Below are 72,089 nucleotides of genomic sequence, written 5' to 3'. Positions count from 1 at the left end.
GCTCGCCATGCACAGCCTCGACGGCAGCTGCGACCCGGAGCTGCAGCGCGCCTCCGAGGCCTACAACCCGCAGATGGAGGCCATGCTCAACGAGCTCAACGCCGAGGTCGGCTCTAGCAATGGCAACGGCGCCGTGTTCGTGGCCGTGAACACGCGGCGCATGCACGACGACTTCATCGCCGACCCCAAGGCGTACGGCTTCGTCACCTCCACCGAGGCCTGCTGCGGGCAGGGGCGGTTCAACGGCATCGGCATCTGCACCATGGTGTCCAGCCTCTGCGCCAACCGCGAGGAGTACGTGTTCTGGGACGCCTTCCACCCCACGGAGCGCGCCAACCGCCTCATCGCCCAGAACTACCTCACCGGCTCCACCGACTACATCTCCCCCATGAACCTCTCCACCATCATCCACCTCGACCGCCACCTCCACGACTAGCTAGCTACAACCACATTCATCCATGATCCGTCGTTCAGCCTCCTCGCTCCATCATTTGCAATTCCATCATTTTGTTTTCATATATTATATAGCAGCGGCAGCCTTCTTGATTTTGTCCAAGAAATTAAACGTTTATGTATTCAGTCAGTACGTGTGTTGTATTTCAGCTGGTATAGCGTGTCAGGCAGGTTCTAGCTAGTTTGTAATAATGCGTGCTCAGCTAGCTAGCAGATAAATATATATATCCATGCATGGTTGCTTGTGAGGTACTCCCTCCGTTACATAATACATGTCTTTTATTTGTCAAAATATAGATGTATCTAAACATGTTTTAGTATATAGGTACATCCATTTTTAGATAAATGGAAGTCAAGTATTTTGGAACGGAGGGAGTACGTACCTGCTGCTTGTGATCAATGTTGATGTTCATGTATTGAACCATGGATGATGTCCATGTATAGATTCTCAATTGTTCTTGACAGGATTCAGTTTAGTTAGCTTCGTGATGCAGTAATATATCTGACGAGATATAGACGAACGGAAGTGCTATAAACAACCGCGGAACAAAGTCATCTGGCAATTGAGGATCAGGCTGGCATGGGCTAGTGACTACTATACTACTAGTCGCGAGCAGTAGACCGCATAGTCTCCCTATCCTGATTCGTAAACAGTGCCACCTCCGGCTGCCATGCTATTTAAAGGCCCGGATCGTCCCACGTTATTTTCTGAGAAGAGTTAAATGCACCATGGGTGTCTTAACTTGTCCGTTACGGTCAGTTTAGTGCCTAAACTTGTAAAATACAAAAAAACAATGCTGTAACTTGTCACACGGTGCATATATGGTCCCTCCGCCCGTATGCCACCGTATGTGATGTCCACGTGGATAGCTGGTGGCTGACCCACATGTCAGTGGGTGTGAGCGATGCCTGCGCTGGGTGAAATGTGTACGAGTTTTTTTTCAGAAAATCCCCTAAAATTTAATAAAGTCACAAGTCAGCCCTTGCTCTGCATATGCTAATAACAGAAAAAAGAAAACTGTGTCTTTGAATTAGTTTCGACCCTGGGACATCCACGTTACATAACTAGTACGCACGCTAGCACGCTAGCCACCCAAACTAGTACTTTGTGTACAGTTGTTAGATGGAAGGTCTATCTATCACTCTGCAATTTCTATTATGTTTTCAAGTTACTGTTTGGTTTTTATGATATAAAATATTATAATATTAAAATATAATAATTATCAACATGCAATTATTGTCTATTTAAATTTTAATTCTATTTTTATTATTTGTAGTTCGAAGATTTAACCATGAACTTTTTCTAAAATTTATGTTGATTTAAACAGTTCAATGTATATTATAAAATATTACAAATTTGTTTTGCATCTTCATTCAGGACCACAAACACGCAGAATTATTTTGTATCTTTGTTGTATTTTTAGAATACATAATTATTAAAAATCAACAACGTTGTATTCTGAAAATTGTTCAACATGTATTAAAAATCATTGTGTAGAAACAATAAATTCTATAAATGTGTTAACACATGTTAGACGTGTTAGTCGAAATGTAAGAATAATTTTACACTAATTTTTTAATACATATTGAACATTTTATGAAATAGATGTTGTAATTTTTGAATGCATGACAGACATTTTTGAAAAACACGTCTACAATTTCTTAATGCACTAACACCTTTTTAAGTTCATGGCAGGTAATATGTTGAATAGTTCTTTTTTTCAAAGGTGAGAATTTCTTTTAATTTCCCACGAATCAACTTTTTCTTTTTTATTTCTTTTTATTATTTCACCCGGTTTCTTGACAAATAGAAGCGTATTAGGATATTGCACAGTCAACTATTCTAGGCGTAGTGATTAGCACATGTGTTCGAACCCTGTCGGGTGCTCTTTTTTTGTTATTACTATTTTATCCCATGTGCTGACATGCGAGACCTAGATTTGACAGGTGGGATCAATGTAGTTTGACGTATTTAAATAAAATGTCAAGAGCTTTTGCAAAAAATATATAAAGTACAAGGAGTTTTCTGTAAAACAACCAGCACACTCCTCTCACTCCCATTGACATGTGGGCTGATGCCACGTTGGCACGCCATGTGGGTAGTGCATATGCCTGGATACGGATGGAGGCACCATATTTGAACGCTCGGACAAGTTACGGCCCCGGTTTCGTGTATTTTACAAGTTTAGGCATCAAAGTGACCGCACCGAACAAGTTGAGGCACCCGTGGTGTATTTGACTCTTCCGAGAACTTTTGGTAGTACTCATCAGTCAAAACGGCATGAACATGTCGGTGTTTTTATCCGCCGTTGCTGCCAAATTGCCATGAAAAATTAATGTGACACGAGCAAGATTCTCAAGAATTAAAGAAGAAATGTACCATGTGGCTCATACGTGCATGGGAGCAGACACTCCGCCGATGGATGGATGGATCCATGGTTGGTTCACTCACCTTCTTATGGAGGCCATTGAATTCCCGTGCTCCCTCCCCGGAGAGACACCATGGAAGCTGAAACGCAGAGTTAACTCTGAGATGAGATGGATTGCAGCCGAAGCAGCAGGCCAAGTCACAGGGATCACTGTATACTGATCGATTGCCACGGGGGGCAGTTACCACTGCCGGCGAGATATTCCTAGTGCGTAATGACTGCGTGCCGGTGAGATGTTCTTGTGTACCTGCAGCTCATTGAAACCTGCATCTGCCTTACGGCTGTACATGCATGCTGGTGCCTAGTAGTATTATACAGTGCGTACGGCTACACGGTGTACGTACGCGCGCGCTCCTGAACTGTCAGCCCCTCCGTCTCAATTCGAGCTTCAGTAGCGTAGTGGTAGCAATGCAGTATTACGTTCGCGTGCCAATTTTTCCAAGTTTCAGAAATGAGGCGCGTTGGCACATTTCTCTGAACATTCCCGCCTAGTATCCAAGTACGAGGTCGACGTCGCTGCATGGGCAGAGGTAGCTGAGTACTCCTTCTCCTACCTAAACGACAACGACGTATGGTTTACGAGGTCACGGCCCTTAATGCTAATCACGTATGCAGCTACAGTATCAAAATGGCGCGATCAATCAATTCTTCTTCCCTTTTGGTGGCCGGATACGACGTTGCCGCAGCATGCATATGCATATACGAGCAGCTGTCGTCGAGCGGTGGATGATGAGGTTGATAGAGCGTCACTGTCGAACTAATATCATGCGCCGATCGATGAGAGTGATGGTTAGCCGCGGCGCGCACGTACGTAATTAGATGTTCATATATAGAAAGTAGAACCATGCTTATATTGGTCACTGATGTTACGTAAGTCATTGTCTGTCTAGCTATTTTCTGGCTCCCGAAATATTGGGAACTTAACTAATTGCACGCCAACTTTTAATTTGTCCACATCCGCTCGGTATGTACGTGAACGACTCAAATGACTAGCCTATATGCGTACGTACGTAGTAGTACGTATGTGGTATTGATGGCAGTAGCAGTCAGATCTATGGGGTGCACGTATGTGGCCCCTGTATCCGAGAATCTAGCCGTACGTAGTTACGTTGGTCATTCAGACACCAACCGCGCCTCATGCTCTCCCCTCTCGCACCAACTCTCGTGGCTTTTTAATTTCGTCCCGTTTTTACTGTTAAAAAAAATGCACTCTGAGGTTACTCAACTACCGTGCGTGTTGCTGGTTCAGACTGAGCACAGGCTAGCTAGCTTGCAGGTGAAACGAAGGTAGGAGTAGCGAATTAAGTTGGTGGGTCCACGGGTCGGATCGAAACCGTTTCACCGGCTATTTATGGTCGGGACGGTGGTAAGTACGGCTACGGCGACAGCAGGCCGGCCGGCCGGGCGCTGCCACCGCTCCACGTCCGGCGCGCGATCATTTTCGAATCAGCTCTCGCCGTGCCGTCGGCGCAGAGACGGTAAGTGGTGCGATGGATGTGTTTTGATCTGGTCAAATAAAGTGGCTAAGCTACCCTTGAACCTTGATGTCGTGGAATTCGAGTACTTGGGCCCATACATTTTACATTTTTTGATAGTACAGACGCAAGCACTCGTATATGCATACATACACTCATCTCTATGAACACATATATGTAAACCCTACCCCTATGAGCACCATCGAGAGACTGAGCCATCATATCATCTTGAGATTTAGAAAGTCACTGTAGGCGCCTCGTCGTCGACGGGAACGTCTCCTCCCACTGAAAGCGCATCGTTGAAAATTCTGAAATAAATCCATAAATAATACGAGCACCAAGACTTAAACCATGATGGGCTGAAGATACCACTGTCCCACTAACCATCCAACCACAGCTTGGTTCGCGCCCATACATTTTACTTATATCGTTGGCATCCCTAAAAAAAACTTCTATGGTTGACATGTGTGTGCATTCATTTTTTTTACAACCTATTAGGGATTTACACGGCCGCTTAACACGACTCTTTCTAAAACTACCTCCACCGCTTTCTCCTCCCTCCACATCTTGCGACTAATCTTCTTCTTCTAGAAAATCTCCCCCAATCTTCTATCTCACTCTCGCTAACAACACATCCTTCTCCTCTCACCTTTTTTGGCAGGCTGGTGTCCTCACCAAACCGTCTTCCCCCGCCATGTCCGAGTCGGCGGCCTACCGACGTAGCTTCCAGTGTTGCCCACGTCCCTTCCCTGGCGATAGGGCGGCCTCGACCTTAGGCTCCATACATAGGAGCAACAACAGGCGGCAACGCATGAGGAGAAGCGATGTTGTAGCATAGTGCCTCTCCATCGCCGGCCATGCCTCCCAGCCACCTCCATTCGCGAGTAACTCGATATCCTTTACGGTCGCATGCAAAATGAGTCTAGACCACTATGTCCAGACGGATGCGAACGGTCTGAGGGTGCGCTTTGGAGATGCCCTTAGCACGTTCCATTTGCTCACAACACAATCTTTTTTTCTTCTCATAAACATTTTCGACCTTTCTTCTCTAAAGTTTCTTACAACAACAAAATCACTTGAAGTTGCGGCTATAGGGGCCGCGAACGCCTCCTCCTCCTCGCCAGGTGGTCATTGTCGCCGCGGTGGCAGCCCTTGCACGATCGGTGTAGACACTAGTAGAAAAGAGGGCTTTGGTTCAGGCCGGGTCAGCCCATTAGTCCCGGTTCAGTCCAGAACCGGGACCAATGGGGGCACTGGTCCCGGTTCGTGAGGCCAGGGGCCTGCCGGGCCTCGTGGGGGCATTGGTCCCGGTTCGTCTGGACCCTTTGGTCCCGGTTGGTGGGACGAACCGGGACCAATGGGCCTCGCTCCTGGCCCACCACCATTGGTCCCGGTTGGTGGCTTGAACCGGGACCACAGGCTGCCCTTTAGTCCCGGTTCATGCCACGAACCCGGACCAATGAGGTGCCTATATATACCCCTCGCCCGCGAGCAGAGCACTCCAGTGCTCTGTTTTTCTCTGGCCGGTGAGGGGAGGGCTTTGTGGTGCTCTAGCTCACCTCCTATGCACATGAGTGTTCGATGAAATGCCCGAGCCACACTAGTTAAGCTTTCTCCTCTCGAAGCTTGACCTCAAAGCTCCATTTTCCTCGAGATTTGTCTAGGTTTAGCGGCCCGTCACGTCTCATTCCCGTCTTCACCGCCGTCGATCGCCCGCGCCGATCTCGTCGCCGGCACCACCGTGGTGAGCCTCTTGTTCTTATATTCTTTCTGAAAGAAAAAAAATTCTTACTTTAGATAGATACTTGTCTAATTTTCTTACTATTTTATTGCTTGTTATTATATAGTGCGATGGTTTTGGTATCCGCCCCCGTCGGCCCTCGTCCTGTCTATGATTCGGATGTGGTATATATTATCTTTATAACTATTGGTTCATTTATTGTTTATGAAAATTATGCCGACCAACGTGACATAGATTTTATTTATCTAGGAGGTATGTGAACCGGAAATTCCAACCGACCCTATTGTCGAGAGGTTAAATTTAGTTGAAGAAGAAAACAATTTCTTGAAGGAAAAAATAAAAAAATTGAGGAGGAGAAGATGATATTGGAGTTGCATGTTGCGGATGTCGTCGATCATCACAAGATCAAGATGGATGCAATGCGCTTGAAGATTAGAAAGATTAGAAAATATGCCATTCATACCGAGGCTTGGTATCATTATGCCGTTGGATCAATTGTTACCTTGGTTGTGATTATAATCGCATTTGTTTTCGCATTGAAATATTTTACATAGTTTCAATGTATGGTTTAATTAATTAGATGCTCTGGAGAGCTATATGTTGTTAGATGAGTACTATGTATGTACTTTGGTTTTTATTTGATGATGAACTTCTATTAATTTGGTCACTTAATTACCTTTCATGATGTTCCGTAATGGTTTTTGACACACTTAATTATATATAATGCACGCAGATCAACCGGCAATGGATGTACGGTGACAGACACACCTCCGAGTACATTAAGGGCGTGCATGATTTTCTCGAAGTGGTTGAGGCAAACAAGCAGAATGATTTTATGTGTTGTCCATGCCCTAAATGTGGGAATACGAAGTCTTACTCTGACCGGAAAATCCTTCACACCCACCTGCTTTACAAGGGTTTCATGCCACACTATAATGTTTGGACGAGGCATGGAGAAATAGGGGTTATGATGGAAGACGGTGAAGAATAAGAGGACGATGACAACTATGTGCCCCCTGAATACGGTGATGCTGCAACGGGGGAAGCTGCTGAAGATCAAGAGGAACCAGACGATGTGCCCAATGATGCTGCAACGGGGGAAGCTGCTGAAGATCAAGAGGAACCAGTGCCCGATGATGATGATCTCCGCCGGGTCATTGTCGATGCAAGGACGCAATGCGAAAGTCAAAAGGAGAAGCTGTAGTTCGATCGCATGTTAGAGGATCACAAAAGAGGGTTGTACCCCAATTGCGAAGATGGCAACACAAAGCTCGGCACCGTACTAGAATTGTTGCAGTGGAAGACAGAGAATGCTGTGCCTGACAAAGGATTTGAGAAGCTATTGAAAATATTGAAGAAGAAGCTTCCAAAGGATAACGAATTGCCCGACAGTACATACGCAGCAAAGAAGGTCGTATGCCCTCTAGGATTGGAGGTGCAGAAGATACATGCATGCCCTAATGACTGCATCCTCTACCGCGGTGCCTACAAGGATCTGAAGGCATGCCCGGTATGCGGTGCATTGCGGTATAAGATCAGACGAGATGGCCCTGGTGATGTTGACGGCGAGCCCCCAGGAAGAGGGTTCCTGCGAAGGTGATGTGGTATGCTCCTATAATACCACGGTTGAAACGTCTGTTCAGAAACGAAGAGCATGCCAAGTTGATGCGATGGCACAGTGAGGACCGTAAGAAAGACGGAAAGTTGAGAGCACCCGCTGACGGGTCGCAGTGGAGAAAAATCGAGAGAAAGTACTGGGCTGAGTTTGCAGCTGACCCAAGGAACGTATGGTTTAGTTTAAGCGCGGATGGCATTAATCCTTTCGGGGAGCAGAGCAGCAATCACAACACCTGGCCCGTGACTCTATGTATGTATAACCTTCCTCCTTGGATGTGCATGAAGCGGAAGTTCATTATGATGCCAGTTCTTATCCAAGGCCCTAAGCAACCCGGCAACGACATTGATGTGTACCTAAGGCCATTAGTTGAAGAACTTTTACAGCTGTGGAATGGAAACGGTGTACGTACGTGGGATGAGCACAAACAGGAGGAATTTAACCTGCACGCGTTGCTGTTTGTAACCATCAATGATTGGCCCGCTCTCAGTAACCTTTCAGGACAGACAAACAAGGAATACCATGCATGCACGCACTGTTTAGATGACACTAAAAGTATATACCTGGACAAATGCAGGAAGAATGTGTACCTGGGCCATCGTCGATTTCTTCCGACCAACCATCAATGTCGAAAGAAAGGCAAGCATTTCAAAGGCGAGGCAGATCACCGGAAGAAGCCAGCCATGCGTATCGGTGATCACGTACTTGCTATGGTCAATGATTTACACGTAATCTTTGAAAATGGTCCCGGCGGACTAGCTGTTCCGAATGACGCTGAGGGACACGCACCCATGTGGAAGAAGAAATCTATATTTTGGGACCTACCCTACTGGAAAGACCTAGAGGTCCGCTCTTCAATCGACGTGATGCACGTGACGAAGAACCTTTGCGTGAACCTACTAGGCTTCTTGGGCGTGTATGGGAAGACAAAAGATACACCTGAGGCACGGGAGGACCTGCAACCTTTGCACAAAAAAGACGGCATGCCTCCGAAGCAGTATGAAGGTCCTGCCAGCTACGCTCTTACGAAAGAAGAGAAAGAAATCTTCTTTGAATACCTGCTCAGTATGAAGGTCCCGACTGGCTTCTCCTCGAATATAAAGGGAATAATAAATATGCTAGAGACAAAGTTCCAAAACCTAAAGTCTCATGACTGCCACGTGATTATGACGCAACTGCTTCCGGTTGCATTGAGGGGGCTTCTACCGGAAAACGTCCGATTAGCCATTGTGAAGCTATGTGCATTCCTCAATGCAATCTCTCAGAAGGTGATCGATCCAGAAATCATACCAAGGCTAAGGAGTGATGTGGCGCAATGTCTTGTCAGTTTCGAGCTGATGTTCCCACCATCCTTGTTCAATATCATGACGCACGTCCTAGTTCATCTAGTCGACGAGATTGTCATTCTGGGGCCCGTATTTCTACACAATATGTTCCGCTTTGAGAGGTTCATGGGAGTCCTAAAGAAATATGTCCGTAACCGCGCTAGGCCAGAAGGAAGCATCTCCATGGGCCACAAACAGAGGATGTCATTGGGTTTGTGTTGACTTCATTCCTGGCCTTAAGAAGATAGGTCTCCCTAAATTGCGGTATGAGGGGAGACTGACTGGAAAAGGCACGCTAGGAGCGGACTCAATAATGCAGGGACGGGCATTCTTGGTCTCAAGCACACTACACAGTTCTACAGAACTCTACCTTGGTGACCCCGTATGTCGATGAACACAAGAACAGTCTACGCTCCAAACACCCGGAGCAGTGTGACGACTGGATTACATGTGAACACATCAGGACTTTCAGCAGTTGGTTGGAAACACGTCTCAGAGGTGACACCACTGTTTGTGATGAGTTGTACTCGTTGTCCAGGGGACCATCTTCGACTGTATTGACTTACAAAGGATACGAGATAAATGGGAATACATTTTACACGATCGCCCAAGATCAAAAGAGCACCAACCAAAACAGCGGTGTCCGCTTTGATGAAGCAACCGAGAGGGGAAAGGACACATATTATGGTTACATAATGGACATATGGGAACTTGACTACGGACATGATTTTAAGGTCCCTTTGTTTAAGTGCAAATGGGTCAATCTGTCAGGAGGCGGGGTACAGGTAGACCCACAGTACGGAATGACAACAGTGGATCTGAACAATCTTGGGTACATTGACGAACCGTTCGTCCTAGCCAATGATGTGGCACAGGTTATCTATGTGAAGGACATGTCTACCAGACCGAGAAAAGAAAAGATAAGGAAGCGAATACATCATACGATGAGCCAAAGCGCCACATAGTTCTTTCAGGAAAAAGGGACATTGTGGGAGTGGAGGGCAAGACAGACATGTCTGTAGATTATGAAAAGTTTCATGAAATTCCTCCCTTCAAAGTCAAGGCTGACCCAAGCATCCTGATAAATGATGAAGATTATCCATGGTTACGGCGCAATAAGGAAATGACACAAGCGAAGAAAAAGTGAAGACTTTCTCCCGCAACTATTATGATGATACCATGCCAACTTTGTAACAGACGAGTATGATACCATTGTCCGTTTTGTACACGAAGTGCATCCAGTTTTTGCCGTAACCCCCTCAACTTTCTTGCACATGCTATGTGGATGAAATGATGATACCATGCCAACTTTCAACCTTTTCAGAGTTCATTTGAAATGCTTTTCAATTTCAGGGTCTTATAGCTCAAAATAATCAATAAATGCATGAAAAATAACAAATGAAGTCAGAAAGGGTTGAAAATTGATGATGTGGTTTTGAATGGTGTATTTTGAACACACAAAAAGTCAGGAATTCAAATAAGTTTTAAAAAACGAAATCCCTTTGTAACTGACGAGTTTCCGTATGAAATCCTGATACTTCGAAAGAGATTGTCCGTTTTGTACACGAAGTGCATCCAGTTTTTGCCGTAACCCTCTCAACTTTCTTGCACATGCTATGTGGATGAAATGATGATACCATGCCAACTTTCAACCTTTTCAGAGTTCATTTGAAATGCTTTTCACTTTTAGGGTCTTATAGCTCAAAATAATCAGTAAATGCATGAAAAATGGTGCATGAAAAATAACAAATAAAATAAATAAGTAATTAGAAACAAAATAATATAAACTTTAATAAAATATATAAGTAGAAACAAAATAAAATTAACTTTAATAACATAAATAAAATTTATGAAACTAAAATTATCAAAGTATTTTCTGTTCAAAACATTATAAGCAACCTCTAGTATTATTGAAACTAAAATTATATAAAATTGATGCAACTAAAATTATCAAAGTATTTTCTGTTCAAAATCATTGAAAGCAAAAAGAATTTTCATAAAGAACTTTTTTTGTTAAAAACTTTAATAGCAAGAAGAATTATCATAAAGTAAAATAAATAAGTAATTAGAAACAAAATAAAATAAAATAAATAAGTTTTTTGTTGTAAGTAGAAACAAAACAAAATAAATAAAGCAAAAAATAAAAGAAAAAAGGCAAAAAATAAAAATTATGCCACCTACTGGGCCACCACGGCCTGAATACGACTAGAAACCCATCCATGGGCCAGGATTCAGGCCCGCAGAAGGCCCAGTAGGCCCACAGGCATGTACAGAGAGGTTAGGCCCGTAAGCCTGCTTTAGAGAGGAGCTCGACAGCTCGGGCGCACCGCACCTTATAAACAGGTGCGGCTCTCTCTCAGCTAGCGAGGTGGGACTAAACTCCCACCACCACGCCGCTGTGCAAGGATTTCCCTCCCAGTTGGTGGCACCAACCGGGATTAAAGGGGGCCTTTGGTCCCGGTTGGTGGCACGGGGTCAGGTGGCTACCTCAAAGCCCGGCCTAAGTGGGCCAAGGCTGAGAATGATCTGCTTGATAAAGGGATCGAACCAGAGACAGTGAATTGGCCAGACCGTTGCCGGACTTGGTTCTTCGGGGCTGGCGGAACCTTGGACCCTGTATCAGGGAAGTGCGTTTGCACGGACGAGCAAATGAGAATACCAGTCAAGAGGCTTCAGCACTATATCGATGCAGCGCACCAAGGGACGTTCGTTCCAGACAGAGAGAATGACGAGCTCACAATGGCCCTCGGGAATCCTGAGCACCCTGGACGGACACGAGGAACGCCAGGCTCCGTTCCATGGAAGGCTGGTTTTCCGGACGCAGGCGGTTACAAAAGCCAGGAGAGGAGGAAAAAAGTGGAGCAGACCCAAATTCAGAAGCTGCACGAAAGGGTTCAAGCGCTAGAGGAACGAGACGTAGCTCGCAGCAATCGACCTACCGAAACTACCCCCGAAGCTACCCCGCTATCTCAGCGGAGAAGCAGCGTGGCTTCCACCGAGCTGCTTCTGCCGGAGCATGTCTTGACGGCTCCTGCTAGCTACCCCGTGGATGCTATCACGGAGTCTCAACATTGCCACCTTATGAAGCGATGGGAGAACTTCAAAGTCAAGGCGGCTGTCGGCTCTGTTCGACCTCCTGAACCCGGCGCAACTTTTCACTGTCGTCCGATTCTAGAAGGATATGCTAGGGTGACGGTGGACAAAATAATGGAGGGATTTGAGGACCTCCAGCTTGACCACCCCACCGGTGAAGGGGAGACTCGGCTGGGTTCTGCTCTGAAGATTCCATGCCTATGGCGAAAGGAGCTCATCAACCTTCCGAACTGGACACCTCCGGCGAGTAAGGGCACTCCGCCTCCTCCTCCGCCTCCTCCTCCGGCGAGTGATCAGGGCACTCAGCCTCCTTCTCCGGCGCGTGGCGGCACTCCGCCTCCTCCTCCGCCTCCTCCTCCGGCGAGTGATCAGGGCACTCAGCCTCCTTATCCGGCGCATGGCGGCACTCCGCCTCCTTCTCCGCCTACGCCGGCGTGCCGGAGCAGCCAGCCTCCTCCTTCTCCGCCTCGTCAGCAAGGGCGGAAGAGACCCGCCGCCGCTCCGGCTGCTCCGGCGCATCGTACTCCTTCTCCACCGCCTCGTAAGCAAGGAAAGAAGACAGCCGCAGCCGCTCCGTCTGCTCTGCCGGCGTCTAGCAGTACAGCCAGAGGCGGGAGGCAATACAGATTCGGTCCTTCTCTGAAGACTCCAGAGAAGTTACCATACGAGAGGACCGAGGAGGAAACCACGAAGATTGTGCGAGCCGAAGTGAAGAACTTCTTTGAAGGGGTGAAAGCAAAGAAACATCCACCTCCGGAGGAGAAGGTAGATCTGATGAAAGCGAAGCGCACTCTGGCTGCCCTGACAAAACCACCAAAGTCTCCGCCGAAAGGCAACTATGAGCGCATTATTGGAAAGACATTTGCCGAAGCGGAGCGGTCGGGAAGTACTGTCAGTGATCAAAGGTTAAAAGAACGATGAGCTGGGAATAAATTGCCCAGCTCGGCGAACAAGCGAACCGATCGTGCCCCCCGCTCAAGGTGTCTAAAGACATCGTCGCTAATGATCCGAGGATGGTGGCCGGTTATAGCAATCTTGGAGATTACCTGCCCGACGATGTACATTATGATTTCTTGGAGGTGGACGAACACAAATACCATTACGGGAAGCCTCTCATCAAAGATGAAAGATCTCTAACAACGATGATGCGAAGATTACATGATTGGTATATGAAAACCTGCAGAGAGTCTGGGGGAGGGATACTTTGATGCTGAGAGTTAAAGAGGAGCATGACCTCGTTGGAATTGAACTGTTGAATGTTCCATTTGAGGAGTTCTTCCAGTTTTTCAATCAAAAGGCCCTCGATAAATCAACGGTCACTTGCTACTGTTTGTAAGTATTACTACTTCTGTCATTAAGTCTCTCTATATAGATCAGCTCTTTCATTGCATGTATTTATAATTATCCTCACTATATTATGCAGATTGAAGATCGCCGAATTGAAGAAAAGACAAATCGGTGATAGTGGATTCATTAACACAAATCTCATAGATGCAACTGAGGTTAAATATCATGCCGAAAATACCGAGGCCAACTTGCTACGATCGTTGGTAATAAATGAAAACAAAAATATAATACTCTTTCCTTACAACTTCAAGTGAGTGTTACTGTCTTGTGCATATTCGGTTTCCCTTATTAGTCCAGGTTATAGTAATGTAATTGATGACTTATGCATGCGTGCGCAGCTTCCACTATATTCTCCTAGAGATTAAGCTTGAGCAGGGAGTAGTAACCGTCTTAGACTTGAGACGAAAAGATCCCCAGGACTATGCGGACATGACTCAAATGCTCGAGAAGTAAGTTAAATCGATCATTATCCACCATATCAGCAACTTTGTTCATTTCCTGATATCAAGTAATTGTTTTCTTTGTCTGGCAGGGTTTGGAGAAAATTCACCAAAAAATCTCCGGGACTGCCGAAGAAGCTGCAATTTAGACACCCGAAAGTAAGTACTATAGTAGCATGTTCCGCGCATCTCCTAGTGATTCAAGCGCTAGTTTCATCAATACCATTTAGCATGCTTGCTTATCAGTTTGATTGACCTCTATTTCTTGTAAAGTGGTTGTGGCAGGAACAAGGGAATGATTTCTGTGGATACTACGTTTGCGAGTCCATCCGCCACACGACCTGTGAGCGGGGCTATTCTGACGAACAATATGAAGTGCGTAAGCAATAATATTCACAATTTTATTTTATTACCATCATTTGTGTTGAGTTTCATTTATTCATATATATATATATATATATATATATATATATGTGTGTGTGTGTGTATTGACCCCCTTCTTCAAATTAGATCTTTCGGATGCGGAATGAACTCCTAGCACCAGATCGTATGCGAGCAATTCAAGAGGAATTGGCGGCATTCTTCCTTGACCATGTGATCGCTGAAGACGGAGAATACCATGTGGACCTTGACTTCGTATATAATTAGGAGATTATATTGTAAGAGATAACTATTGTATATATGTAGCCAGTAGTGTCGGATAGATATACGAGAACTTGTTGTTCGACCAATCTCTCAGAGAAGGAGAGGTGGTCGATATCACTTCTCTCTGTATGCATATGTTCATGACGATCTTCTGTTTCCTTCATTTTCTTACTAGCTAGCGTGTTTAGTCCTCTCTATACGTATATAGTACGTAGCGTCGACCAAGCACGGATATAAGAGAGGACACTTCTCTCTATTAATTAGCTAGCTAACACAATATATGAAACACCTAAATTAACCCCCCAAAACTCCCACCCCCCCCCCTTAAAAAAAAACAAAAACCCCAGCCCCTGAAATGCTGACGCGTGGATGCCTATTGGTCCCGGTTAGTGCCATCAACCGGGACCAAAGGCCCTGCTGCCTGGGCTCGCCGCACCGTCCACGTGGAGGCCCATCTGTCCCGGTTCATGTAAGAACCGGGACTAAAGGGCTAGGGCATTAGTAACGACCCTTTAGTCCCGGTTCAAAAACCGGGACAAAAGGCCCTTACCAACCGGGACAGATGCCCCTTTTTCTACTAGTGAGAGTTGGGTCGGAGGGGGGGGGGGGGTTGGCCCATCCCCATCCAAATCTTGCCTCTGCAGTAGGCGGAAATTGATTTTGTTGTCGGCACTGCCATAGGTGGCGATGTAGTTGAGGGTTGAATCTTCGTCCATGGAGTGTGGTGTGGCTCGAGAGGAGGTGCCTTTTTATGCAGCTCAGGTGGGTGGTATAAGCATGGTCTGGTAGTTGGGTGTCGGTGGGGGGGGGGGGGGTTGGGGTCCTAGGCACTGGGGCGGCAACCCTAGGTGGTGGTCTGCATGGTTGGCTCTTCGGCGAGCATCATGTTGGCGGTGGTGGTTGTGTTTCTTGATCATGTAGCTAGGTGACAAGGGTGTAGCAGCGAGTGGCTCGAGCTTGTTTGTAATTCGATTGTGGCGGCGCCCGGATCAAGATCTGGTGGTATGAACTTGTCTTGGACGTCCTTGTTACTTTGTTGTGACATGGGTGAGGTACGGAGCGAAAGCTCCGCGCTTTGCCACGAGTGTTGTTTTCTGTTTGAGGATGTTGTCACGGTTCTCTACCTCTGTGCTTTGTCGAGTATGAATACGATTAATTAGCATGATGTGATACGTGCTTCCTCTTGTTTTTCTCCCCTAACCCTAGGCGGCTAGGTAAACTCTCCCTCCAAACTTCACCAGCGCGTCGTGGATTCGCCTCCTCTCTGCCTGTAGCTTCGGCGACCGGCGGTGGGGAGGGGAATCCCGGTGCCTCCGCCCTGATTAGTTTAGGTTAGGGTTTTTAGTCCTCGCAGGTGCAGCTCTTGGGTGGATGGAGGCGCTTTTCCTTTGAGTTGTCTTTTGGGCTCCGATCCTCCTCGAGTTCGTCCATCTGGGCGTCGATGGAGCTCCGGCGTAGATTCCTGATGTCTCATTGGGGCGATGAGGTAATAATTTCTCATTATGTGGCGAGAATTGATTTTTTTCGATAAAGGACTTTTCATTGAATAGATATATCGAGGTGATACAATCGTATTGAAAGAAAGCCTGGCCTATGTGGCGAGAATTGATGTCAGGTGCTTCAGATCTATGCAAGGGTTCAACGGCCACGACTACGGCTCCAGGGCGTTAGTCCCTAGGGGCACGTGCACGAAGATTTACCGGTTGTTATCGACAAGGTCAAGCCAGCTCCGATAGAGGAGCGGCGACAACGGTACGTCGACGGCTGTAGTTGTCGTTGGGTGGTGTTGAAATCTCATGTAATGTTTATTATGTTTAATTGAGATGCTTTGTACTTCCAGGCAAATTTACAACAGATCTTATCTTTTCAAGAAAAAATGAACAAAATTACAGGTGATTCCACGTGCAGCGAACACGAACAGCGGAGCCAGATGAATACGGAGATGATGCCGAGTGGGCCCTGCGGTCAGACGGTGGGTACATGCATGGTTTGGCAGAGGCTGGCGACGGGTTGTGCGTTGCATGCTCCCCCTCCGACTTGTAACATGCGGGCTCCTCTGCCTGACTGCGGGGAGCGTGCGACGCGACAGGCTCGAGCGTGTACCCTTGCACGCACCGGCCTCAGAAAAAAAAAGTATCACGCTTCGGTGGGTGATAGCCAACATGTAGATGTGTACAGTGACAACATGCATGTGTACAGTGAGTGTATCCAATATGTAGACTGTAGGACTACTTTTGCTCTGGTTCAGCTACATGCAACCAAACGGTAGCACCATTTTTTGCTTCAAAAGTGAACATCACTCACTTAATTAACAAACACCACAAATGACTGAAAGTTTGTGAATACAAACACCGAGTACATCTAATAATGCTAAAATTTCTAATGAATTTATGTCCAGGAACAAAGAGTGCTATTGGAACTTTATGAGTCGTCAACATGTACCGGAGACTACATGGTCGACATGAGCCATTTCTTTCTTCCCGTTTTGAATATCTCCAAGATGTTAAATCCTCTGGCATGCATTTTGAAGAGCCCTGCAAGTATACAAAGTTCAATGTCAAATGAGATCAAATATATCCTTATGTTTCGCAACATACAATATGAGATAAGACAGATTTTAAAGCTTATCATGGGAGTCCATCAGCGGCGGCTGCACCGCGGCGCCTCCGCTAATTTTTTTAAATAATATTTTTTTATTAATTTTCAGAAATAATACACCGAAATTTTATTTTCCAAAAATAATACGGCTCTCGTCCTACTGCTGGACGATTGAGTCCAGTCGGCCTATAGGAGGACGACAGGTGGCCCGTAATCCACGTGGCAGCCGGCGATTGGCCCGGCCACGTCGCAGCGCTCCCACTCGTGCCTGCATGGGCCGTCGGTGGCTGGGGCCCAGACGACAGGGCCCAGCCGTCCAGCTGCAGGACGATCGTCCACTAGGAGGACGACAGGGTCCCCAGCCCCGGGTCGCCCGGCTCCTTCTCCCTCGCGTGACCTTATCCCCTCGCTCTTCTGTGTTCTTCTTTCTGTTCTTCTTTCTTCTCTCTTCTGACTAAAAAGTAACCCATTTATACTCCAAAGTGAGCCATTTTCTTCCTGATTTGCCACCGTAGATACATTGTAGATAGTTGGGGGAGGCAAGGGAGACCTCGATCTACTGATGGGGTAGCTCGTGGTGGTCGTGGTGAGCATTTTTGTGGAGGTGGTGGAGATGGTGGTGAGCAATTTTGTGGAGGTGGTGGAGGTGAAGATGAACTGATGAAGCTGCGGCAGTGTGGTGGACGTGAAGCTCCGGCTCCGGTGATTGAAGGCCGCTGTTCGTCGGCGTTGCTTCGCACGCTTTAAGGGTATAATTTTACAGACATTTTCTCCGGTAGATGTTGTGCGAATATTGTAGATGTTATTTGCTCCACTAATATTTTGTATTAGGTGTGCGAATATTGGTGTTTGCTCTAGTAGTAACCGTTATATTTTTGGATGTCTAATATTTAGTTGTGTGAATATATTCAGTTGCTCAAATAATATGGCGTATTATATGTGGATGTGGATGTCAGTTTTCCCGTAAAAAAAGGATGTCCGTTTATTTTAGTTGGTGCGGTACTATATGTACTATATATAGATGTCAAACATGTTGTTGTATCAATTTTTGAAGTTGTTCCGGTAATATCCTAAAAATATTTAGTACTTAAATATTTTTAGGTGTGTGAATAATTTTAGTTGATCCATTAATATTACGTAATATTTTTAGGTGTGTGAATAATTTTAGTTGATCCACTATTCGCTCCTGCATGTCAACACACGACTGAGACGGCGTTGGTGGGTCAAGTGGGATTCCAGTGGGCTAATTGGGCTAGCCCACTTATTTCTTTCTCTGTCCAATGGGAGCCCAACTAAGGAATTTAAGTGGGTTGAATTGGCTAATTTCACTTCATCCCAGTTCCACCTGCAGCGTGATATACATGCAAGCGTCTAACCCAAACACAAAGCAAAGAGCAAGAGCAACAGAGAGAGCAACTAGTTAACGAGCGCTCCTTTGAGAGCCTCGCAAAGATCAGCGCCACTTGGCGCGCTCTCAGCCATTCGCCATGTGTCGCGCTCTGGGCGCTCTCTTCGGATTTTTTTTTGCACGCATTTTCGACTTTTTAAACGTTTTTTTTCGATTTTTTTCGATTTTTTTCGATGTTTTGGTTTTCCACCGGTCTTCCTTTTTTTGCGCGAAAAAACATGTTTTCTTTTTTTCCCCTTTCGCGAGAGTCACTGTTTTGCTTCCGCGAGAGGCAAGGTTTTGCTTTCGCGAGAGTCATAGCCGTGCCTCTCGGAAACGGAAAAAAGCGCGTTTTCTGTTTTTTTTCCTTTCACGAGAATCACGGTTCTGCTTCCACGAGAGGCACGGGTGTGCTTTCGCGAGAGTCACGGCCGTGCCTCTTCGGAACCGAAAAAAACGCATTTTCTGTTTTTTTTCCTTTTGCGAGAGTTACGGTTTTGCTTCCGCGAGAGGCACGGTTGTGCTTTAGCGAGAGTCACGGCCGTGCCTCTCGGAAACGAAAAAAAAACGTGTTTTCTGTTTTTTTTCTTGCGAGAGTCACGGTTTTGCTTCCGCCAGAGGCACGGTTGTGCTTTCGCGAGAGTCATGGCCGTGCCTCTCCGAAATAAAAAAAACATGTTTTCTGTTTTTTTCCTTTCGCGAGAGTCACGGTTTTGCTTCCGCGAGAGGCACGGTTGTGCTTTCGCGAGAGTCACGGCCGTGCCTCTCCGAAACGGAAAAAAACGCGTTTTCTGTTTTTTTTCGCGGGAGTCATGGTTTTGCTTCCGCGAGAGGCACAGTTGTGCTTTCGCGAGAGTCACGGCGTGCCTCCTCGGAAAAGAAAAAACGTGTTTTCTAAATTTTTTTCCCTTCCGCAAGAGTCACGGTTTTGCTTCAGCGAGAGGCACGGTTGTGATTTCATGAGAGGGACGGGCGTGCCTTTTTCGGAAAGGGAAAAAACCCGTGCTCCCCGTTCGGTTTTTTCGTCCGTTTTTTTGTGAAAAAAAGTTCGTCAAAACCTATCAACATTGGATCTAATTTTGATGATCTCGACGCGAGGAATCCAACGGTGAAAGCGGTTCGAGATTTGGACGCACGGTTTGAGAGATAAAACGTTTTGAATAAACGGATCTACGAAAAAAGGGAAAACTCCCAGGTTGCGACAAGTGGCGCACTGCATGTGCGCCACTTGTCGCAACTAGGGGAGTTAGAGTGATCTTTGCAACAAGTACTCCTCACTAGTGATTTCGAGCAACAGAGGCTATCTGGTGTAGGCTAGCCTATCTACTACTGTATATCCATGTGCATGCATGTTCAAATAGTACTACTACTGCTATAGCTGCTACTACTGCGTGAACAATAAAATCGAAAACAAAATAAAAAAATAAAAAAAATCCATTTTTTTGTGACAAGCATTGACAAAAGTTTTAAGTACTTGCAAAAGTTTGTCATGGAATCACATTTCTAGAAGGCGTGGAAAAAAAAATTGGTATTCCGAAAATGTTGCTTTCAAAAGCATTTTGAAGCACTAGATTTGTTTTTTTTTGCCATTGCAAGAATGTGATTCCATGACGAATTTTACAAGCACTTAAAACTTTTGTCAATGTTTGTCCCAAATTTTTCTGGATTTTTCTATTTTACTGTTCACCAAGCTCGTTTGAGCTCGCGTGCAGAAAGACACTTTCACTACTACTATATGCTACACAGTTGTATGGATCAACCCATAGGCAGAGGCAATGGAGAGTACATGAATATTTCTACAAAGAGAGAAGAGGAGAGAAAAGAGAAGAGACGAACCTTTGGCTGCGCTGACCTTGTCGAGCTTGTCGAGAAGGATCATGTTGTGGACCTCTTTGGCAGCTTCGTGGACGATGCAGTCATGCACGTACTGCCCGAGCCATGTAGCGCTCACAAGAGTGAATGCAGCCACATATCCGAGCATCAAATATAAATCCTCCGTGGATCGGACCTGATTCATCCTGTCAAGATTAAACAAGCAAAAGAGCAAAGATTTGTTGGGGAACGTAGTAATTCAAAAAATTCCTATGATCACGCAAGATCTATCTAGGAGAAGTATAGCAATGAGACGGGAGAGTGTGTCCACGTACCCTCGTAGACCGAAAGCGGAAGCGTTTCGTAACGCGGTTGATGTAGTCGAATGTCTTCATGATCCAACCGATCCAAGTACCGAATGTACGGCACCTCCGTGTTCATCACACATTCAGCACGATGACGTCTCTCGAGCTCTTGATCCAGTTGAGGACGAGGGTGAGTTCCGTCAGCACGACGGCGTGGCGACAGGGATGATGAAGTTACCGGCGCAGGGCTTCACCTAAGCACTACGACAATATGACCGAGTTGTTAAACTGTGGAGGGGGCACCGCACACGGCTAAGAGATTGTCTATTGTGCTTTGGGGTGCCCCCTGCTCCCGTATATAAAGGAGGGGAGGAGGAGGCCGACCACCAAGGGGCGCGCCAGGGAGAGGGGAGTCCTACTAGGACTCCAGTCCTAGTAGGATTTGGCCCCCGTTTTTTTCCTTCTTTCGGAGGGGGAAAGGGGGAAAGGAGAGGGAGTAGGAGAAGGAAAGGGGGGCGTCGCTCCCTTCCCTAATCCTATTCGGCCTCCTCACTTGTGGGGGGCGCACCAGCCCCTTGTGGGCTGGTTAACCTCCCTACTATGGCCCATATGGCCCATATCTTTCCCCAGGGGTTCCAATAACCCCTTCGGTACTCCAGTATGTACCCGATACACTCTGGAACCCTTCCGGTATCCGAATACTACCTTCCAATATATCAATCTTTACCTCTCGACCATTTCGAAACTCCTCGTCATGTCCATGATCATCCGGGACTCCGAACAAACTTCGGTCATCAAATCACATAACTCATAATACAAATCGTCATGGAACGTTAAGCGTGCGGACCCTACGGGTTCGAGAACTATGTAGACATGACCGAGACACATCTCCGGTCAATAACGAATAGCGGAATCTGGATGCTCATATTGGCTCATACATATTCTATGAAGATCTTTATTGGTCAAACCGCATAACAACATACGTTATTCCCATTGTCATCGGTATGTTACTTGCCCGAGAATCGATCGTCGGTATCATCATACCTCATTCAATCTCGTTACCGGCAAGTCTCTTTACTCGTTCCGTAATGCATCATCCTGTAACTAACTCATTAGTTACATTTCGTGCAAGGCTTATAGTGATGTGCATTACCGAGAGGGCCCAGAGATACCTCTCCGATACTCGGAGTGACAAATCCTAATCTCGATCTATGCCAAATCAACAAACACTATCAGAGACACCTGTAGAGCATCTTTATAATCACCCAGTTACGCTGTGACGTTTGATAGCACACAAGGTGTTCCTCCGATATTCGGGAGTTGCATAATCTCATAGTTAGAGAAATATGCATTAGTCATGAAGAAAACAATAGCAATAAAACTAAACGATCATTATGCTAAGCTAATAGATGGGTCTTGTCCATCACATCATTCTCCTAATGATGTGATCCCGCTCATCAAATGACAACACATGTCTATGGTTAGGAAACTTAACCATCTTTGATTAACGAGCTAGTTTAGTAGAGGCTTACTAGGGACACTGTGTTTTGTCTATGTATCCACACATGTATCAAGTTTCCGGTTAATACAATTCTAGCATGAATAATAAACATTTATCATGATATAAGGAAATATAAATAACAACTTTATTATTTCCTCTAGAGCATATTTGCTTCAGTCTCCCACTTGCACTAGAGTCAATAATCTAGTTCACATCGCCATGTGATCTAAACCAATAGTTTACCTGTCCATGTGACCAACACCCAAAGGGTTTGATAGAGTCAATAATCTAGTTCACATCGCCATGTGATTTAACACCAATAATTCACATCACCATGTGACCAACACCCAAAGGGTTTACTATAGTCAATAATCTAGTTCACATCGCCATGTGATTAGCACCCAAAGAGTACTAAGGTGTGATCATGTTTTGCTTGTGAGAGACGTTTAGTCAACGGGTCTGCCACATTCACATCTGTATGTATTTTGCAAATTTATATGTCAACAATGCTCTGCATGGAGCTACTCTAGCTAATTGCTCCCACTTTCAATATGTATCCAGATTGAGACTCAGAGTCATCCAGATCAGTGTTAAAGCTTGCATCGACATAACTCGTTACGATGAACTATTTATCACCTCCATAACCAAGAAATATTTCCTTAGTCCTCTAAGGATAATTTTGACCGCTATCTAGTGATCTACTCCTGGATCACTATTGTACCCCTTTTCCAAACTCATAGCAAGGTACACAATAGGTCTGGTATACATCATGGCATACTTTATAGAACCTATGACTGAGGCATAGGGAATGTCTTTCATTCTCTTCCTATATTCTGCGGTGGTCGGGTTTTGAGTCTTACTCAACTTCACACCTTGCAACACAGGCAAGAACTCCTTCTTTGACTGATCCATTTTGAACTTCTTCAAAACTTTATCAAGGTATGTGCTTTGTGAAAGTCCAATTAAGCGTCTTGATCTATCTCTATAGATCTTAATGCCCAATATATAAGCAGCTTCACCGAGGTCTTTCATTGAAAAATTCTTATTCAAGTATCCTTTTATGCTATCCAGAAATTCTGTATTATTTCCAATCAACAATATGTCATCCACATATAATATTAGAAATGCTACAGAGCTCGCACTCACTTTGTTGTAAATACAGGCTTCTCCAAAAGTCTGTATAAAACCATATGCTTTGATAACACTATCAAAGTGTATATTCCAACTCCGAGAGGCTTGCACGAGTCAATAAATGGATCGTTGGAGCTTGCACACTTTGTTAGCACCTTATCCATTTGGTGAATTTGTCCACCATGACCAATAGGTATTTTTTCTTATGGGTTCCCCCTTTGAGGGGTCCGACCATATCAAGCCCCCAGACCACAAAGGGCCAAGTAATGGGGATGGTTTGGAGAGCGGTGGGCGGCATATGGCTTTGGTTTCCGAAGAGCTGGCAACCGACGCAACGTTTAACAAGGTCTTGTGCGTCTGCTCGGGCTGTCGGCCAATAGAAACCTGTACGGAAGGCCTTGCTTACAAGGGCCCGGGCTGCAGCGTGGTGGCCGCCGAGTCCAGCATGGATTTCTGCCAAAAGCTTCCGCCCTTCCTCTTCGGAGATGCACCTTTGAAGGACTCCGGTAGTGCTTTTCTTATAAAGCTCTCCCTCGTGGACCTTGTAGGCTTTAGACCGCCGCACTATGCAGCGTGCCTCATTTTGGTCCTCGGGTAGTTCCTGCCTGGTTAGGTAGGCCAGGAATGGTTCTGTCCCCGGGGCAATGACGGCCATTATCACGTGGGCTGAAGGTGTTATTTCGGTGGCAGAGCCTCCGATTATGTCAGAGTGTTCGGTATCTGGTGTTGTGGCCGGGTCCGGACTACTGTTACCGGTGTCCCCTTCCCATACCACGGATGGCTTAAACAGCCTTTCCAAGAAGATGTTAGGTGGGACAGGGTCGCGCTTAGCGCCGATACGGGCGAGGATATCCGCCGCCTGATTGTTTTCCCGAGCCACATGGTGGAATTCAAGCCCCTCAAACCGAGCTGACATTTTGAGGACGGCGTTGCGATAAGCCGCCATTTTCGGATCCTTGGCGTCGAAGTCTCCATTTATTTGAGATATTGCGAGGTTCGAGTCCCCACGCACCTCCAAGCGTTGAATGCCCATGGAAACTGCCATCCGGAGACCATGTAACAGGGCCTCGTATTCGGCTGCGTTGTTGGAGTCTGTGTATAGTATTTGGAGTACGTATTGGACTGTATCTCCGGTGAGGGACGTCAGGACGACGCCAGCCCCCAAACCATCCAACATTTTAGAGCCGTCGAAGTGCATAATCCAATTGGAGTACGCGCTGTATTCTTTAGGGAGTTCGGCTTCTGTCCACTCGGCGACAAAGTCGGCCAGTACTTGCGACTTAATGGCTCGCCATGGTCTATATGTTATGTCGAACGGGAGGAGCTCGATAGCCCATTTGGCAATCCGGCCCGTGGCATCGCGGTTGTTTATTATGTCGTTGAGTGGTACTTCCGAGGCCACCGTAATTGAACACTCTTGAAAGTAGTATCGTAGTTTCCGGGATGCCATAAATACCGCGTATGCTATATCTTTTGATAATGTGGATACCGTGATTTGCATGGAGTGAGGACGGTGGATACATAGTATACCGGCTTTTGAAGTGGGAATTTATGTCCATCTGTCTCTCGTTCGACGAGGAGAACTGCGCTTACAACTTGGTGAGTTGCCGCTATATATAACAGCATTGGTTCGCCGGTCTTTGGCGCGGCCAAGATTGGGTTGGTGGCCAGGATGGCTTTTATTTCTTCCAATCCGGCCGTGGCCGCATCCGTCCACTCGAAGTGTTCGGTGCACCGAAGGAGGCGATAAAGGGGTAGTGCCTTTTCTCCTAATCGGGAGATAAAGCGGCTTAAGGCCGCCGCGCATCCAGTTAATTTCTGGATTTGCTTGAGGTCAGTTGGGATAGCCAACTGTGACAGAGCTCGGATTTTAGCCGGATTTGCTTCAATTCCTCTACTGGAGACGATGAAGCCCAGGAGCTTTCCGGCGGGCACGCCGAAAAAGCATTTTTCCGGATTGAGCTTGATGTCGTATGTTCGGAGATTATCGAATGTGAGCCTCAAGTCGTCTATTAAAGATTCGACGTGTCTTGTTTTAATAACCACATCATCTACGTATGCCTCCACTGTTTTGCCGATCTGTGTTTCCAAGCATGTCTGAATCATGCGCTGATAGGTTGCACCGGCATTTTTTAGCCCGAAGGGCATTGTGTTAAAACAGAATGGGCTGTATGGAGTGATAAATGCCGTTGCGGCTTGATCGGACTCCGCCATCTTAATTTGGTGGTAACCGGAGTATGCGTCGAGGAAGCACAATGAGTCGTGTCCTGCGGTAGCGTCGCTAATTTGATCGATGCGAGGGAGGGGGAAGGGATCCTTTGGGCAAGCCTTATTAAGGTCCTTGAAGTCGACGCATAGGCACCAGGATTTGTCCTTCTTTGGTACCATCACCAGGTTTGCTAGCCAGTCCGGATGTTTTATTTCTCTAATGAATCCGGCCTCCAGTAACTTGGCTTGCTCCTCTCCCATGGCTTGTCGCTTCCGTTCAGAGAAACGCCGAAGAGTCTGCTTGACCGGCTTGAATCCCTTTAGAATGTTAAGGCTATGCTCGGCCAGCCTGCGTGGGATTCCTGGCATGTCTGAAGGATGCCAGGCGAATATGTCCCAATTCTCGCGCAGGAACTCTCGTAGTGCGGCGTCTACAACGGGGTTTAACTGTGCCCCGATGGATGCTGTTTTTGTAGAGTCCGTTGGGTGGACTTGGAATTTGACTATTTCATCCGCTGGTTTAAAAGAGGTGGACTTGGATCTTTTGTCGAGTATCACGTCGTCCCTGTCCACTGTGGAGCGCAGCGCAGTTAATTCCTCGGCCGCGAGGGCTTCGGATAATGCCTCGAGGGCCAGTGCGGCTGTTTTGTTTTCGGCGCAGAGTGCTATGTCCGGATCACTAGCTAGAGTGATGATTCCATTGGGCCCGGGCATTTTGAGCTTCATGTACCCGTAACGGGGTATGGCTTGGAAGATCGTGAATGCCTCCCGCCCTAGAAGGGCGTGGTATCCGCAACTGAACGGGGCCACTTGGAATGTAATTTCTTCGGACCTATAATTCTCCGGCGTGCCGAATACCACATCTAGTGTGATTTTCCCAGCGCATCATGCCTCCTGACTAGGGATGATTCCTCTGAAGGTCGTGCTGCTTTGCTCAATGCGGTTTTTGTCTATTTCCATTTTTTGAAGAGTCTCCTCATAAATGAGTTTTAATCCGCTGCCGCCGTCCATGAGCACTTTAGTAAGCCGAAAGCCGTCCACAATTGGACTAAGTACCAAGGCGGCTAGTGCTCGGGCTGTTCGGAAGTTAGGTTCGTCACTGGCATTGAAGGTGATAGCCGTGTCGCTGCATGGATTTATTGCTGCCACGTGGCAGACTTCGGCAAGGCTGCGGAGTGCTCGCTTACGCCTATTATTTGAGGCGAAGGTCTCGAAGATTGTCAATACTGTATTGTTGTTATCCACGGGATGGTGCTCTGCGGTATTTTTAATGAGGAGATCCTCACCGCTCTTGGCCACCTGCCGGAGTACCCAACATGCTCTAAGGCTGTGTGTTGGTATGGTATCCGCTGTACTGTGAATTTTGCATGGCCCATTAAGCCATCCCTCCAATACGGTTCCACGCCCTGTAGTGGGCTTTTGCTTCTTTGTAATTGGGTCGGGCGACTTACGAGAGTGCACCCTTTTAGTTCGGACTGGGGGTTTTGTCAGAGCCAGAGCATCCCAAAATTTTGTTTGGGTTTTCCAGGCGCTTTCCATCGCACAGTACTTCCGTACTATGGACGCCAAGTCAGCGAAGTGTGCTATGTCACGGCGACTTATGGCGTTGAGGATTCCCTTGTCCATGCAGTTATTGCAAAAGAATGAAATTGCGTCTTCCTCGCGACAGTCCTTGACCTTGTTCATTACAAGGAGGAATCTGGCCCAATAGTGGTGTACTGTCTCCTGGGGCTCTTGTCTAATGTGGGAAAGATCGTTTATGTCTGGGTGGGTGGGTGGATTTAAGTCCGAACCTTGACCCGATCTGAGACCCAGGGGCAGAGGAGTTTCCAATCTTGGGAGTTCGGGCTCCGGGATGTTGCCCGATAGGTCTGGCCTGCTGCCTGATTCTAGGTTCAGGGTTTGGGCGATGTCCACCCGTAGACGGGTATCCGGCTCAGAGAGCTCGGGAATCTGGACATAGTTTGTCCTCAAGATAGAGGAAGAATCGCCGCATTGCTCCTCCACCACCGCTATCTGATGGGTGACCGGCGGGGAGTTAATCTCCCTTTGGTCGGGTTTAAGCCCGATCTGATCATAGTCTGTAGCGACTCCCAAAGAGGCGATGTGATCCAAGAGCTCGTTCAAAGAAGAGAGTTCTATTGGATCCAACTGCTCGGCGAGTCCCGAGCTGACATGGAGGCTGTTTTCGATGACCCGGGAAGTCATCGTCGGCGCAGCGGCCGAACAGGCGGTCATGACGAAACCGCCTAGTCGGAGAGTTTGGCCTACAGCCAGGGCTCCCCCAGAACTGATGTTGTCCCTGACAACGAGGCGAGCCATCCAGCCTTATGATGACGGCACAGTGGAACTCTCAATGAAATCACCAATGTCGGTGTCAAAACCGGCGGGTCTCGGGTAGGGGGTCCCCAACTGTGCGTCTAAGGCGGATGGTAACAGGAGGCGGGGGACACAATGTTTACCCAGGTTCGGGCCCTCTCGATGGAGGTAATACCCTACTTCCTGCTTGATTGATCTTGATGATATGAGTATTACAAGAGTTGATCTACCACGAGATCGTAGAGGCTAAACCCTAGAAGATAGCCTATGGTATGATTGTTGTTGTCCTACGGACTAAACCCTCCGGTTTATATAGACACCAGAGGGGGCTATGGTTACACAGAGTCGGTTACAAGGGAGGAGATCTACATATCCGTATTGCCAAGCTTGCCTTCCATGCCAAGGAGAGTCCCATCCGGACACGGGTCGAAGTCTTCAATCTTGTATCTTCATAGTCCAACAGTCCGGCCAAAGGATATAGTCTGGCTGTCCGAGGTCCCCCTAATCTCGGACTCCCTCAGTCATTTCTTCTTGGCGGCGGCGGTAGTGGGGGAAGACCAGCGTTGCCTTGAGGACGATCCTCACGAGGCTGATCCCTCCAGGCGCCCTCGCAAGGCTGATCCTGCCAGCGGTCCTCACGAGGCCGGTCGCGCCACTCCTGGCGCGGGCCACGGTCGTCCCAGCGTCCGCCACCACGTCCTCCTCCTCGGCCGTAGCCCCGGTCGTTGCGCTCGGGGCGTCGACCGAAGCGTCCTTCTCGAATGGCTCTGAGCTCTTGACAGTCGCTGGTGTTGTGGGTATGCAGGTTATGGAAGGCGCAGAACGGTCGGCTGCTCTTGGATGACTCGGGCTGGTCTCTGCCGTGCTTGGTGTCTGGTTCCGCTGCGAGCACGGCTGCTCCCTCGCGCTTCACATCCTTTGCCTTGGCTTTCTTCTCCTCTGGGTCCGCAGCCGGGAGCTCAAGGAGGGAGAGGCGCCTTCCTCAGCTCTTGCGCACTTGGTTGCCAGGTTGAACAGCTCCAGGGATGTGCACAGCTCCTGGTGGATAGCGAGCTCCTCCTTCATCTTGACGTCACGGACGCCATCAGAGAACGCGGAGATGATGGCCTCATCCGTCACCTTGGGGATCTTGAGGCGAACGTTGTTGAAGCGCTGGATGTACTTCTGGAGGGTCTCTCCTGGTTGTTGCTTGACGCGGCGCAGGTCACCCGTGGCCGGCGGGCGGTCACGAGTGCCCTAGAAGTTGGCGACGAAGCGGTTGTGCATATCGTCCCAGGAGGAGATCGAGCCCGGAGGCAGGTTCAGGAGCCACGAAAGAGCGCCGTCTTTGAGCGCCATAGGGAACCAGTTCACCATGACTTTCTCGTCGCCGTTGGCCGCCTCGCTGCTCAGCTCGTAGAGCTACAGGAACTCCGCGGGGTCGGGGGTGCCATCATAGCGAGGAGGCAGATCCGGCTTGAACTTGCCCAGCCAGGCGACGCTACGCAGCTCGGGGGTGAAGGCGCGGCAGCCGGCTGTGGTCACCGGGGCCCGTCTTGGAGGTGGAGCCTGGTCTTGATGCCCGTGTGCCGCTATGGCGAGCGGCGCGGGGCCTTGCCGCGGCAAACGATCCTGGCGCGGCGGTGCGAGGAGTGGCGGAGCATTCTCTTGCGGTCGAGGGACTTCTTGACAGCTTCTTTCTTCACGCGCGGGCGCCGGACGCGGTTGGTCGCGTCGCAGAGGGACGCGCCTTGGTGCCAGGGCGCCGTCTTGGGGCAGAGGTGGTGGAGGTGCTCCGTGAGCTACGTCGCCTGTAGTTGGCGGAGGGCGAGGCGGAGAGAGGGACGACGCAGGGGAGCCCCCTGCGGCGCGGACAAGCTCGGCGATGCGGTCGAGCCAGTCCTCGTAGAGGTCGTCGACCGGGCGGTAGCGCAGGAGCTCGTGCGCCATGAGGAGCGCGGCCCGTGCGTCCATGGGAGCGCGACGAGCGTGGGACGACGAACCAGCGGGAGTCGGCGATGGAGTGGCGGTGCGGCCATCCCGCCGCACCGAGGGGTGAGCGAGGACGCTTGCTGCTCGTTCCCCGTTGGGCCGGTGGCGGCGTTCGCGGCAGGCGACGGAGAACGACGAGGTGGCCCGCTGACGGGAGCCGTCTGAGCGACGCGGGTGGCGAGGGCAGCGCGGCGCTCGGCACGAGCACGGCGAGCGTCCGCCATGGAGACGACGGAGCAAGGCAACGCGGAGCGACGGAAGGGAAGCTTCAGTGCAGCCCTACCTGGCGCGCCAAATGTCGGATCACGGGTTCCGGAAAAACCCTTAAGGTTCGAACTCTGGGGTGCGCACGAAGTTCTTTCCCTCCTACCGATCCGCGCCCTGGGTTTGCTAAGATCTTGCGGACGAACTCGACGAACTCACAACACAAAAGACACAAGATTTATACTGGTTCGGGCCACCGTTGTGGTGTAATACCCTACTCCAGTGTGGTGGTGGTGGATTGCCTCTTGGGCTGGTGATGAACGGTACAAGGGGAAGAACAGCCTCCTGAGGTTGAGGTGTTCTTGTGCTTGGCGAACTTGTGTGTGTGGATTCGCTCAGCTCGGGCTTGCTTGTGAGCTCTGGACTAGATGCTACGGTGGTGGCTAGTTCTACTTATATAGGCTCTGGCCCTCTCCCCAAATATTGAGCGGGAAGGGAGCCAACAACGGCCAATTCAAAAGGGGACAGCTAGTACAGCTTATCCTGACAAAAGCGGTCTTCGTCTGCAAAAGGCTCTGGTGGTGACGCCGCCTTGGGCTCCATGGTGACCTCCGTCTTGTCGTCCTGCTGGTCTTGGTCTCGTTAAACTGATATGGAAACCTTTGCTTGATGTCTCGGTACTCCGCGCTTGCGCTTGCCTCCTTAACACCAAAGGGGAAACAAGGACGCTGCGCGCGCTGGCGCCCGCTGGTCTTGATCGTCATGGCTTACGTCACGAGAACCTCGCGAGGTTTGCCTTGCCTTGATCTCTCCGCCCCTCACGAGCCAACCTGGCGAGGCTGCTCCTGAGGAGGTCTTGCGTCGTCCGCCTCGCGAGGCTTGGCCCCTCGCGAGGGTCTTGAATGCCTTGTTGATGAAGATGGGCCGTGCAGGCCTGCTAGCACAGCCACGCCGTGGGCCGCAGGAAGGCAAGTCTGGGGACCCCCGTTCCCAGAACGCCGACAGAGGTCGAGGTCAGGGTCGCCAGGGCGGCGGGGGCGGCGCGGCGACAGGTTTGGCGCGGGGCGGAGAGGGGCTCGCCGGGGCGGAGAGGGGGTCATCGGGGCGGCGCGGCGATGTGGGTAGCGCGGGGAGGGGGCGGCCGGCGACGAGGGTGGCGCGGGGCGGCGGCGGCTCGGGCTCGGGGAGGAGAAAGGGGACAGAGAGAGAGTGGTCGGGCGCGGGCGTGTTTGATTTTTAGTTAGGGCACGGTTCTTTGTCGTCTGCTATCAGACGGCAAACAGCCTACCTAACGGACGTCAGTTTAAGCACTTTCCTTGTCATCTACTAGGTGACGGCAAAGAAAGTGGCCGTTAGGTGGTTCTCACTAGTGGGCCACCCTGCATCTTTGTCGTTCGCTGGCTGATGGCAAAGCTTATATGCCGTCTGCTAGCTGACGACAAAGATCTGGCTGACGGCAAACGCGCTCTTTGCCGTCAGCTCTTTCTTTACCGCCAGCTTTCTGTATACTGATGGCAAAGACCTTCTTTGCCATCAGCTAGCTAACGGCAAAAGATCTGGCTGACGACAAAGATCCTGATTCCAGTAGTGTAGGGGAGCTATACGCGAGCTATTGATCTACAACATAGATATGCAAATACTATCAGGACTAAGTTCATGATAAATTAAAGTTCAATTAATCAAATTACTTAAGAACTCCCACTTAGATAGACATCCCTCAAGTTATCTAAATGATCACGTGATCCATATCAACTAAACCATGTCCGATCATCACGTCAGATGGAGTAGTTTTCAATGGTGAACATCTCTATGTTGATCATATCTACTATATGATTCACGTTCGACCTTTCGGTCTCCAGTGTTCCGAGGCCATGTCTGTACATGCTAGGTTCATCAAGTTTAACCTGAGTATTCCGCACGTGCAAAACTGTCTTGCACCCATTGTATGTGAACGTAGATCTTATCACACCCGATCATCACGTGGTGTCTCGGCACAACGAACTGTCGCAACGGTGCATACTCAGGGAGAACACTTATACCTTGAAATTTTATTAAGGGATCCTTTTATAATGTTACCGCCGTACTAAGCAAAATAAGATGCATAAAAGATAAACATCACATGCAATCAAAATATGTGACATGATATGGCCATCATCATCTTGTGCCTTTGATCTCCATCTCCAAAGCACCATCATTATTTCCATCGTCACCGGCTTGACACCTATATCTCCATCATAGCGTCGTTGTCGTCTCGCCAACTATTGCTTCTACAACTATCGCTAACGCATGGTGATAAAGTAAAGCAATTACACGGCGATTGCATTTCATACAATAAAGCGACAACCATAAGGCTTCTGCCAATTGCCGATAACTTTTACAAAACATGATCATCTCATACAACAACGTATATCAACTCATGTCTTGACCATATCACATCACAACATGCCCTGCAAAAACAAGTTAGACGTCCTCTACTTTGTTGTTGCAAGTTTTACGTGGTTGCTACGGGCTTCTAGTAAGAACCATTCTTAACTACGCACAAAAACCACAACGATGATTTATCAAGTTTGTTGTTTTAGCCTTCAACAAGGACCGGCCGCAGTCAAATTTGATTCAACTAAAGTTGGAGAAACAGACACCCGCCAGCCACCTTTATGCAAAAGCACGTCGGTAGAACCGGGCTCATGAACGTGGTCATGTAATGTTGGTCCGGGCCGCTTCATCCAACAATACCGCCGAATCAAAATAAGACTTTGGTGGCAAGCAGTATGACGATCATCGCCCATAACTCTTTGTGTTCTACTCGTGCATATCATCTATGCATAGACCTGGCTCTGATACCACTGTTGTGGAACGTAGCCATGAAATTTCAAAAAAAATCGGCATAGACCGAGAGGGGAAGAGTATGCCCACGTACCCTCATAGACCGAAAGAGGAAGCGTTAGTTTAACGCGGTTGATGTAGTCGAACGTCTTCGCGATCCAACCGATCAAGCACCGAACGTACGGCACCTCCGAGTTCTGCACACGTTCAGCTCGATGACGTCCCTCGAACTTTTGATCCAGCAAAGTGTCGAGGAAGAGTTTCGTCAGCATGATGGCGTGGTGACGGTGATGGTGATGTGATCCCCGCAGGGCTTCGCCTAAGGACTACGACGATATGACCAGAGCAGTAAACTGTGGAGGGGGGCACCGCACACGGCTAAGAACAACTGATGTGCTTTGGGGTGCCCCCTGCCCCCGTATATAAAGGAGGGGGGAGGAGGCCGGCCACAAGGGGCGCGCCAAGGAGAGGGGAGTCCTACTAGGACTCCCAGTCCTAGTAGGATTCGGCCCCCCTCTTTTCCTTCTCATGGAGGGGGAAAGGGGGAAAGGAGAGGGAAGAGGAGAAGGAAAGGGGGTGCCGCCCCTCCCCTAGTCCAATTCGGACTCCCATGGGGGGGGGCGCGGCCACCCCTTGTGGGCTGCCTCCTCTCTCCCCTATGGCCCATGAGGCCCATTGGGTTCCGGTAACCTCCCGGTACTCCGAAAAATACCCGAAACACTTCGGAACCATTCCGATGTCCGAATAATATCGTCCAATATATCAATCTTTACCTCTCGACCATTTCGAGACTCCTCGTCATGTCCGTGATCTCATCCGAGACTCCAAACAATTTTCGGTCACCAAAACACATAACACATAATACAAATCGTCATGGAACGTTAAGCGTGTGGATCCTACGGGTTTGAGAACTATGTAGACATGACCGAGACACATCTCCGATCAATAACCAACAGCGGAACCTAGATGCTCATACCGGTTCCTACATATTCTACGAAGATCTTTATTGGTCAAACCGCAATGACAACATACGTCATTCCCTTTGTCATCGGTATGTTACTTGCCCGAGATTTGATCGTCGGTATCTTCAAACCTACTTCAATCTCGTTACCGGCAAGTCTCTTTACTCGTTCCGTAATACATCATCCCGCAACTAACTCATTAGTCACATTGCTTGCAAGGCTTATTATGATGTGCATTACCGAGAGGGCCCAGAGATACCTCTCTTATACCCGGAGTGACAAATCCTAGTCTCAATCTATGTCAACCCAAAAACACCTTCGGAGATACCTGTAGAGAATCTTTATAATCACCCAGTTCCTTGTGACATTTGATAGCACACAAGGTATTCCTCCGGTGTCCAGGAGTTGCATAATCTCATAGTCAAAGGGATATGTATATGACATGAAGAAAGCAATAGCAATAAAACTTAACGATCATTATGCTAAGCTAACGGATGGGTCTTGTCCATCACATCATTCTCCTAATGATGTGATCCGGTTCATCAAATGACAACACATGTCTATGGTCAGGAAACTTAACCATCTTTGATTAACGAGCTAGTCTAGTAGAGGCTTACTAGGGACACTGTGTTTTGTCTATGTATCCACACATGTATCAAGTTTCCGGTTAATACAATTCTAGCATGAATAATAAACATTTGTCATGATATAAGGAAATATAAAATAACAACTTTATTATTGCATCTAGGGCACATTTCCTTCAATTCTTAGGCCTCTTCCAATGCAAAAGTGCTTTAGATAAGGTGCTAAGTGCATTAAATAGCTTAGCAACTCAACTTCTCAATGCATTGGTGCTTACTCTATTTAATGATTTAGGACCTAAATTCTTTCATGCATTGGTCAACTTCTTTCATTTAAGTGGTTTTCCTAGGTTCACGTGCTTGGAATTGGTTCTTCCTGGGGTTACCAAAGTTATCTCTTTCCTCCTTAATTGCTATGCCATGTCATTTTTTCGCTTATGTGGCATGCCTAGTACCTATCCACCATGGAGCACTTGGAAGGGCCTTAGGTCATTGAAAGCATACTCTCCCCACATCTCTTATTGGTTGATTCGTTTATTTATGTCAACAGAACAAGAAACGAGGTAGGAGTTAATGCACCGCGTTTAAGTATTTTAGTATTAATTAGTTTTCGTAAGGTGACTTATACACCTAGACCGAGGGAGTAGTAGTCATTCAGCCAGAGCAACATACATACATATACGCATCACACTCTGATGGATTTCATTCGCACCAGCATGGAGTAAAGCATATGTCAACATATATACAAACGAGATCAGACAACTATGATAGGGAAGAGGTTCTAGTGACGCCCAGCCTTATAGAAATTTACTAGCATAGCCCACGCTGCGGCACGCCGCGCCCCGTCGATATGTTGTATCCATATGGAATATATTTACTATTTACAATAAATTTTATTTGTTTTTTTTTAACTTTCGATCTATTCATCTTTAATCACGACAATACAACAAACACCAGAAATAACAAATATTACATCCAGGTACATAGACAAGACCCAACCGTTAGCTTAGCATATGATCGTTCAGTTTATTGCTATTTCTTTCCTAATGTCAAATACATATTCCTTTGACCATGAGATCATGCAACTCCCGGATACCGGAGGAATACCTTGTGTGCTATCAAATGTCACAACTTAACTGGGTGATCATAAAGATGCTCTACAGGGGTATCTCCAAAGGTGTCTGTTGAGTTGGCATGGACCGGGATTGGGATTTGTCACTCCGTCTATCAAAGAGGTATCTCTGACCCCTCTCAGTAATACAGCATCACAAGAAGTTGCAAGCAAAGTAACTAAGGAGTTAGTTACGAGATGATGTATTACGGAACGAGTAAAGAGACTTGCCAATAACGAGATTGAACTAGGTATGGAGATGCCGACGATCGAATCTTGGGCAAGTAACATACCGATAGACAAAGGAAACTACCTATGTTGTCATAAAGGTTCGACCGATAAAGATCTTCGTAAAATATGTAGGGACCAATATGCGCATCCAAGTCCCGCTATTGGTTATTGACCGGACAGGTGTCTCGGTCATGTCTACATCATTCTCAAACCCGTAGGGTCCGCACGCTTAACGTTCGTTGATGATATAGTATTGTATGAGTTATGTGGAATAGTGGCCAAATATTGTTCGGAGTCCCGGATGAGATCACAGACATGACGAGGAGCTCCGAAATGGTCTGGAGGTAAAGATTGATATATAGGATGATAGTATTTGGACACTGGAAAGGTTTCGGGAAGTTATGGGTTCCGAAAGGCCACCAATAAGTGGTGGGCCTTATGGGCCAAAGGGGGGGAGCAGACCAGCACACAAATTGGGCTGGCGGGCCCGACCACCCCTGCCCACGCGCCAAGGTAGGGGGGAAGGAAGGGGTAGGCGCCCTAAGGCAGCCAACCCCCTTTCCTTGCCCTCATGTCCATATATGGAAGGGGGGGAGGCAGCCGCCTATTGCAGCCGCCGGCCACTTGGAGCGCGTCCTAGGGTTTCCTCCTCTCCCCCTCCACCTATATATATGAGAGGAGGGAGAGGGGAAATACACACCACAATCCCCAAGCCGTGTGCGGTGGCCGTCTCCCTCTAGTTCTAATTCCTCCTCCATCCATGTTCGCTGTGCTTGGCGAAGCCCTGCAGATAGTTTCACAACCTCCGTCACCATGCCGTCGTGCTGCCGGAACTCATCTACTACTTCGCCTCTCTTGCTAGATCGAGAAGGCGAGGACATCATCGAGCTGAACGTGTGCTAAACGCGAAGGTGCCGTACGTTCGGTATTTGATCGGGACGGATCGTGAAGGTGTACGACTACATCAACCGTGTTGATAAAAGCTTCCGCTTAGCGATCTACAAGGGTATGTAGATGCTCTCCCCCTCTCGTAGCTATGCATCTTCATGGATAGATCTTGTGTGTGCATAGAAATTTTTTATTTTCCATGCAACGTTCCTCAACACTAAACACATGTATCATCCAATAATCACTTGATTAAATTTTTCTTCCTTGTTGTTGCCGAATTATGGAAAAAAATCTGTGTTTCTGTCACCGTGTAATAACCAATTTGCTTGTCTTCTCTGAGCCCAATGCAACTCCTCCTGTTCATACAGATTTTCAATAAGAAGTTGAATCTCCTTCCTATCCCAAGAATCATGGGACGGGCTTCCCTGTTTCTGTTTTTCAAGTTCCTTCTTAAGATTTTTTATCCGGTTCCTCGGACCATTTGATCCCAGTGGTGTAGGTCTGCATGAACGGCTTGTGTGCGTGCAGCAAGGGATGGACCAAGCCCGTGGGTCTTCGCCTTTTCCCATGCAGTTGTTACTATTTCCTGTACCGTTTCCTCTGCAAGCCATCTAGCCTCAAACTTTCTGTTACCTGACCACTTGTGTATTTTCCTAGCATCAAAGAACTCAGTATCACAAGAACTGGCCGATGATCGGACCTATTAGTGTGGCTCGTTCAGCACCTCTGTTTTCTGGAATATACTCGACCACAAGTTATTGCACACTGCTCCATCTAGGCGCTCTGGTACCTCCGCACGACACCAAGTAAATTTATCTCCAACAGCTCCCATATCATGCAACTCACAATCATCTAAACATTATCTGAAAGCATGGATCATACCAGCAGGACGAGGATTGCCGCCATCTTTTTCGGTATTGAACATGATTTCATTAAAGTCACCCATGACGATCCACGGCAACTTCGGTCCTAAGAACAGATGCCTCAAACATGTCCAAGACTTATGTCTATCCTCCCAAGCAAGCTCTGAACCAAGTCATCGGCACCTGCTTGTTTAGCGTTCTCAAAATCATCCTTGGATCCAATTTCCTCCCCGACGTTGGACTGCTCTCTGTGACCAGACATGGTACCCCCGGGATCAGGCTCCTCTCTGGCTGGGCCTCCACGATCACAACAAACACTAAATAATTCCACCTTCATATAATTTCCGTCATGCATACCAGCTCAATTTCTTCCGTTTCATTCTTATTGCGATATGGATACAGTTCAACATATAAAATGGTCTGGTCCAGCTTCCAAATCCTCCTGCTCCTGACAATTGCTGAATTTCTCACTTTTTCTTGGTGTCAGATCAGAGCTAGATCCCTCTTTAATCGGTTGATCCCCAAAATCTGTAGCATGCTAATGTATATTGACCTCCACTTGAAAGCTATTTTCAGACATCTTTCTCTGAACGACAACCTTCTGGTGTATCTTGATATTATCTGAAACTCTGCTTTGCAGAACAGAACCAAGCCCACCCTTGTTTCTCTGAATTTCGTCCAAACTCTGAACCCCTACAACAGGTGCAGCAATCAACTTGTGTGCAAGCAACCTCGGCTGATGTCTGGACCCATGACTCGGATCCAGCGATCCACAGCACCGCCTCTGAATTCTTCTCGTTAGCCACAGGTATGGGCGTTGCCGCGTCCGCAGCCGATCATAATCCCCATGCAATTCCTTCTCCCTTCCTTGCGCTAAACGTGGCACTTCCTTGATCTCCATCACCGGATTCACGCGCATCTCCCCCGGCCTCCCCTCCAGCAGACTATTTGCTCTCCGCCTCATCTCCTTCAGGCACGCACCGGGATCCCTCGAGGAACTAAGGATACGGATGGCCTTCTCCCGTAGGCTAGCCCACTAAATCTGGAGCACGCAGCACATCAAACCAGCCTTCGGGGTGGCCCTCGAGCCCACCGGATCCGGCATCTCAACTCTCATCTCAGTCTTCGCTCTTCGGCGTCGCCGCCGAATCACCTCCCTGATCGCTGGAGCGTTTTTTTTTTTCAGTTACCCTTTACTTATTTTATTAATAGAAAAATACGTAGTACTGTTTTCTCTATTGATGAGGCATGGAGCTGATGAACATCGCCCGGCATGGGGTATTTAAGCGTGCGGACGGGTCTACCGCTACTGTGCGCAAGCCAAGAACACCACGGCCGCGGTCCCTCATTTTCTTTCGACAACTTTGGCTACTCGATCGCCCGCCGAAACGACACCGGCCGGAGTGGTGCTCGTGCCGAAGCTGGCATGTAGGCCAAGACCTCTCCTGCTCACTTACCGAAATGCATGTTTCAGATAAATTGTCATGCATGCAGTGGAACTGGGAAGCCGCTATGACCGCTAAGGACAAAAATGCCTTGGACGCCCCCGGTGGGTGGATCCGTGGTTGGCTCGCTCACCTTCTTCTTCTTCCTCTGGAAGCCATTGAATTCGGGTGTTCCCACCCCGGAGAGACACCATGGAAGATGAAAACAGAGTTTAACTCGGAGACAAGATTAGATGGACGATCGGAGCAGCAGGTGAAGTACAGGGATTTCGACTTCGCTTCCCCCTGTTAGGTTTAATCTTGATTCATGTATCTACATATTTGTTTTGAGTTTTGCATGTAGTGTAGATGGTCTAGGGTAGTTGTACACCGGCAATATGTACGTGTGATGCGTACGTGGACGACGAGTCGTCGGCACGTTCCATTGTGTATGGTGAGATGCTATTGCCGTGCGAGACGGCAAACATGCGAGATGCCAAGTGCCGTGTGAAGCGGCTGCGCAAGGATAAGGGCCAGCGGCCAGCAGGAGCCCAGCCGAGTAGATCAGCATGTCTGAGGTGGCCTCGAGAAGAGGTCCTAGCTAGTATTAGTTGTGGTCAAGTTTGTTAGCTGCATGTCCAGATGGTTTAGCTGTTGAGAGGACGCTGCGCATGTACTGGACGTGGGCGTGCATGTAGACATATAGTTAGGGATTAGTTTCTCGGGATTAGTTGGTTGTAGTGGCCGAGAGGGCTGGAGAAAATATGTAGCCACTGTGTGGTCACCAAGAAAGTCTCTTCGGCAAAGCGATTGTTCCTCTTCCTTGGTGTTAGTGTGTGTGTGCGCGTGTTCCCTAGTCATATGTGTTCTTTGTATTGTGAGAGAAAGCGAAAGGGGTTGTGTGAGGCAATGTGAGGAAGAAGAAAAGCGGCGCTGCGAGAGGCGGCGCCAACACCCCCTGCCAGCTCCTGCAAGTTACTCGGGCAAGCACAGCGATCACTGTATGTGCCGGGCAAGCTAGTGACCGCGACTGCTGGCGCGTCCTATCTAGTGACTTCGTGCCGGTGAAATGTTCTTGTGTACCCGGAGCTCATTGAATCTGCCTTACGGCTGTACATGTACGTTGGGCGTAGTAAGTAGAGTATTGTATTATACAGCGCGCACGGCTGCACGGTGCACGTACGCACTCACTTCTCAACTGCCAGCTCCTCCGGCGGCACAGAGCGTCAAACTGGGCCGTACGTCGTGAAAGAGTGGAACACGAAGCCGCCGTCGGCATCACCTGACAACTACCCTTTACCTTCCAACTGATATTTCCCTTCACCTGACAACCACCGCCATATGCAACAAGGTCACAGGGCTAGCTGGCCGTGCCGCCATTTCTAGGGAACTTCTAGAGGATGCCGTACGTGATTAGTGAGTTAAACCATGTTGTCACTACGGTTCATCACGAACATTGTTCGCCCAGTTCTGTTGGAGCACAATCTGTTGACAAAACAGGTAAAGTTCATCTTCAGGGTGCATCATGAGATCGATCCATTAACTAACTACTTCCAAGGCTAAAGAGTTCAACGACAGTGTGTTGATCTATCACCGGTTTAACTTCTTATCTATTTATACTGTGTGTTCATTATAATTTCCAAATGTGCCATGTTTTGTCTTCTCATCATTCATCATAAATATTCCGTGCGGTTTCTTGTAGAACTACACCCAGCAACATTAACACTGTGTTTCAGGTTTTCTTTTGTACCAGCATCCTCAAAGTACGCATCACCATGTTTCAGTCATAGTTCCTAGGGATTTTATTTCCGGTTCAACCGGCGGTCTATCGGACGATGATTTTTGTTTTCGGGGTTGATTGGAGAATGCATGCATGGGCGCTACTCGCTTCATTCCTAAATATTTGTCTTTTTAGATATTTTAAATGGACTATCACATACAAATGTATATAGACATATTTTAGAGTATAGATTCACTCATTTTGCTTCGTTTGTAGTCACTTGTTGAAATATATTGAAAGACAAATATTTAAAAACGGAGGAAGTATATGGGGTCGGCGCATGGTGCATGTTTTTTCCTGCATGGTGCATGTGCTGATGCATGAGCAGTTGGGCAGGTCTGGGGTCGGCGCTTGACGTGACCACGTACCTCTGTTTAATGTAGGGATTTCTTTTTGAATCTTTCTATGTATGCATGTGTTGGCCATTATACTGGGGTTGACGCGTGATATGGCCACGTTTACGTGTCATCGATTTGCCGTTTGGTTTGTGTTTTTTCGGTGTGAACACACGATGACTGCCTCCAGTTCGCTCTTGGCCGTACACGGTTGCGCCTCCGTGCGCTGCCTCACGGGCGGCTTGCGTTCTTCGGATGCGTCGTGCGTGTGTGCGCAGGGTGGGCGTGCGTGTTCCATGTTCATGGTGTCCGTGCTGTGATGTGCTCTGCTGCGGCGCAAAATGCCACCAATTTTATCTCCTTTTCTCATGGTTTTTTTTAGAATCAACGCAGGAGGGGGGAGCTCCCCATCTGAATATATTACCCAAAAAACCGTCGGAGCAGCTAGTACAGAATTACAAAGGCACGACGCAGCGTGCAGAGAGGTAGAAACGCCACGAGGAGACGTCCTCCTTGTCGCATGTTTCCACGAGACGATGTGACCAAAAGTCTAGGTCAGAGATGAGGGCTCTGAGGGTTATTACAGATCGTTGATCAATGTTCCTAAACAACATATCATTTCTCACAGCCCAAATCTTCTAGAGGAGAGACATGAGAATAAAAGGCCAGGCTTTGTGTGGCAGTTGGTGAGGAATCGGCGCGTCCCAGAGGTCGATGATGTCCTCCGCTTGAGGTAGGATGCCTAGCCGTTGCCAGACACGGTTGGCAACGGGGCAGGCGAGGAAGAGATGCATGGAGTCCTCTGGTAGCATAGCACAACAAGGACAAACATCCGTGGGTATGATATTCTTGTGCGCAAGATTGGCTCGGGTGTTGAGCCGATCCTTGAAGAGGATCCAGGTGAAGATTTTAATCTTGCGTGGAACTTTGGATTGCCAAATGATGGGGGCGAGAGGATCGCAGTCCGGGCGTGCCATGAGAGTGTCGTACGCTTGCTTGGTGGAGAAGGCGAGACCCCGAATTAGGAACCTTTGGTCTTCCGCAGCCAACGGGACGAAATCCTGCAAAACAGCCAACAACGCAACAAGCTCTTGCTCTGCCAGTAGGGAGAGACGGTTACGGAGGTTAGCTTCTAGACCGTATCGTAGCACATTAGCCACCTTAACCAGCTGTAGAGTGGAGTGTGAGAATAGGTGAGGGTAAGAGTGAGCTAGAGGTGTTAGCGTGAGCCAAGTGTCGTGCCAGAAGTAGGTGTGCGTCCCACTGTTTGTTAGGACGAAGGTGATGGACCGGAGTGTTGGTATTTGCTGTGCTATGGTGCGACAGAGGAAGGAGGTTTGGGGTGGGGGTGAAACTAGAGCATTTGGGTGTTGAAGATCCAACCAGTCCATCCAGCGGGTGGAGGAGGAGGTGAGTGCCTTGGCTGCAAATTTCATGAGCAGACAATTATTTTGAAGATGCAAGTTTTTGAGACCTAAACCACCATATTTTTTTGGAGCGCAAACGTTTTTCCATGCAACAAGGCATTGAGCGCCTGAAACTGAATCTTCACCTGCCCAGAAGAAGGCTCTACGAATGGAGTCGATGTTTTTTAAAACTTTTTTGGGGAGACGAAAGACTGACATGAAATATGTGAGGAGGGAGTCGAGAACGGCGGAGATAAGAATGAGGCGGTCACCTTTGTCAAGCAGCTTGGCACGCCAGCCAGCCAACAGCTTGCGAGAGCGTTCTAGGATGGGGTCGAATACAGTGGAGGGAGGTTTAGTAGGGGAGAGAGGGAGTCCAAGGTAGGTTTGGGGGAAGGAGGCGCGGGAGCAGCCCATGGCTAGGGCGGCGTCGTTAGCAGCAGCATCGTCCATGTGTAGGGTTGCAATCATAGTTTTGGAAAAGTTTATGGCTAACCCAGTGGCGTTGGCAAAGTTATCTAGAATTTCTTTCAGTGCAGCAGCGGCATCAGTCGAGGCGGCGGCAACGATCAGAGTATCGTCTGCGTACTGTAGGACGGTGGGTGGTAGATGAGAGAAGATGGGGTGGTGGAGCGAGGCGTGTGTGTTTCTGAAGATGAGCTGTTGGAGCAGGTCTGCTACGATCAGGAAGAGGTAGGGGGAGATGGGGTCTCCCTGACGCAGGCCATTTTTGTAGTCAATCCAGTTGCCTAGGACGCCATTCAACAGAATGGCGGTTTTGCCTGTAACAAGGATGTCCTGGATCCAGCTGCAGAAAGTGTGGGAGAAGCCTCGGGCGAGAAGGATTTTGTCAAGAGCAGGCCAAGTGTCCGAGTCGAAAGCTTTCCTGAAGTCTAGTTTGAAAACCATGGTAGGTTTTTTTCTAGTGTGACATGAGCTAATGAGGTCGGCGGCGAATATGTAATTCTCAGCAATATTCCTCCCTGGTATAAACCCTGTCTGATTGCCATGCACTAGTAACGGGACGAAGGGCTTGAGGCGAGTGGTCAAGAGTTTGGCAACAACTTTGATTGGGCAATTTTGGAGCGAGATCGGCCGAAAGCGTCTGGAGAAGTAGGCTGATCTTTTTTGGGGAGGAGAACAACATGAGCTCTGTTAACTCTTTCCGTGTCGGCTGTGCCTTGATGGAATTGTGAGAAGAAAGGGAGGACGAGGCTTTTAACGGTGGGCCAGTATGTTCGGTAGAACGCCGGCCCAAAACCATCTGGGCCAGGACTGGCCTGCGGGTTCATTTGGAAGAAGGCTGCTTTTATTTCTTATTCCGAGAACTTTTCATGCAAGACATGCAGGCCAGGGATGGGGTTTGGGTAGAACTGATGGAGGTCGAATGCCCATGACGTGTTGGTAGGGGTACCAATGAGGGACACGAAAAACTCACGGAGGATCTTGGCCTTTTGGTGATGAGAGGAGAAATCGTGGCCATTGTGAGTGAGCGTAAAAATCTTGTTTTTCCTAAGGCGTTGTGAGGCTGAAACGTGAAAGAATTTCGTGTTTTCGCCCCCATTGATAACCCAGGAAACTTTTGCACGCCACCGCCAATATGTCATTTTTTCGTGGATAGTGCATTTGAGAAAAGAGATGATAATCTTGCAAGTGAGGATCTCGAGATGCGAAAGAGGCCTGAATTCTCCAGCCCGATCCAGGGCTGAGATGGCTACTTTGCACCGTGATTCGCGAAGAGGGGTGGGAATGCGAGAGCGTGCCCAAGCATTGAGATCGGATCTTGATTTTTTGAGAGTTGCGGCAAGGGTGGCAGCCGAGTTGGCGGACGGTGAGGGCGAGGGTGAGCAACACCGAGAGATGATGTCGTTGCATGGGGTAAATTTGGTCCAACCCTGCTCAAATTTGAAAAAGTTGGTACATGGAATCGTAGTGGTGACGTGTACAAGCAGCGGTACGTGGTCAGAGGTGAAACGTGTGAGAGAGGACAGTGAGGTGTTGGGGAAAGCATCTGCCCACGCTAGGTTAAAAAGGCACGATTGATCCTTTCCAGAGTGGGCGAGGAGTGGTTGTTGGTCCACGCAAATTGTCGATCGAGGAGAGGCAGTTCGATGAGAGCTAAGGTGTCGATAACGTGGTTAAAGGCGTTAGCTTCTGACTGTCGAAAGGAGGAGTTGTTTTTGTCTGAGGGGAAGCGAAGGAGGTTGAAATCGCCGATGACCAGCCAAGGCACGTGGTCAGGTTGAGCGATGGAGAGGAGCTCGTCGAAGAAAGTTTGTTTGAGGGCACGTGTAGAAGGAGCATAGATGTTAGTGATGGCGATGCTGGCGGCACATGCGGTTTATCTTAGAGTTACGGTGGAGGAGAAAACTTTGTGCGAGTGCGAAATGACTTGGAAAGTGGAGGAGTTAACGGCGGTTATGGTGCCGCCGGCCGTGCCAATGGCGGGCAGAGGAAAGGCTTGGTCGAGGTGGAAGGGGAGAAAGGAGCGGAGCTTGGCGTCGGTGTAGGATTCTAGTTTGGATTCTTGCAAGAGAGCAACGTGAGGGTTGATCGCTAACAGTTCAGAGAGGACAGCGTTACACTTGTCGTCATCACCTAGGCCGTGTACATTCCAGGAGCAAATAGAGATTACATCATTACTCATAAAAGTTTTTCGACACTATAGGTGGACGGCGGAAAGCGCGAAGGAGTACATGAGCCCTACTACATCAGTTGAGACAGCAGATGGCCAAAAGAAAGGCAACACACACAGAGTCCAAAAGGGCAACGCGACATTACACACGTGACAAGTAACTGAGACGGACGCTAAAATGCAGTGGGCCCCAAACGTCCGAGGGCCGTGCATGGCTGGGGCAGCGATCATGGCTCGGTGTCGTCACCAGAGGCGGCCTCCTGGGAGGAGAGGATGGCGTCACGATGGCCGTCGTCCGCGCCACAGAGGAGCGCGATCGTGGCCAAGTCTTCGGACGAGGCGGGAGGGACGTCTGGAGCATCCAGGCGGGCGTCCTGGATAGCACGCCCAATGGCCGTGTCCACGTCAGAGGCGGAGAGGCGAGCCGCCTTGGCCTTGACAGCTCTTGCGAGCATGGCGGAGTACTTGGTTTCCTTGGCAGCAAGGCGTGCGCTCCGGCGTAACTTGTCCTTGGAGACAGAGCGATCGCGAGCAGACCTGCGACGCTCCTTGCGAGCAGTGCACTCATGGGTGTCTAGATCGTGTAGAGGGAGAGCTGTGTCCGGCGCAGCAGGGTCTGAGTTATAGTTTGTAGCAGGAGTCGGGGTTGAAGGAATTAAAGACGGAGGGGGAGAGAGTTACCGTTGGCACGTGAAGATTCTCCGACGGAGAATGTGAAGGTGGACGGCGCTGGGAAAGCTGGGGCGGCCGGAGCGACGAGGGCAAAGGCCGACGTGTCGGAGGGGAGCACGTGGCCCGCCACCACGCCGGCCCCCACGTCAACAGGAGGAGCAGGAGGGTCAACGGCCGCCACCCTGGGCAGCGGGCGGATGACAGGTGGAGCCAGGGCCGCCACCACGGGTGCATGCACCGCGTCCAGGGAGTCCGAGGTAACAGCGTGCAGGAGGGGGGCGTGCATGCCTTCTGAGCCGACCGAGTCGTCGTCAGAGACGGCAAGCGGGTCACGTGCAGACCCGGGAGGGGGAAGGACAGCCGACAGGGTGGGGTCGCTGCTGGCGCCACCAGGAGAAGCAAGGAGGGCACGTGCGTCAGGAGAGAGGCGGCGGGCAACCAGCCTGGTCCCGCCGTAGGTGGGGTCCGCTCGCCAGCCCGCCCTGACGGCAGAGACCACCGGAGCGAAGTTTTCAGGTGAGAGCGGGTATTGACTCCTTTGATTCGCATCAAAAAAATTCTTAGTGAGACTTCGCCCAACCTTCAATTTTTTTCGTGGTCCACCTTTGAGTAGAGTCATACTACAGGTCTGTAGTACAATCTCGAGCTCATTAATGGCATATCAATGAGTGATTTGCAAAGATCTTAGCATTACACACAATCATTTATGAGAAGATTTTTCGTTAAATGTTCAGTTGAATGAACCCATCCAAGAAATCCGAAAGGGGAGAGGAACAATATAGTACAGTTATACTATAGGTGTGTAGTACAATCTTGAGCTAATAAATGACATAACTAGCCATGAACGATTTGCAAAGATCTTTGCATTACACAATCATTTATAACAAGATTTTTGGTTAAACGTTCAATTGGATGAACCCGTCCAATAAACTCGGACAAAGAGTATTTTTTTTTAAAGAACGGACAGAGAGTGTATGGCAGTAGTAGTAGTACTGTCGTACTAGTGGTGTGTAGTACAAGAATCTTGAGTTAATAAATATTGGCTTTCCTCCAAAGAAATAAAGTCAAACTTATATCCATCCATTCATTTGCCAGGGACAATACAAGAAATACCACTTCTGTCAAGGGACCAACACGCAAGATTCCCCTAAGCAGAAAACCTCTCTTTTGGAACCTGCCTTGTGCCTTCCGCCTGCCCCACGGCCCCTTGCTTATGCGTGGGCCCCATAACACGCTCTCTCGCACGGTCACACGGCCACCGTGTATATAGGGGACTGGCCTCGCCCCCACCTGCAAACCCACACCTATTGCCATGGTTCATTAAAACCTCTACCCATTTACCAATTCCGGCGAGCCCCTCCCCCTGGCGACTGTGACAAGGTACTAGTGGCCATCTTGTACGGCGGAGCGTCACTCGCGGACGTCGAGGTTCCCACGGTGACTCAGAAGGTGATGGAGGTCACTGTTTGGTCCGAGAAGAAGAAGCCTCAGCAGGGTGGAGGTGAAGGTTGGCGCTTCACGAGGCAAGGCGGGCACAGAGGACTCGGGCTGGACAACGATGAGGAGGACTTCGAGAAGTTCGAGGCCGACTCCGGGGGCTATGACTTGGAGCTCAGGCACAGTAGGGTGACTGAGAAGGATGAGGACGACGAGGTCATCAAGATCAAGCCCTTTGCCGCTGTCAAGAGGTCCCTCTCCCAAGGTATCGACCCCGGGTCACTTGGACTAGTTTGTAATCTACGTATCATTACCTTTAGCGATTCACTATGTATTACCTTCATCTTAGTTTATATAGTCTACATCGTATTTTGGGTCAAAGTTTGACCAGATAATTAACTAGTAAAATGTTAATGCATGTCATAAAAATTAATATTGTTGGATTCTCATATCGACAAGTGTGGACTGGGTGTTGCATATTTGGTTCATTGTAACCTCAAAAGGTCACCACGCAAAATATAGCTATTCATGAGTCATACTAAATCAGATTTGTTTAATAAATTGTAAATCATATTGTCATTTCATCGTAATGTTTCCTCCCATTTGTAAGTGTTGTTTCAATAGTATTATGATAAGGTTCGAGAACTAAAATAAATACCTTATCATGTCTATTATGTAGTGACCTCAGAAAATATACTACTATGTTACTGAGATTCTAATTAGATTTATTGTACGACATGTAATATTTCAAAGTCAATTGTGTAAACACCCAGAGTATGTGCAGTCAAAGCCAGCAAAAGAAGACAATTTGTTTAGTTAATTTGAGCAATGTACTTTACATTTAAGGCATAATCTTCGACATTCTATTTTTCTTAATAAATCAATGTCTCTAAAACATTGTATGCACTATCCCGTGCAAATGCACGGGTTAACAACTAGTTCTTTTAATTCCGGACCATTTGTTATTCGAATATGCACATTTGTTGTATGCGAGAATTATTGTATTCTATGAGGTTAAAAAATTAATAAGTTTGATATTTATTACCTTTTTTATTTACATTATGTTGTCTGAAATCATGATTTGCGGTATGGTTTTGTGATACCAAGGGTATCAGGTGGAACAGATGCTGCAAACCGATACCACAAAAATTTGAGGGGGGGGGGGGGGGGGGGGGGGTCGTAAGCAACTCCTGGATAGGATGCGAAGCCCGCGGCGACTATATCTAGCCTTGAGTGAGACCCTAGGTTGTCTCGCTGAAGCGGCTACAGTAGTCGGGGTGGCCCATTTCGCGCATAGTTAACAAAACGAGAAGAAAAAAGGGAGAACGAGGGATCAAACCGTGGAGCTCCCGAAAGACAGCGAGCGCTGCTAGCCATTGCGCCCACCAACTGTTTGTGTTATGTAGCGGGGGCTCGACCTACTTGTTTTCTTTTTTCGTTTTCTTTTCTTTCTTTTCGTTTTATTTTTTCTTTTTCTTCTCTAGTTTCTTCATTTGTTTCTTTAGGTTTTTATTTTCTTTTTTTCTTTTTTGTTTTTTTGTTTCTTTTATTTTTCATTTCTACATTTTTTGTATATATCAACAAAAAAATTCTAATATACGTTTAACATTTTTCTAATACAAATTTAACACTCTTTTAATACATGGTCAACATTTTTATACAATTTTCAAATGCTTGATTAACATTTTTTAAGTGCAATTTTACCATTTTTTTAACACATGGTCAACCTTTTTTGTGTAAACATTTACATTTTCCAAATGCTTGATTAACATTTTTGAAATACTTGTTCAACATTGTTTCAAATGCTTGATTAATATTTTTATATACATGATAAAATAGAATAATCTTTTTTAATACATGGCCAACATTTTTTCTATACATTGGTTGATCAACATTTTACAAATAGTTGTTCAACATTTTTTTCAAATGCATGATTAACATTTTAATATATGATCAAATAATTTCACCTTTTTTAATACATGGTCAAGATTGTTTCTATACATATTTAACATTTTTCAAATGCTTGATCACCATTTTTGAATTACTTAATCAACATTATTTTTCAAATACTTGATTAACATTTTTAACTACATGATAACAAAAAATCATCATTTTTTAATACATGGTCAACATTTTTTCTATTTCTATACACATGTAACATTTTTCAAATATTTGATCAACGTTTTTCAAATACTTGTTCAAAAAAATTCAAATGCTAGATAAGCACTTTTAAAATACATGATCCTATTTATTATACACATAATTTAAACATTTTCGTACTTGTGATAAACATTTTGATTATACACATTTAACATTTTTGAAATGCTTGGTCAACATTTTTCAAATGTTATTTTTTAGAGTTTTTTTGTAATATATATGTTTAGAATATTTTAAAGTATAAACAAAATAAAAATAAAGAAAAAACGAAATATAAAACGTAAAAAAGGAGGTTGTGGCCTCCCACGCTCCTGGGCCGGCTCATCTCGGTCTCCCCTTCAGTGAGAGGGTTCCTACCCTCTCGCTGAAGGCAAGAAGATAGGGGCGCCCGTGCGTACCGGTCAATGGCAATCCTTCCTTCGGTCGGCATCAGAGTGCTTTACAGGCCCAAGAGCAAAACTTTGGGCCGGTCAGGAGTCATGAGAGCCCAGCTGGGCTGGAACGTCTCTCAGCCCATCAATCTGGCCAGGCCCCCTGAGAAGCAGAAGGTGACCCAGCGTCTCGCTGGTGGTCAGCAGTGGGCCTTCAGGGCTACGGTTTAGCAGGATCGGAGACTGGCTATGGCGGGCACATGTATCGATGGCATCACTGATCGATGGCATGCAAGGGCTTTGGCTCCACGTCTGTTGACAAGGCAGGACCAGTAGGGGCATGGTACAGATCGTCATCCATGGATTCAGGAGCATCGAGTAGTGTGCCTATCATTGGCAGGGCCATCTGCACTTCTGCAGCTCTACCCTCTCTTCTTGTATGGTGATGGAGGCAGCAGAAGGAGCATGCTGCTCGTGGGCGGCCAAATTCGCATTTTTTACCCTTTTTCGAAACTTCACTACGATCTGACCCCATTTAAAAAAAATCAGAATCTGACCCTTTTCCTACCGCCCTTGGCCTTGGCGGTAGCATATCAAATCCTACCGCTAGGGTCTCTGACGGTAGGACTTACCCGCGTCGTCATGCCCGTTCAGTGTGAAAAAGACGCTATCGCCATTGTCCTTGGTGGTAGGTTCTTCACCGTTGTTTATTGCATGCATCGCCATATAAAAATTGCATGCATGTCCCTACCGCCAAGGACCTTGGCGATAGGGTGTTTTTCGCGCCGAACGGGCGTGACGGTGTAGGTATGTCCTAAAACCAGTGGCCTCGGCAGTAGGATGTGCTACTCTGCCGCGAAAGATAGTAGAAGGAAAAAGGATCATATATGAATTTTTTACAAAGTGGGGTTAGATCGTGGTGAAGTTTTGGAAAAAAAGTCAAAACACTGAATGTGGCCCTCTTGGGTGGCACTGGATGGGCAACTCCATCACGTGGATGAGAGGAGCCGCATCAGCGTCAGCATGCAATAGACTATACATAAGTTTATCTGTTAGATTTAAAATTGCCCGTTTGCTTGCACAATTTCTGCCGTATAGGTGACATAAGAAAAACCTTTTTGATATTCTTTGGGACAACACTGATTTTATGTATTCACTTCGAGCTTATGGCAACATGTAACAGATTTGATTTTTTTTTCATAGTAGCTGCATGATCATTTGGAGTTGCTTTTATGTGTTTTTAGCGATGCTTTTTCTATGCGTACTTGTTAATTTCATACAGATGTATTTTATCTTGTATAAATACTGGTGCAACTATTTCGTGATTCTAGGATCTATTCCATTTCAGTGCATTCTTAAATCATTACCTTTTCTACCTTTTTCGATGTGAGCAGCCACGTGAACAAAGTATACATTTCACTTGATTTGGTTGGTGTTACTAGAACCTTCGCCAAATTGGTGGTCTCATGTCAATGTCATGTTAGGTCCTTGATTTGACAATCACATATGTAGTGGACATCACCGTCTTAAGATGAGCATGCTATTGTTACTCACCAATCACGTGGCGGTATTTACCCAGGTAGTTTCCACGAAGGCAATTTTTTTTATTTACGTGGAGGTTTAGTTATTCTTGTCCACAGTTTACGAGGAAGTGTGTCCCTATTGTAATCAGGTTTCACTCAAGAACTAGTTGACACTTCCATGCTCTTCTCAAGCACCTACTTCTACTTCTACTAAAAAGAGGAGCCCATGGCTCAGGCTCGAGATGGTAGCAAAGCGTGGCGTGAATACGGGCTCTGAGCGTGTAGCTCCATAGCTACACCCAGTGCACATTAACACCAAAATAATTACAGTGAATTCTGCTACCATTGCAGGAGAAGCCACCCACAACTCCTCCTCCTCCTCCGGAGCCACCCGTTGCACCATGTAACGCCTGAATAATTAAGCTACAGTAATCACACACTAATGTGCCATGTCATCACAATTAATTTTCTAAACTTCACTTTAACCCAGCCCGCTTTCAAATTCAAATTTAAAATAACTCAAATAATTATTTCTTCAAAAGATAAAACAAAAATGTCCTATGGGTTGCAAAAATTCACAAACTAATTGCCATAAATAAAATATTGTTGTTTAAATTATAAAAATGCCCCTAGGAATTAAACAGTGGACAGCAACACCTTTTCAGCCCATTTAAATTGCAACATAAATAAAATGAATTCAATTTGCCCCCAATTTTTTGTGCCACCTAATATTATTATTCTTGATTTATGTGCAAAGTTTCTTAGTTAACAAAAACCATTTAGTTGTTAAAACTAAATACAAAATAGTGTTAAAGAGGAAAACAGAAAATTTAAAAAGAAAACAAATGGAAAAAAGGAAAATAAACCCCCACTGTCGCTGGGCGTTGGCCCACCTGGGAAAAGCCAGGCAGGCCGGTCCAACTAGCCGCCCCCTCCCTCCTCTGTTCACGGGAGGAGATGTGGGCACCGACGATGGCCGCCACGGTCGTGCCAGTCACCATGGCGCCCATCTGCGCCCCCCCCCCCCCCCCCGATGTCTATAAGGGACACTACCCCTCACCCCCGAAACCCTTGCATCTACATCATCGCGCCCCTCACCCTCCCGCGACGGATTCCAGCTGCGCCAGAGGCCACCGCGCCGCCCGTCGTCGCCCATCGCCGTTCGTCGTCGACCACCGCCTTCCCGACTCCTCCCCAAGCCCGCCTCGCTCACCTATAGACCCCCTGTGAGCAACCTCTGTCTCCCTCCCCTATTTCTCCTCTTCCCATCGCCCTCCTGGCCCCGCCATAGACGACGCCCCCGAACGCCCACGCTCTCCTGGTCACGCCCGCTTGGCGATGGCCGCGCCCACCTTGCCTTGCGCACGTTCGCCGCGCTCCGCCTGCGCCCCTGGCCGCGTCCGGCCACGCACGCCGTACCCTGGCCGCGTCCTGCGCGTGCCCCGCCGCTGGCTGCTGCTCCCCCTAGCCCGCGCTGGCTGCTGCTGCCCGCTCCGTCCTTGGGCCCACAGCTGCTCGCCCCTCGCCCCCCTCGCCCTGCCCACTCACTGCTGCTCCGGTCCCCGCGTGCGACCGCCCCTGCTGCTCGCGCATGCCCGCGTGTAGCCGCGCAAGCCGCGCGCCCGGCCCACTCGTCGCCCCTGCTCCCGCACTGCTGCTCACTACGGCGGCCGCCAACGCTGCTACTTCTGAGCCTGCAGCTGGCCCCGGCCGCCCCGCCTCCGCCGCTCGCCCTCCGCTCCTGGCCGCGCACTCAGCCATGCCCGCCCCCGGCCGGAGCCCGCCGCTGCTCCTGGTTGTGGCCGCCAGGGTCCTCTGCTCCCATGCACGCCCAACCGCTGGAAAGTAGCGGTTGTGCCCCTGACAAGCGGGACCCGCCCCTATAAATAAAAATATGGAATGAAAAATATATAGATGAATAAATGATTAGTAATATACTTAATAAACATAAACTTAATTAGTTCAACTATCTAATTAGTTAGTTAATTAACTCAAAAAAAAACTGACATGTGGGTCCCCTGCCCAGTTGACCAGTCAACTGGTCGACAGTTGACCTGGTCAGCGGGGCCCACTGTTAACCTTTGGTGGCCCTGTTGTGTGCACTCTGCTGGGTGCACATAGCAATTTCATTTTATTTTTGAATTAATAATAAATAGCACATATGCCCAACGGGAGAAAAAATAATATGCATTTAAAGTTAGTGAGAATTATATGTGCAAGCAAAACCCTATGTGCACGTGAAAATGAAACATTTACCTTCTCGGTTTCGTCGGGTGTGAAGTAATCAATCTGCTATTTTAATTGATTGATTGAGGGCATTTAAGAGTTATGTTATGTCATCGTACGCCAGAGAAGGCCATGAATTATTCAATCTATGTTTCCTTTTAATTGAGGAGATTTTAAGGTATGAAGTTTCTGAATATTGTTGAAAACATGAACCATTTTTTAAATCCTGAACTGGTTTTCGAAAATTATGTACACTTTCAGAAAAACACGAGAAAATGTGAAAGAGGAACACCTTTTAAAATTCACATTTTTTTAAAACACCAACATTTTGCATAAAAACATGGAAATTATTTGAATTTGTGAACATTTTTATTAAAACGGGAACATGTGTTAAAAATTCATAACATTTTTCAAAATTGTGTATCTTTTATACCCGAACACTATTTTGAATTGTGAATATTTCACTAAACAAACAATATTTTTTGAATTTGGAGCATTTTTTAAAATATCATTTTCTTTTTAGAAATCTCGAACAATTTTGCAAAGCAATTTTTTTTTGAGAAAATGGCAAACTTATTTCAAGTTCCAAATATTTTTCAAAATAGAAGCTAAAATTTGAAATTCTGAACAGTTTCCACAAATTTTGTTTTTTTAATTGTGAACTTTTTTTGAGTATATTTAATTTATGAAATAAATTATATAAGAAAAATAAAGTTGGAAGGGAAAAAAGAGATGAGGGAAGGAGAATAAAAATAGAAGTAAAACACAAAAAGAAAGAAAAATGAGCAACCCATTATTGGTTATCCTGTGCGAAGGTTCGACTATTTATCGCCCAGTGCGGAAAAGTAGAATTTTTTCACCTCCATGGAAAGAAAAATAATTGGGTTAGCTTCGCTGGGCCGCAGCCATGGAAGAAATTATGGAAATCATTTTTTTTCTAGCAGGCGAACACATAAGAATTTAGTACCACCTCGGATAAGAAAAAATTGTTAATGAACGATGAAAAACTTGAGGAAACACACATTGCTTTATTAGTTAAATAATAATTACAAAAAATGATTAAAACTTTGGAATTTATTATAAAATAATTCGTAACTCGGATGAAAATAATTTATATATGAAAGGTGCTTAGAAAAACTTGATGATTCCGAATATCCTCTCCGTTCATTCGTCACGTGCCCCTAGCGTAGCAAACATGGAACCATCCCCCTCTGTTTCATCTGTCCGGAAAATGCCAAACACCGAGAAAACATTTCCGGATGATTTCCCCCTTCGCCGGTAACGTGTAGTACTGCGCTAGATCACCCCTAGCACAACGTATTGCTATGTTATGCTTTTGTGATGCTTGTGTGCTCTGCATTTGTTGTTTCTTCCCCCGCTTCTCTCTGGTAAACCCCGAGACCGATGCTGCCCCTGTGATCGAGTACGTCAACGACGACCCTTATTCCTTTTCAGCAGAGCTTCCAGGCAAGCAAACCCCCCTTGATCATTCCGATATCGCCCATTCCATTCTCTCGCATGCTTGCATTAGATTTTGCTACTCTACTTGATTGCTCATAACAGATGCATAGCCTGCTTTTGTAACCTGCTATACCTACCTGTTTAACCTGAACTGCTTAGTATAGGTTGGAGAGTGTCCATCAGTTACCCCTCACCTTGTCCTAGTTTCCCCTGCTTTAGGTTCGATGACTCGATCATCATGATCGACGTCCAGAGCCCCCTTGATGACACGGACACACAGTTACCTTTACATGTAGCCCTCGTGTACTGTTATTGCAGGACTGAACGGATAGGCGGTACCAGCCCGGTAGAAGTGGACCAGAGTTCCCAACAGTCTCTGGATAGTCGGGTTGACCTGAAGGGTACCCGCGAGATAAAGACGAGGCACGGCCGGGCAGGAAGACCGCCCCGGAGTGGGATGGGCTAGCCCTTGCCGTATTTCCTCGATACGGGGCGACGGGGTCACATGATCGTGAGTCTCTGCTCGTCTCCGCGAGCTCTCAATACACTAAGGATTTGGGTATTTGGTCTGAGTTGGCCACTGGCCTATACGCACTAAACGCCAGGCGGGATCTAAACTCTCGATCCAGTGACCCCCAATTCCAACTGCTCATTCCCACTACGTCGGGCTTCCACCAACCGTTGCTCATAATCCCTTGATGCCTCCAAGAAGCCACCCATCGGAGGAGACTATGTTGGTGCCATAATGACCGCCCATATCACTTGAATTTTAGACTCATTTCTCTAAAATAATCAAAATTTAAATGCTATATATGGTACCCAATGGATACCCATTGGATACAGGATACCCGATGGATATGGACATGGGTATCAATTTATGCCCATGGGTATTGAAGTGGGTGGGTATAGAAAGTTTCTATGGGTATGGATTTGGGTAGAAGGAGGTTGTACCCGCCCATACCCTACCCATTGCCATCCCTACCCATACATGATAGCCGGTCAGAATCGGGATTGCCCGGGTCCGGGCCAAGCCTCCGCGTCCAGGCAGGTCGGCAGGACAACCACTACGTGTCCGAGCGGACCAAGCCCTCCATGGTGCCCTCTATATAGCGGGGTGGACGTAGTGCCGACGCACGCGGGCGTTGCACCACGCGTGCCACACATGCGTAGCACATGGGGACCAATGAAACAGCCGGAAAAAGGCCCTGCGCGCGAGCTACTACTGCCATGCGCCCCCACCTGGCGGGACCGAACTATCCCAACGCAAGGCAAAGGCGCCGATAGGCGGGTCTGACTGAATTGTTGTGCGCAGGGCGGAAAACGAAAAGGTACTCTGTTATACTCCCTCCGTTTCTAAATATAAGTTTTTATAGAGATTTCACTACAAACTACATACGGATGTATATAGACATATTTTAGAGTGTAGGTTCACTCATTTTACTTTGTATATAGTCCATAGTGTAACCTTTAGAAAGACTTATATTTAGGAACGGAGGAAGTACTTTAAAGGAGTAATAAAATAATGCAACATGCAAAGAAGACAATCCCTAGCTTAAAAGTTCCTAACAAACGAATCACCCACAACAATCTAACCCACCAAAGGCTCGGCCCAACAAACAAATGATGTCATATTGGTTGTGACATAACTCATTCACACATCTAGACTTGTCGTAGACAAACCCATTCATATAACTTACGTGTATAATGATGACGCCAATGATTTCACACACATGCTACAAACTCAATGAAGTAGTGTTTCCAGAAATAACTCGGTGGACTAGTGGCCATGAGTGATTTGCAAGGATGAATTAGAGATCTTCCCTTAATATCTTTATTGGAAAATGCTAGTGAGTACAACACGAGTATAATATAGTAGTACATGAGTGTCGTACAAACTTTTTCTCAGGGGAGAAGTGTGGTACAATCTTGAGCAATTAAATGGCGTGCTACTAAAGATAAATAACCAATTATCCACCCATTCATTTCCTAGGGGCATTACTAGAAATACCACTTCTCTCAAGGGGCCGGCACAAAAGATTCCCCCGAATGGAAATGCTCGCTTCCGGATCCTACATCATGCCTTTCACCCGCTCCATGTCCCCTCACCGATGTGTGGGCCCCACCACGGAAGCCCTCGCAAGGGTGAAGTTGTCATGTGCCTCCACGTATATAGGGGACTGTCCTCAACCCCATCTGCCAACCTACACACCCGCTTCCCCCACTTCATTAAAAAATCTGCCATTTTCAGTGAGGCTCCATTCCCTCAATGACTACGATGAGGTACTAGCGGCCATATGCGGCGGTGTGATCCTCGCGAACCTCAAGACGCTCGCGGTGACGTGGAGGGTGACGGAGGCAGCGCGGTGACTTGAGAAGAAGAAGCCCCGACAGACGACACATCCTTGGGCTCAGCAAGTTTGGGAGCAGGCTCAGGATGGAGAACCACTACGAGGGGTTAGAGGTTGAATCCGGGGACTCCGACTTGGAGCTCGGGCGTGATGGGGTGGCTGATAAGGATAACAACCACAAGGTTGTGGAGATTAAGCCGTTAGCTGCCGTCAGGATGTCCCTCTCCAAAGGTATCGGTCCCATATCGTGATAACTGCTTTTAATCCGTGTATTAGGGTTAGTTTTCATCCTGTTTGCTGTAGAACATATTGTACTACAATTTCTTCTTCTTAGGTAGGACACAAAGGTTTGAAACCGCATATAAGCCTGGCCACAATAGACATTTTCTATTATCATGTGGTTTACACTATGTTTCCTGGTTTTGTGTGGTTTAAGCTTGTATATTTTTTTAATTTCACGCGATTTACACTCCTTTTCTCTCTGTAAATTGAGTGCCGACAAAAATTCATGTATTGATCCCATGGTAACAATGCAATTTTTGCATCAACCAACCGATAAAGACTTGCGGCCCCATTGTTAGGTAGGACAAAGGTTTATAAGCCATGTGTATTGTTAAATCTTGGATATTCATAAAATTTTGTATTTATGGTTTGCAAAATGTTAGATCTCCATACACATGGTTAGTTCAAGGATGCGATGAGAAATTTGCAATGCTAACTTACAATTTATATAACTACCATATGATAATGCTGTCAATTGCACATGAAGTACATGCAAGTAACTAAATGGAGTAACTTTTTGTTTCTTTGAGAACAATGGAGTGACTAGCTATAGGTGATGTACAAAAATTCTAAAGTTATACACAATCAATTATGAGAAGATATTGGTTCAACTTTTGGTTGGATGAACTCATCCAATAAACCCAGACGGAGGGAGTATGACAGTAGTAATAAAGCCATACTATAGGTGTGTACTACAATCTTGAGCTAATAAATGAAATAAGTAGCTATGAATTATTTGCAAGTATCCTAAAATTACATACAATCATTTATGAGAAGATATTGGTTAAACATTTGGTTGGATGAACCCGTCCAATAAACTCGGACGGGCGGAGTATGACCGTAGTAGTACACTCATGCTAGAGGTGTGTAGTATAATCTTGAGCTAATTAATAAATAGAGTAAGTAGCTATGAGTGATTTGCAAATACCTTCGCATTACACACAATCATTTATGAGAAGATTTTTTAGCATTACACACCATCATTTATGAGAAGATTTTTGGTTAAACGTAGGTTGGATGAACCCGTCCAACCTACACAGACGGACAGTGTACGACAGTAGTAGTACAGTCATACTATAAGTGCGTAGTTCAGTCTTGAGCTAATAAATGAAGTAACTAATTATGAGTTATTTGTAAGGATCTTAAAATTACATACAAACATTTATGAGAATATATTAGTTAAACGTCCACGGGGGAGGGGCGATGACTATGAGAAGATATTGGTTAAATGTCACAAGTGTGTAGTACTATCCTCACGACCCTCAAGCCGCCGACGGTGATGCGGAGGGTGGTGGAGGCGGTGTTGTGGCCTGATAAGTAGAAGCCCTGGTGGTGTGGTGGCGAAAGTCGAGGCTTCATGGGGCTAGGCGGGCTTGGGGTCGAGCTCGGCTTCGACAACGACGATGTGGGCTTCAAGGCCAATTTCAAGGAATTAGGTTAAGGGCTAGGCCATTTTTGTTTCTCAGCCATGTTTGCCTGATTAGGCTGGTAGGCTAGTTTCGGCACTATTCCTTCAGAGAATCAATTTTGGTTGCTAGGTTGTCGATCTTGTGATTAATATTTTTTCGTGAGATTTGATGGTGATTCTTATGTTTACTATTTATAGTCAAAAGGGATTGAAAATCTACAGAGAAGGGGTTGAATTTCTCTGTTTTGTATGGAGGTCTTGGCCTTTTGGGTTGTTGCCTTGTTTTAGATGGTTGTAGATTTGCATGGGGATTTTTCTATACTTGGTTCAATTCTCAGTCTGAAGGATTATTCTGGTAATTGTTGAGTCCTACTAGAAAACAATCCTTGATTTTGCATCGTCGATAATGAGATTTTTGTCAGGTGGTCGATAATGAGATTTGTAGATTAATAATTATAGAATGATGGCAAAGGTATATATTATGTGTTTGTTTATCAGAAACAGGATTTCTATAAGTTGTGATTTACCTTTTTTGTGGGTGACTAATGCTTTTACCCAAACCTAAAGAGGATTGCACCCATGATGGTTCATTGTTCATAATAATTGTGATATCATACATATGAATTCATGTTCATGATGACATTAATTACTTTTTGTGAGACAAGCTTGTCTTTCTTCCTCTCTCTTAGCAATGACATCGATCTTCCATTGTAGATGACTTAAGCACCATGACTACTACTGATTTTGATGGTCCTACACAAAGGTCAGCAAAAAGGAAGAGCAAGAACCAATTCATGGGTATCCGGCAGCGCTCCCGGGCTAGGTGGGGTGCGGAAATTAGAGATCCTATCAAGGGTGTCCGTCTCTGGCTTGGTACTTTCAACAGTGCTGAAGAAGCTGCAAGAGCTTATGATGTTGAAGCATGCAGGATCCATGGCAAGAAGGCAAAGATTAACTTTCCAGAGGAACCAAAACTTCCTCAGAAGAGTCGTGCTCCCCCTGCTTCTCCCAAAGTACCGAAGCCAAGTGCAGCACATGAACATAGTTTCATACCAGCATTCAACAACCTTGTCAACCAAAATGCTTTTTTCTACCCATCTGCTCACTTTGCATCAAAGCAGCCGCTTGTTCAGCCTGAGAATGTGCCATTTGTTCCTCCAATGAGCACTATTGCCCCTGTTGAAGCTCCTGTTATGAATATGTACTCTGACCGGGGAAGTAACTCCTTTGGCTTCTCTAAGTTGGGTTGGAAGTATCACACCAAGACTCCTGATATATCATCCATTGCTCCCATTTCTACCATTGTCGAAGGAGCAGAACCTGTGCTTGTCAAGAATAACACCTACAACTCATTGGTGCCTCCTGTTATGGAGAATAATGTTGTCAATTTTGAACCTTGGATGAGATATCTTATGGATGATAGAGTGGATGAGATGATTGATAGCCTACTGAATTTTGATGTGCCTCGAGATGTCGTTAGCAACAGGACCTTTGGAGCTTCGATGCCATGCCCATCAGTGGCCAATTTTTCTGAGGGAAGCAAACCTTGTATATCGGGACAAAGGGTAAGCCTTCAATTTTGGATGTTCAGTCCAAGATGATAATCTTTTCATTGCTCTGAACTTTTTGTTCTGTGTTTCAGGAATAAGGCTATGAAGATTGGAAAGCACCCTATTGTCCCCTCCGTCTAGCATATGCTTATGTCCAAGCTTAGATGCAAAAATGTTGCATCACAATTCTCTATTGTAATCGACCCATTACCTAGTTGACTGTCGCTATGTGGCAACCATTTATAAGTCCGATGAACCGTTGTCTTGTCTTTCGCCAACTTTTATGTCGTCGCTACCATTTCTGAATGTGAAGAACATGAATCTGTGTCCAGTTTGCTTTAATCTGTGCACTTCTTCGCATTTCCTTTCCTTCTGGATGTTTATTTATTTTTGGAGATAAAAGTAGCTTATAAGCTACCATGTTTATGTAAGCCGAGTAGCTTATATTGATTTTCAATACACGGCTTATATTGAATTTGGCATCAAGTTTGCTTTAATATGTGCACTTGATTGCCTTTTTCCTAGTTCCGGAGTACTAGATTTACTAATCTTTGATACTAGATGTGTATGTGTGATCATACGTGGAGTCATTCCTTCTATATGTAGTTCTTCTCACCGATGTAGTTAACTTACACAAACATTTAGTGCACCTAATTCAAGATTTGATGGATCTGTTCCATTTCAGTGCATTCTTGATTTATTGCTATAACCTTCACAAACTTTCAATGCATTTTAATTCCCTCAACACCTCTCAATGTGAGAAGACAGGTGAACCACATATATGTTTCACTTGATTTATTGCCATAACCTTCACCAAATTGGAGGTCTCATGTCACTATCATGTTAGGTCCTTGATTTGATTTAACGTCAGCATAAGTAGTGCATGTCGCCTTCTTACGATGAGCATGTTATTATTACTCGACAGTCACATGGAGCTCATCATAGATAGTTTCCATGGAGGCTATTTTATTACTCACATGGAGGTAGGTTTTCATTATCCGCGGACTATCAGGAAGCAGGTCCCTTTGGTGATCAGGTCTCTGTAAAGAATTGGTTGTCACTTACATGGTTCTCTGACACGTATAATTCTACATAAAAGGAGAAGGTGAATGACTCATGGTCGAGATTAAATCAAAGTGAGGTATGAATACAACTTCCATGCGAGTGCTTTTACAGCTACCAACCGTGCAAACAAGCTCCAAACTAGTCCGAGCAGGCCAATAATTACTCAAATCTTCTTGTTGTTTTGACGATTCATGGCTAGAGCTAGCTGGAAGCTGTTATGGAGAGCCAATTGTTTTCTTCCTGATGACTCCTAATTCTAGTCCAATCATACAACTATGTGGGGCTACCATTTTATCATTGCACTTGTCTTGTCCCCGTTTTAAGGACAACAATTGTGGTTTTTGAGTTCCTTGAGAAGGGCATTTTGGTGACCGGGCTCCATGGAGCCCGGAATTTTTGAAAAAAATCAAAAGTCAAAATTCACGATTGAAAAAAAACCTTAAAATATATGTAAGGATGCAAAGCTGAAATTTATATGTGTGTAAAAATTCAGGAGGAAATACCTTGAATGTACAAAAAAGTCATGGACTTTGAGGATGAATAGTACCATGTGCAAAAAAAGTCACTCAATGCATGGATGTGCTTTCTTTGCTGGTGGGTTTTCCATCCTAATAGATACCAAATTGTATTAAGCTAACAATAACAAAGTAGATTTTATTTTTCATAATATAGTTTCATTATAATGAACATATTTGATCTGTGTTGACTTTACACATTCTTAAGTGCACTATGAAAAAAATAGAAACTTGTCTTATAACACTATTCAAATTTCATTGTATGTCGAGTGTTTGTTTGTATGCCTAGAGTCAAACCACGGGCTCTCGACTAAGAGATATACTCCGAGAGTCATACTCGGAAAATTCAAGCACACGGGAACGAGATGTTGTTGTCGAGTTGAAGTAACAAAGAACACGACGAAGGAAGCATACTCAACAAAAACAACACACGCCAAGAGCTAAACACGGCAAATAGATGCCACGTGGCATGTCTGCTTGTGCTTGATTTGCCGAGACCTCAGCCCGGGCGCTCCGCATATATTCTCAACAAATAATTCCTCCCGTGTAATTTACAGCAATCGATGTATAGGCCTCATTTGTTAGTGACTGCTACTTGTGAGTTGTGTTGGGATTTTCCCCCAAAGAGGAGGGGAGATGTAGTACAATAGAGATAAGTATTTCCCTCAGCGAGAACCAAGGTTTATCGAACCAATAGGAAAATCATGCAAAGCCTCATGAACAGGACCTGCACACACAAAAGCAAATTTTTGCACCCAACGTGGGCAAGAGGGTTGTCAATCCCCTTGAATTCGTTACTTGCAAGGATCAAATTTTGTAGTGGTAGATAGATAAATTGCAAAACAAAATAAAAGAAATAAAAATGCAGCAACAATAATTTTGTTTTTATAATGTGATAAAGGTAGACCCGGGGGCCATAGTTTTCACTAGAGGCTTCTCTCGAACACATAGCATATAATGGGTGAACAAATTACTGTTGGGCAATTGATAGAAAAGCACATATTTATGACGATATCCAAGGCAATGATCATGTATACAGGCATCATGTCTGAGACAAGTAGACAAACTCCTGCCTGCATATACTACAATTACTCCACCAATCGACCGCTATCCAGCATGCATATATGGTATTAAGTTCATAAAAACGGAGTAAAGCCTTAAGCAAGATGAGATGATATAGACAAAGTAAACCCAATCAATATGAATAAACCCCATTGTTTTACCCTTAATGGCATGAATACAAATACGTGTCTTGTCCCCTTCAGTCACTGGGATATAGAGCACAACAAGATTGAACCCATTACAAAGCACCTCTCCCACTGAAGATAAATCAATATAGTTGGCCAAACCAAACGGATAGATCAGAGAGTAATACAAAGTTATAACAATCATGCAGAATAAAGTTTAGAAAAGACTCAATTACTTCTCATAAATATTCAGGTCATAAACCCACAATTCATCGGATCCCAAACAAACACACCGCAAAAGAAGATTACACTACTAGGGAAAACCTTATACATAAAATCTTATCAGTAGCATTGTCTAAAAGGACCCGCTACTGCTAATTAGCAGTAGCGCGTTCTCGCAAAGAGCGCTATTGCTATTTGGATAGTAGCAGCGTGGCCAGGTGAAAAAGCGCTACTACTATAATTGCCACACCGTTGCCGGCAGGCTAGATATAGTAGTAGCGCCCTTCGGCAAACCGCGCTATAGCTAGCAAAGTAGTAGTAGCGCGTTTTTAGGTTAAGGCACTACAGCTAAGTTTGAACTTGGCCACATAGCAGGCGCAACATAGCAGCAGCGCGAATTAATAGCAGACGCTACTGCTATGGCCAGTAGTAGTAGCGCTTGTCCCTAAGCTGCGCTACTACTAAACCAAACTTATCGTCTTCCTCCGCGCGGCCGACCCTCCCTCTCCACTCTCTCACTCTCCCTCTCCACTCTCTCCCCACGCCACGACCCCGTCGCCCGCCGCCACCAGAAGAGATCACCCGCGATCCTGCTCCTCCTCCACCGAGGTATCTCCTCCCTCCCTCCTCCTCCTCCCACCTCTCTCCCTCCTTATCCTTCCACCTCCCTCTCCCTCCCCCTCCTGCCTCCTCCCTTTCCGGCCTGCCTCGTCCGTCCTCCTCCTACCTCTCCTTCCCTCCAATCCCTCCCTCATGCCTCCTCCCTCCTTGCCTTGTTCGTCCTCCTCCTCCCTCAACCTCCCTCCTCCTGCCTCCTTCCTCCCGGTCACCTCCCTCCACCTAGCTCCCTCCCCACCACCCTCCGTCCCATGCTCATCCCTCCCTGTTCCTCCCTTGAATTTTTAGTAAAAAATTAGTAATAGAAATTAGTTAACTTAATACTTTATACTTTCTAGTTTACCTAATTAGTTAAAAAAATAGCCGGTAGAAACATGTATTGGACACTTAGTTGGAATGCTATATACAAAAAAAATTAAATAATAGAATTTTTTACGTGTAGAAAATTTTCAATATAGAAATTTATTGGAATGCTATATGAGAAATTTTTAGGTATCACATTTAGTAATAGAAGTTTATTGTAAGAAAATTTAGGTATAGCAATTATAGAAATAGAAATTTTTAGTAAGTGTTGAATAGAGTAGAACTAGGGTATTTAGTTATGTCAATCTCACATTGCCAAATTTAGAGAGAGAGAGAGACCTAGTTTCTATATTGAACCATTGTGAATGAGCGCCAATTTTGAATGCTCATGTGTGGCGAGGGTATATCAACGACGAGCCGGTCGACGACGCCCAGAAGATCACCAACGACACCCGCACACTCGACAGCCATCATTTATAGTGATTAAACATGTATATCTACTGTGGTGTACTAGCTAGTGTTGCTCAAATCTGGTGTAGATATAAACATGTATATATAGTGTTGCTCAAATAGGATATGTGCTTGCCCAAGTGGCCAAGTTGAAGGAAGGCCAGCAAGAGTGTGCGTGGTCTGTGGGCACATCCACAGAAAGAATGAGAATCTGGCTATGGTGACGATCATCCCCATGCCGGCCGGTGAGGTACACTTCGCCAATGTTAGAGAAATCCTCTCTGAGTTTCTTACTGTGCATAAGAGGTTAGGTTTTCAGAAGATTTCCAAATGTCCACTCGGTCAGGCTTTTGTTCATCTGCATAGTGTATTTGACAGGGACGAGCTCGTGTTGCAAAGCCCGCACCGATTTGATGATGTTCACATTATCTTTGAGAAACATGATGAGGGTTTGAACTGGAGAAGGTATCAACTAAATAGAGAGTGTTGGATTTTTATTGCGGGCTTTCATGCAGATCTGAGGAATAACATTGAAGTGAGTAATGCTGTGAAATCTTTTGGTACTTTTATGGAATGGGACCAGCAGCTTAGTTCTGATGCTGGCATTCTAGTAAAAGATTAGGGTTGAGGAACTTAAGGACATCCCTTCGAGCATTCTTCTTACTGGCACCATTGAATTCAGAGGAGATTCTTGGGCCTGTCCAGTGTCAATTCTGCATCAAAGATTGATTGAGGAAGGGTCAGTCGATGAAGAGCTAGTCCCAGATGGAGGGAATCCACACCCAATGCCAGAACATCAACACTTCCTCCCAAATCAGCACCACTTTTTCGGGCCTATCAACCAGCACCAAGAGGAGGAGCAGAACAACAATCCTGAGATTCAAGGAGAGCAGAACCAGGTTAACTTGGACCTGAATCTGGTCAATGTACCCATTCAGGTGGCTCCTGGCATGGATCAATGGGGACCTCAAGAGATCTTGATGCTCATTTACTTGCTTTGGCTGTTCCTGATCAAGTTATGCAACAGCCACACCAGCCTGCTGTAGCACATGAGGCTAATATGTAGCATGACAACCCTGTGATGGCTATGCAACATGTTCCTGACCAAATTGTTGCAGTGCCTGAGATACAAATGCAACAGGTTGATGCTCTTGCTGCAGAGCCAGACATGCAGAATGATGTTCCTCTTTTGGCAGACCAATATGTTGTAGTTCCAGAGATGCAAATGCAACATGCTGAAGTTTTGGCTGCAGCGCCAGTGTTTTTAGAACTTGAGGACCTCTCATATCATAATCAAGAATTAGACAGACAATTCCTTGCAAAAGATTTGTTTGATGAATTTGCTTTACTCCCAGGTGGATCTGACTTAAGGAATGAGAATGCTATTCAGAGGAATAGTGAGGAGCAGTGTCGGTTCAATATCCGGTGTATCTCGTAGTAGGGGTCCTAAGCTAGGCGTCTGGGAGCGATGGTAACATGGACACGGGGTTTTACCCAGCTTCGGGCTCTCTTGATGAGATAATACCCTACATGCTGCTTTTGATTGTATTCATATGGGTGTAGTACAGAGTATATGTATCTACCACGAGATTGTAGTAATGAATATGAGATTGTCTATTGACTAGCTTGGCCTCGGTTTATATATGCACCGTAGGCCTAGGGTTTAGAGGAGTCCTTGTCTTGGGCGCCAAGTCTTGTAGAATCCTCCTTGTATGCGGCATGGGCTATCCAAACTGGCCCAATAGTGAACCGCCATGGGGGTCCTCGGCCCGATCCAGCTGGTCGGGAGACGACGTGGTGAGTACCCCCTAGTCCAGGACACCGTCAGTAGCCCCCTGAACCGGTCTTCAAGTTGGGGACGCTCCTCGATTCTTCTAAACTGTTCTTCATCTTTGGTCGTCGGTCTTGAAAACTGGTTCAACAAATCTTCTCATCTTCGATCTCGAGGATCGCCGAAGTGCATCCGAAGAGTTTACACGTCAGGTATCCGAGGAGTCCCTTTAAGTTTCCGGCCTTTATCAATGCCCTGTTATTTTTACGCCACACAACGGGTTTGAAGTTGTTCCCGGGCGGCAGTGTCCTCTTGCATCCGAGCTCCAACGCCGGACCACATTCGAACTATCTTTTGCAGCCGAGCACCAAAGCCGGACCGCTTCCGAGCTCCAATGCCGGAATGTATCCGAGCTCCAACGCCGGAATGTATCCGAAGAGTATTGTTATAGTCGAGCTCCAACGCCGAACTGCATCCGAGCTCCAGCGCCGGACTGTATCCGAGCTATATGCCGAACTGCTTCCGAGGTGGCTCAACACGTCGGTCATGGGCTGATTGTTTGCGGATTTTATTTCCGATGCGTATAAATGTATTTGCTGACGAGATGTATTGCCAGTAGCCCTCAATGTGTCTATCGGCCTAAAATCCGAGATGCACCTGAAGGAAAACATAAAACTGCTGATCCTGGTAGCCCCTGAGACCCAGGTCGTAAAATCGGCTTGAGGATCAACTCCTAGCTCGGCAGCATACATAGGAATAGAAACGCAGTGTAAAATATTAGAGGTTATAGTGATCGGCGGACGGGCCCCTGAGAGAGGGTCGTGAGAAGTCGCCGTGATATACCAGCTTGATGCCAGATAAGTCCCATATGGTACTTATTGTCGTCCGAAGACGCGCTTGTCCATAGTTCGGTTATGCCGAACACTGAGCACTTTGAATTTTCTGCATTGAATAGGCAATGCAGTAGCCCCCGAGACACTGGTCGGGTGGCAACACCTGATTAGGGGATCGATGTGCCCCTTTAATATTTGTAAATAATGAGCGCAAAGCTCAGTATCCCCCGAGCCTTAATGTGGGCACGGGTGGCCGAATTAAGGATCGATGTCCGTTTGACAGAAAATTTTGTTGTGTTTAACACAAACTTCTCGGAAAGAGAATAAAGATCTCTTAAAAGAGTTTAGAGCTGGTCGAAATCCGAGCTCGCCAAGTTAGGCCCCAAGGGTTGTAAAAGATGGATTGCAGTAAATTGATTTTGCTTGCAATTTTTATGTGTAATGATTCTATGTATCCAAGTACTTTTCATCATTAATGCTCAAATCCGCATTGTACAAAACTTTGTTGACCGACCATCGGCTTCAACCTCCTCGGCCAGTAGCTGGGGAGTGTTTGCCCTACTTTATAAAGCCGTTATAATGGAAAAGTTTTACGGCAAACAAGGCAATCCCGTCATACGGTTTTATAAACAAAGGTACACGGAGAGATATGTTATATTACGTTTTAACGTAAGAAACATCTTCCAAAGAAAATAGTCCCACTATCAGTTCCTTTCTTTGGGTCGTCATGCTTATCATGATCATGAAAACTCACCTCCGATCAATGTGGGAGGAAAATATTGAGGATTTAGTTCGGCGAAAGTTCCCGAACTCTATGGTATTAATGAACCAAATTTTTTACTTCCGTCGTTGCCGACCAATGTGATCATTTAAGATTGCTAGCTTTCGGCTTCACCCAGTCTAAGGTACTAACTTGGATGACCCGGTAGTAACAATCACAGAGGTGCTCCCTTTACCGCCTAGCTGAACAATCGGGAACGTAGGGGTAAGCACAAGAGCTAGGCAAGCCAGCTTGGCCAAAATCTTAAGTCAAATTGATGCATATGTATGGTTTTATAACGATGATTATGGAAGGCAGCCTTTGTATATTAAATACAAACACCGATGATATGTTTATTTTGACTCCGTTGAGACCGTTTATCAGTTGAAAGTGGCCCATCGTCGGCTTCCGCCCCATTGTAGATGCTACGCAGGGTGTTTTCGCAATAACAAAACAACCCTTAGCCGACGTCTCGGTGCCCGAAGGCGGTTGTGTTAGCGGAAATGAGGCAATCAGATATGCGGGCTTTATAACTTTCACTTAGTCATAGGAGCTTTAAACTGGGGAAGCTAGCTACGAGCCCCCGGTTAGTGTTCGGCGACAGCCGAGGTCAAGCCGTAAACACTTCGGCCAATGTTATGAATGGCCCGTCATTTAACATAGTCATCGGATCGCTGACCACTTTACGCTTATTGTGACAGTCAGTTTCCGGCTTTCTCCACTGAGGTGCTTAACCATGCGAGCTGGAAGCACAATCGCAGTGGTTCTCCCTTTGCACACCTAGCCGAACAAAGCGGAACATAGGAGGCAAGCACAGGAGCCGGGCAACCCAACTATTGACCGAAGACACAATTCGAAACCGATGCATATATAGCAATATCCGAGAATGTTTTCGCCAAATCTCTAAAGGTGTCCGACGTTGCACTGCGAGACTTATGCGGGAAACACACAAATAGTTTAAAAGTGCCATAGGCTTGGAAAACCCAACAATTTAGTAAAAAGTTGACATTCGAATTAGATCAAGTGTTCGGTGCCAATCCGAAAATTGGTCAAAAAAGGGGTGCTTCTGTCGTGCATTAATTGACACATCCGATCTCAAGACCTCAAGCGGGTCAGCCCACGGCTGTAACCTCCTATCCCGAAGGCGAAGTACTGCTCGTTAGGCCAGTTTAGCGAACTAAACTCGAACGGCTTTGAGAGAGAGGCTAGGCTCCCTGGCTATTGACCACACACTCGCGTCAAAAAAAGGAGTGATAGAAAAAGATTTTGCAATGACCAAGAAGAAAACATTTATTATAAAACGGCTCATACTAATTTAAGAGCCCCCGAGTGACTTGGGCAAAAGAATTTTATGTATAATGATTGTATGTACGGAAGTACTTATATCATATCTGTGTTCACCCGAACTTTAAACGCGTCTTAACCGACCGTCGGCTTCTCCCTCTTCGGTCAAGGACCGAAAAGTGTTATGTACTCCACCTGTCGAGAATATCGACGGTGTTTCCGATAACCAGGCAATCAGGCCATAAGGCTGTAACAGACAAAGCGCGCTCAGGGAACTTATGCTATATTACCGACGAAGTGTAAGAAGCATCTTCGAAGAAAATAGTACCTCCACCGATACCTTTCTTTGGTTGCTCATTGTTACTATGAGACTTGTGCAATAGATTTTTTGTATTCATGAGTTCCATTGTATGCCGACCATGATTGAAAACAATAAGAGCGCTAGCTTTCGGCTTCACCCAGTCTGAGGTCCAAGCTCGGATGACCCGATCATGACAATCGCAGAGGTGCTCCCTTTACTCCCTAGCCGAACAATCGGGAACGTAGGGGTAAACACAGGAGCAAGGCAACCCAGCTTGCGGAACACTTAAGTCAACATGGTGCATATTGTGGCGTAATACACGAACAAGGAACGAAGCCATACAAATATAATCATATGCAAGAGGCAAGGCTTCATAAAGGAAGCCCCCAAGCAAACGGGGTATTTGAATTTGTGTGTCACAAACAAAGTTTTGACAAGGAAGTTTTCACAAACAACTTTTTGCCAAAAAAAGTATAATGCTTGGTCGAACCGAACAAAATTTAAAATTGAAAATTCTGAGCATAAAAGCGACTTAGCTAGTTAATTTGCTCGGTGTCGATGTACGGCCCGAGCATACGGTGGGACAAGGTCCCAGCCCCCAAGCCGGTCCCGAGGTGGCGGAGCGAAGAGCTCGGCACTCCGAAGTGGCGACATAGCACGGCCAATGCAGGCCCGCAGTGTGACGCCGAAGTCCCCGGCGTGGGTTAATGAAGTGATGACGAAGCCCTTGGTCCAACCGAGGTGACGTGGTACGTCGGTACGCAGAGGTGAAAGCGCTGCCCGATCCAGATCCTTTATCTGTGCACAGAAAATAGTGCAAGCCGGAGATAATAGTAATAATAATAAATTTAAGAAAAATGTTGCATAATTAATAATTTATGCAAAGTGAGTAATAAAAGACATATGGCCTGTGTGCCGAACACTCGATGAGGTAGAGCTCTCTCAACGATGCCGAAGTCCCCGAGGCAACCGAACACGTCGGTATGGCAACACGAACAACAAGGTGATCACGCGAGCTGATTTACGGCGAGTGGGACGACGACATTGGCTTGCCGAAGAGACCACGTGATGTAGTCGAAGTCGATTACCGAACCACCATGTGACCGTCGTTAATGCGGCCACCATTTGATAGACGTGCATACAGATGATGGAACAAACCAGAGTAATAATTCCTTGGAAAAAATAAACCCAAACAAGCAAAAATTACTAGGATAAATAGCACCTGGTTTATTTGTTGTAGCAATCCGAAGAAAGGTGACTCCCAAAATTGGGACTCGATCAGCACACCCATTGCCTGATGGGCGATAAAGCGACGGCATGGCGATGCTGGCAAAGGTTGGCTTGCCGAGACAAAGCCCTCGTTCCAGCTAACGTGACAAAGCTGGTCGGCTGGTGACGCCGAAGTCACCGGAGTATGTTGATGAAGAAATAGCCAAGTCCCCGGTCCAGCCGAGGTGACGGAGCAGGTCAGTGAGGAGATGTTGCAGCTGCCATGTCAGCCGAGGTGTTGAAGCAGGTCGCGTGATGGACCTCAGCTTGAAGAAGCAATAGTGCAGCCATGCTGACGCGGGTCGTGACTTGTGACGCGGTCAATGCCAGCTTGATGAAGTGACCATGCGGCGATGCCGGTGTGCCCGCTCCGTGTGATCCGTGGGGCTGCGATGTTGGTGATGATTTATCCTTCGCGATGCCGAACTCTTGTTCGGCTTGCCGAGATGATGATCGAAGAAGTTGAGCTTGGCTTAACAAAGCGGCGACGTGTCTAGCGCAGGTCGGCAGCCATGGAGCGATACTGCCGGACTGGTTTGACACCAGCATGATGGTGAAGATTACCTCGGAGGAAGCTTAAAATTTTATGGCTACGTGTTTAAAAACAACGCACAATACCCCAGAAAAAAATTCCTTCAAAAGGGTTGTCCCATATTTCGTTCATGAAGAAACATGAACTCGGGTCGGATTCGTATTCGCGCAGAAAACAGATCCGAAAATTGGTCCACTCATCGGAAGGTTCCCGGAGTTTGAACCATCGGATCGAGCTGAAATTTGGAGGGGTGGTAGATATGGGAATTTCGAAGCAGATGAACGGTTGGATCTTCCAAAGGACCTCCGAGCTGGGCTCTGGAGACCATGCCCTAAACTCGTCCAGATTCCCAGCCAGATTTGACAGGGCTCCGGTATATTGTAGATTGCCAGAGATTCCTCCATCGGAACTCGACGAAATTTGGCATGGTTGTTCTACACTTAATTCTGCACAATTCCACCAAAGGAATCGTCAAAGCGATGCTCTGGTGGCAGCGGATACAAGTT

The 72,089-nt window shown here is 46.8% G+C and overlaps 2 protein-coding genes across 2 annotated transcripts in view; both read left to right on the top strand.

Annotated features, from left to right (window-relative positions):
* The window catches only part of LOC109734364 (GDSL esterase/lipase At5g33370), a 1,702-nt gene extending 980 nt beyond the window's left edge, over positions 1-722 (top strand). The window contains exon 3 of the mRNA XM_020293571.4: positions 1-722. This exon is cut by the window's left edge and continues 314 nt beyond it. Coding sequence (XP_020149160.1) covers positions 1-436 — 436 coding nt within the window. The 3' untranslated portion in view covers positions 437-722.
* Positions 723-59,640: 58,918 nt separating this feature from the next.
* Positions 59,641-60,875, top strand: LOC109734373 (ethylene-responsive transcription factor 1-like). The gene is made up of 2 exons (XM_040393076.2): positions 59,641-60,488; positions 60,566-60,875. Exons 1-2 carry the CDS (start codon positions 59,652-59,654, stop codon positions 60,569-60,571), a joined length of 843 nt encoding a protein of 280 aa, XP_040249010.1. The 5' UTR covers positions 59,641-59,651; the 3' UTR covers positions 60,572-60,875.
* The last annotated feature ends 11,214 nt before the right edge of the window (positions 60,876-72,089 follow it).

Source organism: Aegilops tauschii, chromosome 6 (assembly GCF_002575655.3).
Source record: "Aegilops tauschii subsp. strangulata cultivar AL8/78 chromosome 6, Aet v6.0, whole genome shotgun sequence".
NCBI classification, from domain to species: Eukaryota; Viridiplantae; Streptophyta; class Magnoliopsida; order Poales; family Poaceae; genus Aegilops; species Aegilops tauschii.
The sequence above is the reverse complement of the archived record's forward strand: the minus strand, read 5'-3'. Positions and strand labels throughout refer to the sequence as shown.

Excerpts from the sequence above, each read along its gene's own strand:
- LOC109734373 (XM_040393076.2), top strand. The coding sequence starts at position 59,652 with ATGACTACTACTGATTTTGATGGTCCTACACAAAGGTCAGCAAAAAGG.